We start from the raw sequence: 72,089 nt of genomic DNA, 5'->3' as shown, positions 1-72,089 counted from the left end.
TTAGCTAAATATCAATGTTTTTCAATGCCTTAAATGCCTTGTATATTCTTCATGAAGGTTTATTTGTAGGTCAGTTTTCTCCTGTGCTAGGGTATGCATCAGGTTCCTTCCTGAGGAAATTAAAGAGCACCACGCACGACAGGTAGCGATTCTTGTCTCTGATAGCAAGTAAGGAATTCTATCAGGTATAGAGATGTAGGAAAAAGTGATTATTAAAATTCCATCAGCAGCTTTTGAACGTCTCGTGCCGGTCTGCGTGATTAAAAATCTCTGACGAGGAAGGCCGCTTGTTTGAAGGCTTTCCCGTACAGTACATAGACATGCCATGCTTTGAAATGCAGACAAGCTCAGAATCGTTCCTGGTTGTGGACTCTACTGTATGTATAGTATTTGAAAATAGTATGTAAATGACCTTGGTTATTCTCAATATTGCATTTGTCGTTTCGAAAATCTACCACGCGATCTGAAATACTGTAAGGACAGAAAAAGACGCGTTCCCGAGCAACCTGCCTGCATTTTGTTTTAAGGTGAAACACTGAGCTCGGCTACATCTTTAATCCTTGAGAGAAGATGACCCTACCTTCCTGATTCTTTCACCTTAACAGATCATATGAATGAAAACTATTATACTGTACCTGAATCGAAAAAAGTCTAAAATAGCCGGAGAATATCTAATATTGAATTTACAAAAAGAGCATTCTGACTTTAAGCATAGAAAACAGCGGTCCTTCTCACCCTCCCAACTAAGGGTAAATATTAAAGTCGAGAGTAGCTCAGTCTTAATGCCTTGTACCATTTTCATGTCCATGTTCTCGTATTTGTAAGATCCAAAGAATCTTTTTGCACAGGTGATGCGATTGTGTTCATTATCAAAGCCCTTGAGGTGTTTAAGATGGAGGACAGTGTGACGACCCATTTAGAAACAGCTGGTAAATTGGCAATATTTATATAAAAATCACTTATGTTACCATGGAATACATTTCCTCTCGTAGGTAATGAGTGTTTTGTCATGCTGTAAGAACAGAAAGGAAACCGTTTAAACCTTGAGATATGAGACATGTAATTGTTAACTGTGAGACCACGGTGTATTTCTTAGAGTGTGAGAGCGGTGTTCAGAGAACCTGGCCTTTCTGAAAATAGCGGTCTGGGACTCACTTCAGCCAGACCCTGACATGTTTGTCATTGTGTGTGGAAGCTGTTTGACATTTCACAAAGCTGATCCATATTTAAAAAGGAATTCTTCTGTATCCAATCAAACCTGCAATCTTTCACCCTGACAGGCTTACAGTCCGTCGTGGGTGCAGGGTCAAGTTTCTGGGCCAAGTGTGAAATCACCCTTAGTTATGTCCAATTCACTCTCCATAATTTATCTGTCTTTTATTGCATTTTTTTAACACCTGGCAGGGGGAAAAAAAAAGCTGTACAGAGCAAGTGCTTAAATGATGAGCCACCCTGCTGGGGCTGTGTGCTCAAGGTGAAGAGTTGGGCTTGACTGCAGAGAACAAATGTCTTTCTGTTGGTCAATTAGATTCACTGCGAACGGAAAACCAGTAAATATTTTAAACCAATTTACATTTATTCTGAATGATTTCACCATTCCTTCCATCAGAAAAAAAAATAGTCATCTTACTTTGAGATATAGGGGAGAAATACATTATAATGCTTATGCAAGATGGTGGGAAGGGGGCAGGGTGAGGGAGAGGCGCGTTAAATCTAGCACATGCCAACCTGTGCTGGACTCGAGAAAAGGAGATGACCGAGAAATGTTCGAGGCGACCAAAGGCAGGGCGGTCTGAAGAGCAGAAATTGAAGAAGAGGTTATTTGAACAGGCAAGGGCAAAGAGCCTCATTAAATTGTGAGGCACTTCAATGGTGGAGAGACCTCTAAGAGCTGAAAGGGATGAAAAATGATGCAGAGACTGTTCTTCTTCAGCTTGTCAGGTGGGTAAAATTAGTTTCGCTGTCATATAGAGTACAACCGATACAGGAGGTCGGTATTGCTTTGTTCCATTTGATAATACCACTGGTGAACCTTTACAGGAAACAACAGGAGATCTACATTCAGTGATGCAGAGAGAAGCCTAGGAGGACAGTCAAGGACTTCAGTCACCCGAACCATGGCCTGTTCTCGCTACTCAGCGCCAGAATGAATGGGGAGCGTTTGAGGAGGAGTCATTTTCCACAAGTGATTGGAGCTGTAAAGATCAGCCTTCTGTCTGATTTTATAAAGGCAAAAAAAAAGGTTTTATCGGCATTCATGTACACACACGTGCCTACTGTAGCTTCATCAATAGATGTGTTTACACTGTTTTTACGATATAATTAAAATCACGTCATGTAAGCTCTTTAGTTAGAAAAACTCTGACTCGTTCCAGACTGATCAGATTGAATTTCTAATGGGAATGAGAGAGGTGGTGTAAACCTTTGATAATCCATTCAGTAGGTCGATATTAGCCATGTAACACTTGATCCGATCGTTTCTCTTGTCAGAATAAATAAATTCTTTCTGCGCATGTTTGCCCCACGTGTACACTCTGTGAAAACAACTCTCTTCCATCTGTGTGTAATCTCTTCCATCGGGTTTCTGGCTAAGGAAGCAGCACTGCGCACCTCCCCGTTTCATTTGAAGAAAAGCATCTGACCAATTATAGATGATACTGAATTATTGTAACCAATCTTTATTCAAAAAGCACTTTAAATCAGCATCCATGTAAGAAAGTAAGTTGGAATTTCAAATCAGAATGAGCCAGATTGAAAAAGTAAACCTAGCTAATGGGAATCTGGACTGTTCCATACAGTACAACTTCAGCACATACTGTATATCGCACACATACCGTATAGGACATCCATGTTTTATGGACACATACAGTAGACATTCGTGTACACTGTGCGTATAGCACATATGCGCTGTTGTGCTGTCTGCATTGTTCTACCAGAGGCGTTCAAATCAAGCTGGGACGAAAACTTTCTGCATTGATGGTATCAAAGCACTAGTGAAACACTGGAATAGGAGCAATAGCACAGCAGGGGATTATATAGAGAAATAAGGGGTTGTTTGGTTTGTTTGAACTTTTCTAACAGTGTTTAGTTATTCTGCACAATTGAAAGTCCAGATTTCATTTTCTGCATCTGCTGTGCACTTTATGTCTTAAGTGTTTTGCAACATTTTGGATAGTTTGGGAAATTGCCCTTAAGAATTTTACTGTGAGAATTATACACTTTATTACTGTCTGAACATGAGAAATAAAGAAGAGTCAGAGTCAGTGCAAAGACCACTGTTTTTTTTTTTTTTTTTTTTTGGCAGACAGGCAGAAATTATACATGCGATCAAAAAAAAAAAAAAGAAAGAAAAGTTCAGGCAGGAAAAATGCAGAAACAGCAAACACGGTGAGAGCATAATCCAAAAATAAACCACTACTGATAAACATGACAAGGGTCAAAGCACAGCCAGACTGTCTCTCTGATGTGCGATCAAAATACTAAATAATTAATATATAAAGCTCATATATTATAAAGTTTGAGTTTAGGAGTTATAGTCAACTTATTAAAAAAAAACAACTCATTTTTGCCATAGGAATATATATATTTTTTAAATGCAAGCCTGCTTAATGATACTTCTAAAAAAATATATTTAAGGCATAAATCAAAACATCAAACACATCAAGATGTGGGGCTCTTTATATCCACAAAAATTCATGGATGAAAATCTAACTCCAGCTGACAATGTTTTGATGTACAGTAAGTACTTAAAACCATTGCAGTTCTTTAGTCCCCAACATGTTGATAAATTTTCCACAGCTGGATGGTTATGATGTAGTGCAGTGGTTCTCTGTGTGGGGTCCCCAGGGGTCTGTGAAGCTTAGCAAGGAGTCTGTGATTTTTTATTTTATTGTTATTTTTTTCTTTTAAAATTGTGACACATAAAAAATTACAATCCATGTTGTCAAAGTCATTTTATTTAGGGGTCCAGGTACATAATTAAACTTAGACCTGATGTGTTAATTTTGTTAATTTGTCAATTGTTTTATTTTTGTAAATTAATTTGACTTAAAAAAAAAAAAAAAAAGTCAAATAGAAATGTTAAAAGTCATGGGGTCATTTGGAAATTGATAGGTGAAAGAGGTGAAAAAAGAGGTGAAGAGGCGGGTACAGGCAGGTTGGACTGGGTGGAGAAAGTGTCAGGTCTGTTATGTGACAAAAGAGTATCAGCGAGAATAAAAGGAAAAGTGTTCAAGACAGTGGTGAGACCAGCGATGCTCTACGGCTTAGAGACAGAGATGAAGATGTTGAGGTTCTCTTTGGGAGTAACAAGGATAGATAAATGAACACAAGGATCAAAAATGAGTTTATCAGATTTTGTTTAATTTCATTGGGAAATATATAATACTGTATATAACATCAGCCAAAAAATTGTACACAATTTAGTAAAAGAAACATTAAATCTCTCAATCACTTTGTGGAGCAGAAAGTAGCAAAAATCAGTAAGAGTGAGGTGAGGAGGGTGTTAAAGAGGATGAGAGTGGAAAGGCAGTTGGACCAGTTGGTCCATAGGTACACTTTATTATGACATAAAGTCTTCATAAAGTGTACCTATGGAGGTATGGAACTGCTTAGGAGAGGTGGCAGTAAAGTTGGAGGAACAACTCACGTTAGATGTTTTGGAGATAAAGTCAGAGAGGCCAGATTGAGGTGGTTTGGACATGTTCAGAGGAGAGATTGTGAATATATCGGTAGAAGGATGCTGAGGTTGGAACTGCCAGGCAGGAGGTCTAGAGGAAGACCAAAGAGGAGATTTATGGATGCAGTGAGAGAGGACATGGAGTTAGTTAGGGTGAGAAGAGAAAGCAGGGGATAGGGTTAGGTGGAGGCAGATGATTCGCTGTAGGGACCTCTGAAAAGGAATAGCTGAAATCCAGAGAAAAAGAAGAGGAATATCATGAAAATCCCCAAAATTCTGTTTTTAATCATGCCATGTGTTATCTGGTTCAAAGTTGGCATCTTGAAATAAAGCACAAAATAGTGGAAAATGTCAACTTTGTTATTGTCAACTCTGTTAGTGGTTTAAAATGTCTAATAATAACAGAGGTGACAATGTGTAACAGAGTCAAATATTCCCAAATCACATTTAAACATTTTTGCATCACTTTATCTTGTTTATGAATTCTGGGTAATTTTAATGTAACTTATATCATTAGGTAGGAAGAAAAATAAAAGATAGGTAAATGAAGCTGTCAGCAGCAGAAAGGCAAAGGCAATACAGGGCATGGTGGGATGCCGATCCTGTAAGAAAGGCGGAAATTTTGAAAAAAAAAAAAAAAAAAATCCAGGGCATTTTGTCTTTGGACACTTGTGTATTATGAAATGTGATGTTGAAATTTATTTCGAGGCCATTGTTGAGGTCAATGAGACACAACAAAGATGACATGCATGCAAAAAGTTGGGAAAAATAGCTTTTTTGGTCAAACCATGAGGATACTTTGTGGAATCTCTTTGATGATGTCCTCAGAATCATCCCTAAACCAACCCTAGTGATGGCACATCATGTAAAAATACTGATTTAACAAAGACAAATAACAAAGACATATGGACAGAAATTGCCAATAACTGATTTGCATGACCAGAGTGTGAGGGAGCAGCTATTGCATTTTATGTTCTCAATCAGTAATGCAAAAGATATATGCAGTTAATTTTTAACTTCATGGAAGAGCTGTAATTCACATGTATTTTGTGATTAAACACTCTTATTGTGTAAACCATTTCAGAATTTCATAACTGTTTGAAGCTACAGTACTCTTCAAGAAAATGCGCACCAGCGTGGCAACTTTTCCGTTAAATGTGTTTTTACTTCTAAACAAAAAGTTTATATCTTATTAGTCTCAAAGTTAATTTGGGTGAAGAGACTGATTATCTCTTAAGGAAAAAGATTTGTTTTAAATTGTATCACATTTGTTAACTGTATATATTTGATCCATGTTGTCTACAACAAAGTTGAAAGATTTTTCTGTTAGTATATTGATTTTTAAAATAAATATTTTACATCTTAAAAGTTTAACATCAGCAAATATAGAAAATTGTAAATTTGAAGTGTGTTCTACAGTATCTAGTTCAACCAAAAAAAAGAAATCCAATTCTATATATATATATAAAGCCAGGTCATTGTGTTTTTTTTTTTTTTATTTATTTGAAGCAAATAGCAGGGCTTGTTTCTGCATCGTAAGATAATGTACTGAAAAATTGAATTATACAATTTTCACTTGAACACTGTACATTTGACATTAAAAGTGCAATAACTCATAACCTTCTTATGTTTGCTTTATTTCAATTACTGCAAGTGATGCATTAGTTATAAAGCAAAAATTGTGCCATTACTTACGCCTGAAATAAAAACATTGACAGAAAACATTCCGAAGGTTAATGAGGTTATGCTTTTCATTTTCTTGAGGTTGAGGACAGGTTTCTGACTCACCTCAGTTTCTGCTCCAATGTCCCTTCTAGCTCTTTCCTCCCTGCTCTGTCCTCTCACTACATTCTGATTCTCCTGAATAAATTAAGAAGAGATAATACAGGATGGTGAAACAGAAATAAAGAAGACTTGATTGAGGATCTTGTCTTGTGTACGTGTATTAAAACGAATGTTAGAAAGGCTGCCTACTCTGACTAGCTAATACATAGCTTAGATACATACAGTACATACAGTACATACATAAATCACTGCAGCACGAATAGCATGACGACAGCTGCTAACATTACTCAGGTTCTCCAGATGTTTTTCCACACAGACTCAAAGAATGAATTTCAGAGCAACACATGACAGCCAGCAAATATTGTTATGTTAGAGCTGTTTGTCTCATAAAGCTCACCTTGAATCTCCGGAAAGTTTTATTTCCCCGAATGCGTGCTATGAGTAGTAAACCCTGGACTTTTTCATGGACTAACACTCTCACTCACACTGTTAAGTGTAAAAATGAGGGATAAATCGCTTGAAGTGTTTGCCACACCTCAATACGCTTACCGGCTGACTTCATCACACAGACTGAGAGAGAGACACGCGCACACATACGTACATACAGCACGTGGATGTCGTGTTATTAAAAGCATAGACAGTTTTTAAGTTTTGAGCCAAACGTCTTGTGTCATGTACATTTGTTACATCAAGGAAAAAAGGTTAATTAACATGTTCCAGCTAAGCTCTGGAGAAAACTAAGAAAGGAAGTTGCATAGATATTCAAAGCTTCTTTTATTTAGTTTCTTTTCCCATTCATGTTTAATGTTGATTTTTAATGAAAGTATTTTTTTTTTTTTTTTTTTTTTTTTAGGAAAAGGGGTTTTCCTGTTAACTGAACCTTATTACATGATTACACCCAGTATTTATGCCCTTGGTAATAACATTTTCCTTGATTGCAATAACCACGTCAAATCGGCAAATCGTAAAGGGTGATGCATTACACTGCAACTTCTTTCAGTTGCTTTGGAACGTTTCTCTCTTCGGTTTCCTTTGCAGAAGGTGAAATGCACAGTCAGTTGAGTAAGCAGTTACATTTACGTTTACAGCATTTGGCAGATGCCCATATCCAGAATGACTTACATTTTTATCTCACTCTACCTTCACTGTGCGTGACTGATGAGCTTATACAGTAGATTTTGGGTCATGAAGAGATCTTTTTTTCCTCTACATGTTGGTAGAGGTTAAAATTGCTTCCAAACCTTGTTTGTGGCTCATCCCTGTATTTATTTCAAATTTTAACCAGACCTTCTGCTTCTAACTGTAGATGAGTGGATTGCATCTTGCAGTTGCGTGGGCTGAATCGTTCTGCTCTCAAAGTCTTCTTTGAGTGGTGGATTTTTGATACCTTCACCCCTGCCATGTGGAGGTTTTGGTGATGTCACTGGCTGTTGCTTTGGGTTGTTTTTTTTTTGTTTTTTTTTTAAATCAGTATAACACATGCCATGTTCTGAGCTGTTTAACACTTCTAGATATTAGGAACCAAAAAAAATCGAAGGGGAACATACTGTATATTACTATATAACATACTATATTTTACTGCTGTTCATTTCAGCCAACCAAATAAAAATATGTAAACCATGTAAGGGGTTTTTCAAAAATGCTAAACCCTTTGTACCTTAGTATATTGTGCTGTTAGAAAAACAAGCACCATGCCCACACTGGCATGCAAAATAAAAACTTATAGCGGCTTTTAAGCTAATATGCAGCAACATGGTCAAAGGCTAATCACAGTCAGAGTACATCAATGCCCAAGCGACAACCGCTCTGTAGACTGGTTAATTTATAGAGCTGAATGGAAGAGCTCCCTGCAGGAGCGCCCATGTAGCCATTTTGCTATGACCTTTCAAACAATAGAAGGGTAATGACTTCCCTAGGCCTTTCTATTTAGTCTGATTAAGTGGCGCACATAAGACAAACTTGGCGACGTGCAACATCTAGGACAATCCATTGTCTTGCTCCGTGTGGAGACTTGCCAAGGGAGAGAGAAGTCATAGAGCATCAGAGGCAGGTCCGTGTCCGTCGATGCTTTCTTGGCGAGAAGAATCAATTTATCTTCGGTTAGTCTTTGCCACACACTGTCCGTTGAACAAAAAAAGACAGAACAACAAGATAAAAGTGTCTAACGTTTAGCCATTTAAAATCTCTATTAGTGGAATGCTCAAACCGATAGCACTCATGGAGTAGAGACCAACTAATGTACAATTTCACAAAAATGAACCCCCGCACATAAAGATTTTAAATACTTTACTTATGGACATTTTACAAGGAATATTAAACATATACAGTTCTGTTTATTATATATTAAAGTTTGATTTGCATAAAATCCATCAGCACCAAGAATTCAAAATCCAGACCATGGTGATAATAACCGAGTCGCCATTGGACCATCATGCAGGCACATTTAGCGAGTCCGGCTGCAGCCAAACATTCTTGAATAGTCTGATATTGTGTGTAACCCTGGAATACAAGCAGTGGCAGCATTTTCTGTAAAAATTTTGCAAATGACGCCATTGAATTAATTATTCTTGTCTTGGCATCGTCAGATAATCTGCAGTGGAACTAGTGTTTGGAATCTGTTCCATAGCCTGGAAAATAGAAGAAGGTATTCCTGGCAACTCCAAACTGTCTGACAAAGTCTGCTTGCATTGCACCAAGTTGAAGTAGTCTGATGTTTCTCTCTATTTGCTAGCATTGTCTACATGGAGAATGATAGTTCGATGACACAATGCACAATCAGAATATTTTGATACTAAGTCATGTGAACTAGACATAATCGCATGGCAAATTTCATGCACGTGCACAGCGGCCCTTAAGAAAAGTGCATGAGAGTAATTTTATCTTTCCTGTGTTCTTAATGTAACATGGTTAAGTAAATATAAATTTCAGCTTTTCATAACAGCACCAACTTTTGTACATTTTTCCATGGTGGAATGTTTCTTTTGTCTGTGAGTATATATTTATATCCTCAATGTGTGATCGCCACATTTAGCATTTGTGTATTGGCATTTGTGTATAAATTGCCTGCAGAGAGTAAGTGTAGGTTTCTTTGTGCTTCCTATTCTATCCAGGGTGTATCCTGCCTTGAGTTTCCTGGGATGGGCTCCAAGCCCCCCGCAACACTACAACACAGCATAAGCAGTGCAGAAAATGTGTGCGTGTGTGTGTGTGTGTGTGTGTGTATGTGTGTGTGTGTGCGTGTGTGTGTGTGTGTGTGCCTGTGCACACACGTGTGAAATATGCAAATGTATCCAAGCAGCTATACAGTAGATTTTGTTATGGCTAGATTTGTGTATTGGGACTGGAATGCATAAATAAATAGATAAATAAATAAATAAATCACCCAAGAGAGGATTTTTTTTTCCTTTCATGCAGAGTGCTCTGATATTCATTCATTAATAATAACCGTCTGATCAAGGCTTTAATACCCACACCTCACATTAAAAAAGGGTTACAAATACAGATATGGATATGGAATACAGATATGAAATTTTATACTCACCTTATTCTTCAGCTTAAAGAACAAATAAACAAATACACTCATGGATATCTGAAGAATTCTATACATGAATTCTATAAAATTCTTCAGTTATTTATGTCTCTATTTATGTCAGCATTTATGTCTTTATGTCAGTATTTGTAACCCCATTTAGTTTTGTTACAAATATGTATTATGTATATAATTTATATAGACCAATTTTTGCTATAAGAGCAAACTAACCAAGCTGAACCGAACACTGGCTACATTGCCAGTGTTACAAGTCCAGAAGCCGTTTAAAACTAGTTTGCATCAGTGGACAGCCAATGTGTCGGAATCCCACATATGTTTTTGTGGGGTTTTTTTTTTGTTGCATTTTGTGCAAGATTTATTCACAAGAATGTTAGCATTGATGGTAGCAAGAAGAAAAAGGAGCTATTTTTAGATTTGTTTTTTTAAAGCAGCCGATGCCATAAATTAACCTTAAGTGAGGTTTAATGTCTATTTATTTTATATTTTATTAAATTTTACTTTTCTACATATTTGTATTAGTGTTGGAAATGGGGTAAGGCTTTAATGGCTCAGTAATGTTTGGTGGTTCCTCGCCTGCCATGCAGAAAGCTCGGGTTCGACTCCCAGCCACAGAATGTAGTGCCCGTCTCAAACCCGGGTACAATTGCATCATGAAGGGCATCCGTCTTAAAAACTGTGCCAAGTTGTTGTGCGGATCAGTTGGGCCGCAGTGGCGACCCATATTTTTGGTTGGCTGGAATGGATAATCTGTAGTTACATCATCATTAATTAATTATAATCCATATATTAATATTAATATAATTAATAATTACATTATTAGACCTCTTTCAGAACAAATTAAGTTTGTATGCCGAGTTACCACTGTACACACACACATATGTTAAAGGTGGCACGGTGGCTTAGTGGTTAGCACTGCCGCCTTGCACCTCCAGGTCATGGGTTTGATTCCTGTGTCAGGTCTGTGTGCATGGAGTTTGCATGGTTTCCTCCGGGTTCTCTGGTTTCACAGTCCAAAAACTTGCACATTAAGCTAATTGTTATTCCCAAATTGTGAGAATCCATAGTGAGAGAATGTGATTGTTAACTGGAGGTCCTAGCACAGTCGTATGAAATGGGAATCAATACAACAATCATCATTAGCCTCCACGGTCCCTAGTTGGACTTCCTAGATGTATGTATATACTGTATACTGTAGATACATAAAGAGACAGTGGCATTATGATCCACTCCCAGGATCCAGGTCCCTTCCATCCATATACATCTACATGTCTGTAACAGTATCTCAAAAGTCATAAAGCACTCTAGTGAGCAGTTCCCAATGGGATCAGACATTGACGTCACTCTTCCTGCTCTGAACGAACTCCCAAGCTCTACATCCTGCTGCCACAGTATGCCTCAGGCATCGTCTATACTTGGCAAACACTGTCACTACCTGCAATGTCAGAACGCTTTCATCTCATTCATTACAGACTTTCACTGGGGTGATTTGTCTGAATATGGAAACCTTTTCTCTCTTTTTTTTCAGACATTCCTTTTGGTTACACAGTTAGTCGATGAAGAGCTCCTGAAGTGTATGGAATTCAAAGCAACAGGAGTCACTCTCCAGATCAATAATGACTTATTACCAGACCTCTAAAGTCTCTTGAGTGAACAGTGAAAAAAAAACGCGATTGAATTTTATATAGAGAGTTCAAATATGATATTTCCTACGTTGAAGCCCCAGATACCCGGTGCAATGAATTCACCTCCTTGCTCACCCACCGCATGTATAAATCCCTCTTTTCTGGTCTCGTGAAGCATATAGACACCTCCAGCAGAATGTCCTGGAGGAAGAGCGTCTCGTTTTCCTTGGGTTGGTGCTGCTTGTGTACCTCTAAATGGACTGTACAGCGTTAGCTCAATAAATAAAAATCCCCCTTACAGCATTAATATTCGATTTAATCCTTTTGGTCCGGGTGTTGTTGGGGGATTCTATTTATCAGTGACATACAATTGAATTGCGGTTAAGGCACCTGCGTCCTTGTTAAGAAATGAAAAGCTAAACTCACAGTACATCATGAACAACAAATTGGGAGCGTGAGGCAGGAAGCAGGCAGAGGGAGAGAGAAAACCGCAGGAGTTATTTGTGTGATGTTACGCAACACAGGGTTTATTGCAATCCAGGTTTATTTTTTGCATCTGGGGGGAAAAAAAATGAGAGTGGCGTATCTGAAGAGCCCGGGCGCCTTTTGTTACACACCGGAAAATATTCACAAGTTATGACTCCCTGTGGCTTTGCACGGCAGCGTTTTTTCAGCTCTGACTTTTAAACTACCTTGGTTTCTCATTTACTTTGAAATTAGGTGACATTTGTAAATGAAAATGAAGATGGCTAACTTATCCATCCATTTAATCAAGTTTTTTTTTTCATACATCCGCGCAAACAAACCAGGGCGGATAAATATTAATCGTAAGAATTGAATATAGGAGGAAATATTTTTTAAATTTAAGGAAACAAGAAAGAAAGAAAAAAAAGGAGATGATAAGCGTTTTTTTTTCTTGTGTAAACACACATCAAATAAAGTCATTTTATGCACATTAAAAATGTTCCTCAGCATTTATACATCAGAGATTCTTAAGTTCCTTTTCATTTCCCCCTCCCTGACCGAGTAACCTTTCTAGATGGCCTTTAATAAGAACGGCACCATCAAAAGAACAATAGCGGCGCTGACACTCTGAAAAAAGCATGGCAAGACAATTCCTAAGGAGTCCTTCAATAAGTTAATATTAGAGCCAGAGCCAATGCCTCATTGTCATTCCAGACACACCCTGAGTCTCTACTCCTCTCCAAACCTGTTCTGAAAGGAATCTCCCACCAATAGACAGCAATTTAAGAGAAATACAAAGAGAGGGGATGCATGACGAGTTGACAAGAAACACACAGAGGGGACAGAAAGAGAGAGAGAAAAAAAAGAGAGAGAGAAAAAGAGAGAGTACTCCTTCTGACTGACACAGTTGAAGTGAGAGCCACAGCACTGAACCTTATAGCAATCTAGCACAAAGGCTCTCGCATTCTCGACGCACCTCTTTAGAGTGACTATGACTAGAGTGACTACCAGGCTATAGGTGCAACAAAATGATTGTTTACAGCTCCTGACAAATAGGTGCATGCCAGAAGACAAGGCTAGATTTTTTTGGCATCCTCTAAAAAAAAATAAAGAAAAAGAAAAAGATTGATTATAATAGCTGATAGTGATTAAAATGTTTGTTGGCTTAGTGGTAAGCGCTGTAGACTTGCACCTCCAGGGTCCGGGTTCCATTCCCGGCCAGGTTCAATTCCCGTCTCTGTGTGCATGGAGTTTGCATGTTCTTCCCATACTTGGTGGGTTTCAGTAGGTTACAGTAAGTTTCCTGGGATGGGCTCCAGGCCCCCTGCAACCCTGTATACTGGATAAAGCCGTATAGACGATCAGTGAGTGAGTGATTGCAATTTTTATCCTAATCAACTTGATTTAATTTCCACTAAATATACATTTTATACATTTGTTTGTTTTTAATCAAACACATGCTGTCACATTTAAAATATTAATAGTAATAATAATAATAATAATAATAATATTTTAAAAATCTTATCTTTTCATGCTAAACCTTTGAGTTTTCAATTCAAACAGACTTTTGATTGTGCGGAATAACAGGACAAAGTTATGAGAGTAAAATCTACCCTAATTATCCATATGTCAAGTGAGTAGGTTTGAAACTAGATACATTATGTATAATGCACAGCTGTATTTGGTCTAAGAAAATTGTATGAGGGTTGCACTGTGGTCTTGCACCTTAAATGTGCATGGAGTTTGCATGTTCTTCCCGCAGGCTATTATAAGACATGAAGAATAAGCTAATGGCGTTTCCAAATTGCCCAGTGTGTGTGTGTGTGTGTGTGCCCTGCGATGGACGCCACGCCTCATGCCCTGAGTCACCTGAAAGACCCTCCAGGCTTGCCATGACCCTGTACAGGATAAGTGGTATAGAAAACGAATGAATGAAATTGTACAGTGCGAGTCCATGTGTTAAGGGTGTCCTGTGTTATTACTGGAACAAAATGATAATGCCAACATATTTTATATTAGATAATTCAAGAGAAATGTGCAAATACAAACACATCTAAACATCTGGTCTGCGTCTCTACTGTGGACTCATGGTGTGAGTCTTGTCTTGATTTTGTCCCATTGGTGTACTCAGTCTTGTCTCCATTAGATTTTGGTCTCCACTTGGTGTCTCCTACAGTGAGCTTAAACTCATCCCATTTCTTTTTAAGTTTACACTTTAGGTTGAATTCATATTTGATATTTTCTTTATACTCTTTACACATATGTAAATGAACAGTGTTGAAGATTTAATCAGCTGCATAGTTGCCATTTTGTCCTTTCAATATTTGGATATGTCCAAAATATTAATATTCAATTTTTTTTTTAAAGCAAAAACAAAAACTTGCTATGTATTAGTAACACCATGGGGACTTTTGGTGTGTCAACATACAAAGCAAATCCTATTAAACAACTCTTTTTGCACCACTACTTTTCTCTACTCTCAAAATACAGTTTGCACTCCAGAGACCAGGCTGCTATTTGCAAAGCGTAAAAAATAATAATAAAATCATTCAGATGTCACTATTTGTTGTTGTGTCTCTTCAGCCTGCAAAAACGTTATTTTCCCCCTACAGCACACACTCCATTAGACAGGTTCCCCAGCACAAAGAAGTCTGATTGGACTATTATAAAACTATTTTTTTAGGTCCATCGAGGCCAGTCTATTTCATATTACCGCTTTTGTATGGTTATATGCTTGAACATCGGTCCCTGATTAAAGTCCATGTCTTTGTCATAGTGTTTGCCTCTGATGGAGAGCAGTCAGAACACAACTCTATTGTAATATAAAGCAGGGTCCAACACGATCGTGCATACTGAATATTTATTACGGCTTGTAATTGAGGTTCACTGATCGCTATTTTCCCCTGGTTTAACATCATCCGGATAGTTAAATGATATTCTTGCCTTTTAGAACTTTTTTTTTTTTCCTATCTTGCTTTATTGCTTGCACCATTTCCAAAAGTTAATATCTATGAACAAAGGATAATAATCTGAATTCTTTGAAGCAACGTTCAATGAATAGATTTTTCTATTATTAAAGACAGGCAGTGTACCCAGTGTGCTTTGAATCCATTCTACACCCAGGTAGGTGATTAAAATTTAACCCTTTACTAGAAATTCAAATTTACTCTCAGACTACATCATAAAAATAGGTCGAAATAGGTAGGTATTGTACAGGCTCTACATATGGTATTGTTTCCTTAAATGGACATAATTAGAATTATATAGCACTCAATCCATCATTCTTTTTCTATACCGCTTATTCTATACAGGGTTGGGGGATACCTGGAGTCCATTCCAGGGAAATTAGGGCATGAGGTGGATGGGGCGCCAATCCACTGCAGGGCACACACACACACACACACATTCACACAAAAACTCACTCACTCATATACTGTACTACAGGCAATTTGGAAATAGTATAAGCCTCCCCTGCATGTCTTTGGACTGTGAGAGAAAAACCAAAAGTACCCGGAGGAAACCCATTTGAGCAAGACATATAAACAGACCCAGGGTGGGATTACACATCATGAATCTTAATTAATTTTTGTTTTATTGTAACTTAAGGTTACAAAAATATCCCCAAATCCTGTGAAACATCATTAAATATAATCAAAATGAAATCGCATTTCAGTTCCAGGTTGTAACTTTTTGAAATATATATTTTCAAAAAATTCAAGAGGATATGCGGTGGATACTTATGCAACACCCTGTAAATATTCTTTTTGATAAAAAAGCAGCCCTCATATGAGGAAATCTTAATACAGATTGAGCCAGGACTGTTGATGACTACTGATCAGGTTTAAAAAATTATTATTTTTTTTTTTTACATGTATTACATTAGGCATGGTCAAGCATACAAAATGTCACACTTGTAATTGCATGGACATAGCTGGTTGGTTTAAAGCTTTAAATTGATGGAACGCAAATCAATCTGCAAATGAGCATGTGTGCAAAACAAGAAAACCCTATGCACAAGCCGACAGATGATTGATGTCTCGAGAGACACAGAGCCCAGCGTGGCCTGAATACTCCGATTTTCCAGTCCTGTGTACTGATTAAGTAGAAGCAGAAAAGTGTTTTGATTGCCCCTCTCTCTCCCCTTGCAATATATCATGCTTTATTCCATCGAAACCACGCAGTCCAGAAAGATATGAACTTAATTACCTTTACCTTTTCTAAGAAAGAACATTCACAGTTAATTTAATATTAGTTTCTGTACAGTACAGCCTCTCATGTGATTCGTTCTCTGAATCGTATACTGTATATATATATATGTGTGTGTACAGTATGTGTGTGTGCATTATTTTTGCCAAGTCGTGGTGGTTCGACAATTCTAATCAAGATTTCGTTCAGAATCCAAATTTGGAATCAATTATGCAATTGTCAATTTCTTATTGATTGATTACTGTAACACTCTGTGCTTGCAGAACATGGAAAGTATGTCCTCTATCACTTTGCTATCCGTGCCATTAATATCCCTGCTTTCAAGACGCTGTCTCCATCCAACCATAACTTGTTGTAGCGGTATGACAGGGCAGGGCACATGCTGCATCAGCGTGAAATGTTATCTACTGGAGCAGCCCATTCCAAAGCTCTTCCAGCTGTCAGGCTTGCTAATGTTAGTGGGATCGATGTTGGTAAAGCACAGCACCTGCACACGCTTCCTGAATAAGCAAATGCAAGAGATCCAAGGTGTGGCTCCGGGTCATCTCCTCCCCATCCCGAGAGAACCCGGCGTTTACTTCTAGGCTTTTATGGACAGAGGTGGTGATAATGCATACATCTCCACCGTTCTGATAAACGGGTTTGGTGGTCTCTAACCACCTGCACCTCCCCATCTCCATACCCCCCACCCCCCCACACCCGCTCCGCAAGCATATTCAGGCCATTAGCCACATTCCTCTCGCTGAGATCTATTCAGCACTGCAATTTTCCCCGGCAGACAAGTGACGGCAGAAGGAAGGGAGGCAGGCAGATGTGAATTACTCCTCTATCCCAGTGTGTGATGCAAGAACAAAAGCACAAAAGTAACCTTGGCCAAAATTTTCTTCAGCACGATCCTGGTGTGTTCAACAAGTGCCTACATTTTTCTTCTTCTCTTAGCTTAAGGATTAGCCTCAGTTACTGCTGTGCAAGTATTACACATGTGGGCTGCATAAGTATTCACCCCCCTTTAAGGTTTGTAATCTGGACCTGAAATAGACCAAATTGAGATTATATTTCATGGATGGGACTTTTGATTGTGCAGAATAACTAGTGCTTGGATACCATCAAGGTAGAAAGTAACTTCAGTACACCAGAGCCATGATCTTCACGTCTAAAATGCTGGCCTCCCAGGAACTCCATTAATGGCTCATACATGTGGAAAAGGCTTGGAGCAACATTAAGACTGTACAGGTGTGTGTGGCAATAACTCCTAGCTGAGTTCATGTAATGTGTAATTGGGGTTTAAATGATTGTTTGTACTGGTCCCCCAGACAAATGCATCTCTTATGCAAATTTGAAAATCCAGCATCATGCGTTCCACTTACTAAATGTTCACAGGAACGACTACAGTAGGCTCCGAGCCCCCTCGGCCAGGATCGTACAGCCTTATTTGAAAAAGATTGCACCATTAGCACGTTTCCCCGCAGCTAAGAGTCTCTTATCATCCTGTGCTTGAAGGCTTCTGTAAATATCAATTGGTTTTAAAACTTTATTCATGAGATATTTCATCACAAGTCCCAGTTTGACTTGAACACCCTTGTATATAAGAGAGCTCATAAAAATTCCTGAAGGATTCAGCAGCATCATGAAGAACAAAAACAAAAGTATGAGCCGAAGTTCTGCATCAAAAGCATCAAATCCCCAATGCTGAGGGCTATTCAATAAAATAAACCTACTCCATAAATATCTGCAATAGCAACATCAGCAGCTATCACTGCATAGTCTTTATAGTGAGACATAGCGGACTCCTAGAACCAGGACCGCTAGATCCAGCAGGTAAAGACCCTGGAGTAACAAATTAGCATTTTAAAAGATGGGAAGGTCAACATCAAGACTACATTTGAATAAGGTCTATAAAGGCTACACGTTACATGGAGTGCTTTCTAATTCATTAAATTGGGAGGCTGTACAACAAATGGATTTAAACTGAATAAAACAAATCAGCTTCACTCAGTGCTTACAGTGGCGCTGCAGAGGAGGATGATGATGATACAGAACATTAGAGAAGGGCCTTTCAAAGTTTTTGCAGCTGGGGATTCAATCAAATTAAAACAATATCTCAATTCATATCAATTCAATTCAACCAACACACACACAAAAAAAAAAGCTTTACAGAAATATATATGCAGGATTAAAATGTGACATGAAAAAAACTTAAATTTATATTTTTGTCATTTTATCCTGGAGGAGCAAACTGGTGGTGACTGTGGCAAGAAAAGTCTCCCTGACACGTGACATGAGGAAGAAAACATGAAGAAACCCTTCCTCATAGTGTATGGATGAACCCGGAGATCATGAATAAATCCCTTCTGGAACAGTGTGCTATATGAAGGGTCTAAAGGGCCTATTGTTTATTTAAAACATTCCTTTTACATTGCTTAACATAAAGTACACATTGTTAAATGAATTCCATCAGAGCACATTGAAACTATATAGCTATTAGAGTCATTACAGCATGAATAATAATAACAATAATAACAATAATAATAATAATAATAATTATTATTATTATTATTATAATAAGGCTGTTTATTGGAGTCATTCAGGTATAATTCAAGTGACAATCAGTCAAAGAGGGCAGTAAGTACGCAAATGCAATGAAAAAAAAAATGTAATAGGTTGTGATTTCCAACACTGTAATGAAATTAAATACAGTACAGTATATATAGTTTTAAAAATCATAGACCTCTGGCTATGCTTTATGGACCCCCACTGCTTCAGAGTACTGTAGAGAAAAGGGAATATCATCTAATAACCCTGGATTAGACAGGCTTCTCTTCTCTCGGATAGTAAATCTTACAGCAATTTTGTTAATCACATCTTGTTCTTGCATTTTGGCACTTTTTTGGTCTTTTTTTTTTTTTTTTTTTTGGTGATCATCAGATTGATGTTACATCTGTGCTGTTACTGCTACAGCTGTCAACTTGCTTCCTGAACAAAGCAGTGAAGCTGATGATTAGATTTTTCTGTCAACTGTCCATGATTACGTGAACATTCTACAATATGTGGAACGTAACCCTGTACATCGTGTTTCTAAAATACATTACTGGCTGTTTCCGTTTTCTTCTTCGTCGTCGTCTATTTGCTTTAGCGTTGTCTATTGTTTTTTTTTTTAATTATTGTAAGAAATGTATAGTTTTCACCCTGCCTATGTTCAGCTCACTACTATTTCATTTGAAACTGTGCTGCAGGACACTTCTGCAGGAGTGAAAGTACACAGGTTTAGGAGGTGCTTTGCATCTAAAATTGTAATCAGGAGTGAAGCACCTGAAATGCTCACACTGGGTCCTAGAACCTTGATTTCAAATGTGCCATGCACAAAGTGGAAGGAAATTGCCCTCGACGACATCACAGCTTCTTGCTGTGAGTCACACATTAACATAGCAACTTCCTTCAGTGTGAAAAGCACACATGAATTAGCCGGGTTAATTAGTGGAACTGAAAGCCTATAATTACTGCCTGTTCTGACATCTGATCTGATGATTTAAGGTACTGTCCACTGGAAGTATGCACCGGATGGGTATGTGCACATTTATAGTTGCAGACCAAAAAAAAAAAAAAAACTGCTCGGCTTGTGCTTGTCTTTATGTTCCATCTCATTTCGACTGAAGTCTGAGGGTATTCAAACATACAGGTTGTCCATAAAGTCTCCATACATTGTGCATAGCTACTGTAGATCATTATTTTCTGGTTTCTTGGATTACTGAGATCCACAGATTGTAGGTGTGAAGCACGTGAAGGCCAGGAAACAGTACATTATCCAAATCATTTAAAGGAATGCATTCATGCATAACATCAGATGTGTTAATATGAGTTTATCATGCGTGGGAGAGAAGACTGTGTGTGTGTGTGTTTACTAAGAAATAAAGCTTTGTCAACAAAGATCCATTTCGCTCCAGTATGTATAAAGACTTTCGCGACACCCTGTACAGTACATCAGGAGATACTAACAACCTGCAGTAATTGCACAACTGGCTGCTTCGTCGTTTCTTCGTCAGCATTTTTGTTGATGCATGTTTTTTTTTAACAATAGGAGACTAATAAAACCTACAATGCTGCTTTTATACGTGACATTTGCATCTGTAGTCAGTCGCTGTCATTTCTCAGCATGAGGAGCAATAAAACCTGATGGATGGTAAAGTCATAGGTTTGTGCAATATAACGGTTTTATCGTCTCTACACAATTTTACACTGTCCTGATATCCAGTGACATTTACTCTGATTGTATTATATTACCAGATCTGCCTGCATGCACCCTTACACATTTTCTGTAGGAGCTCCACAATTGAACACTGGTGTATGTTAGTGTAAGTCATCAGTAAAAAAATATATATATTCCAGAAGTGTTGCTTTTTTTGTTTTTCTTCTTTTCCCCAATAAAACAAGAGATGAGCCAATCAGCATATGAATCTGCAATGATTTGTTCTGATATTACCCGACACTGCCTGAAAACCGTCTCCTCTTCCTCTCATAAAAAAAGGGCTACAACTAACTACCAAACCTAACATTTTACAAATAATGGTACTTACTCACTCATTTTTCTATATCGCTTATAAAGTACAGGGTCACAGGAGACCTGGACAATATCCCTGGGGACTCGGGGCAGTAGGGAGGGACACCGTAGATGGGGTGCCAATCCATTGCAAGGAATGAGCACACACTTCGGGCAATTTGAAAATGACCAATTAGCCCAATCTGCATGTCTTTGGACTATGGGAGGAAAACCACCAAGCACTGAGAGAACATAAAAACTCCATGCCCACGGACCTAAGGTGTGCAAGGCCACAGTTCTAAGCACTATGCCACCCTGCTGCTAAATTATACTTCTAATGATAATTAGAAAGTGATCAAATAAACTGTTTTATTCTTTCCTGCACAGAGGCTAAGGAGGTTCTCTCTGAATTTTATGGGGCTATCAGTGAACTGCAGATTTCACACCCTGATGGACGGTTTATTATGGCTGACGATTTAACCCATGTCAGTGCTCATTAAATGCCACGTGAATGTGGCTTTTGATTCAAGAGGAGCTGCCGTGCTGGATCTGGTTTACGATTCCTTCAAAGCAGATGATAAGTCAACTGTCCTAAAACATGAGAGAGGCAAAACCATGAACACGCTAAAAGGACCCCCCCCCCACACACACACACACATACACACTCTAATATTGCAAATGTTCATTTTTGCTTTGATTACATTTCGTTAAGCCTATGCAATGTCACAACATTTATTTCTGTCCAAAGTCACATGAATTCCTTTTCATCTTGTATTGATTGATGAGTCGAACCGTTGTATACAGTAAGTCTTTTCCAGTACATGCCAAAGATTCTCAATGGGCTTAAGGTCTGGACTCTGTTTGGCCAATCCATGTGTGAAAATAATGTCCTTTCTTCCTGAACCACTCTTTCACAATTTGAGCCCAATGAATCCTGGCATCGGACATCTTGTAATAAGGCTTTGCCATCAGGGAAGAAAAGAAATCTATTGATGCCAAAATCCTGGTCATTCTGTATATTCAATTTGTCAGCTGACCTTATTTTTTGAACATATGTTGTTGTTGAACCTAAACCTGAGCAACAGAAGCAACCCAAGATTATAAACCTCTCCCACAGGTTTGTATGGTAGTCAACACACATGATTTCAGCATCTCTTCAGCCGCCTCTCTTTTTACCCTTATGCACCCATCAGTCTGCAACAGGGTAACTCATCAGACCACATGACCTTTGTCCAATGCTCCACAGTCTATTCTTTATGCTCCTATAGCAAGCTGAGGACTTTTTTGTCCCAATTATTCTCCCTGATAAATGGTTTTCTTACGGTTACACAGATGTTTACTCCCAATCCCCTGAGGTTTTTTGTATTGTTTGTGGAAATGTTCTAACTTGCACTATTAAACATGGATGTGAGTTCAACTGTTTTTAGATATATGATTTGATTTCAAAAATGTTTAATTTAATACTTTTTTTTTTCCAACCACATTTCTTCTTGAAGATGATGGTTCACAACTTTTCTTTCAGGTTTTAATAATGCATTGGACTTAAACCAATTTTAATAGTTTAATAGTTTCTGGAATCTCTTTAGTTGTTTCTTTACTTATGCAGGCCAATAATTTGACCCTTCTGCAACATCCTTAGAGTAACATCTTTGCCACGACCACAAGGTATGTCTTCTTACATGGTAGTTTAAGAAATGAGAAGCTACTGTACTCACTGCATCAGTGAGGATTAAATAACTTGTTGCCAGCTGAACCATATTAATCACTGCAGTAATTATCCAATGTAAGGCTCTTACCTAATTGCTTAAATCCAGGTGGTGATTTTTTGTTTTTTGGCTGGGCCGTGTACTTCATTCTCTCATTCTTTAAAACGTTTACCTTGTCCAGGATGCCTATCCCAGGGGACTTGAGGCATGGTACTGTACATCTTGGACATTGCAGGGAGCATAATCACATGCTTGCTATGGACAATTTGGAAATGCCAAATGTCCTAAACTGTGGGAGGAAACCAGAGTACCTAAAGGATACCCACCAAGAACAGGAAGAACATCCTCAAATAAGCCTGGCTCCACAGATAAAAAACTGGACTTGAGACCACAGACCTGAAGTGGGCAACGAACACACCGACTCTGGAGGTGCAAGGCTACGTGCCACCTGAATTCTATTTCACAGTAGGTTATTTTTGCATTCAAACCTGATGGTTATCCACACCAAACTGTGGTTATTTACCTGTCTAACGCTTCGTACCTTGTGCAGTTTGCACGACAATTGCATGTGCACAATCTAAGACCTAAGTAGTTCTGTGCTGTTTTATGTAGCACCATGGTCATGGAGGAACATTGTTTTGTTTCACAGTCTACTGCACCACCTGTATATGGTTGAAATTACCATAAAAAGCTATTCAACTTAAAATGCTTAGGCTTTTTTCTTTTCCAGATCTAGATAATTAAAGCAATCATTTACCATTAAAAAAGCCAGGGAAAAAAAAAAATCAATATCGCACAAGCTTGTAAAGCCAAAGTTATTACAAAGCTTTAAAAAAATGAGTTTTAGTCAATCTAATATATAGCCGAACCAGATCCATAGTCCATATTCATAACTGGTCAGTGCATCGTTAAGAAACAACAGTACTTCTTGTGAACCTATTTAGTAAATTATACCTCGCATGCACCCTTAACCTGCCTGTTAAATCATCAAACGCTACTAACACAAACACTTGCATGGCAGCGCATTGTTATGGGTCACAGTAGATCTCTCTCAGTGATGCTCTAGGATCACTTTGAACAGCCGGTCAACACTGGCCTTATCCTTAAATGCCAAGGTGCCAGCTTTCATCGCGTGTTTACACACCAGCCAGAATTTGAGTTTTTCCGGAATGAACAAGACTAGAATAAACAACTCCAGTAGGAATTGGCTGTGATTTGTCTTGCTGTTGCTCAGCAGGTATGCCTACACTCAGGAAGGGAACGACGAGAGCAGTCACAGTGGGGTTGAATCAGCTGAGCCTAGCAGTCTCCAGCCAGCGTGGGCAGCCTGCGAGTTATGGCACCTCCGGGAATAACATTCATTCAAATGGATGGGAGAACGGTGGCAGTGGAAACCGGAAGGCAATAGAACAAAGACTGGCTCCACAGAGCGACTTGTCGCTGAATCCATCACTAGAAGAACTCGCTTAGTTCCTCTCCACCTTGCGCTTCATCTATCATGAGTTCGACAGAATCTTCAATAGACAGGGCAGACTTATTAAATCTGGATAATGTGAATATGAATGTTTCTTGGCACTGTGCATTTTCTAATCTCATAGGTGCTCCCATATGGGTTTTAGGACCACACTGACACCTTGTGGATAAAAAAAAAGTACCGTGTGACACTGCGTCAAGTCCAAATCACCAATCGACAACATTTAGGGGGAAAAAAAAAACAATAGAAAAAAATACATAAATCACTTGCTGTCAGAATCCTAAGCAGAACAACATGTTAAACATGACACCAACACAGAGGAAACCAGTGAGAATCAACTGGGACTACGTTTATACGTAGTCCCTTAAAAGTGACTGACTTTTTAAAATAAATATTCAATGAGCAGCCTAGTAATGAGTCAGCATTAATAGCTTATTTCAAGAAACCAGGCACTGATAGAATAAAATGCTTTAATTGGATAAAGCGTTTGGTGTGAAGCAGAAAAAGCTTCACGCTCCTGTCTTTCCTAGAAATTTTATTCATTGTAATTTTTTTAGATCACACAACCGGAATGTACTAATTTCATTTATTGAGATGGTGAATTCATATGTTAAGAGCACGAGAACAGAACAAGCAATTATTTTAGCCCTTTAAAAAAAACTTTAAAAGAATAATTTAGCTTTATTCGGTGTATAAATCAGATAGTGATTTATTATCCTTAATTACAAAATATTCATAATTCCACGTGTAAGAAGTAGCACGTATCATGATATCTGATTGGTGAAGTCTGAACCAAAGTGATGAACGGGTATTCAATTTGTGCCTCATTGTCTGCTCCACTGACAAAACGCGAGCGTCATCCAGACGTCAGCAATGAGTCAGATTAAATAATGCCTTCAGCTTCGGTGGGAAGTGCGGACGGATCTAAACCGCATTGCTTCATCTTCACAGCGATGTCAAACAGGTAGTCATAACATTCACACCTGGGGAAGAAAAAACAAAAAGAAAAGATGATTATACAGGTTGAGCAAGACAGTGTGGGGGGAAAAAAATCCCTACACTATTATCTCTGTCAAACTGTCACATAAATCAATAGTATACACTACTGAACAAATAGGCCCACTCACCAAAGTTCTTTATTTTACAAATATTATGGAAAATGAAATTATTGTGTAAAACGGTAATTGCGCCTCTTGCTCAATAACTAATTACATTCATGCTGGCAGCAGTGATTACATCCAAATATGCCCCATTTGGTGGCTGGATGAGCTATGTGCTTCTCATTCTCAGACAGTCTGATGCAGATCTAATGATGGGAATGTTTACTCGCTGGAATTCGATGTTATGAAATGTTATGAAAATGTATTTCAAATGTCAACTCTGGTAATCCTCAAACCATTGTTGAGAGAAAACGACAAGTTAAAAATGAACACAAATTTATTCATAAGGCTCAGTACGATCACAGTAAACGGATTTCTGTGTTTATTAAAACTCGTGGTTATTGTAATGAACTCCATGAGTTCTTTTTTTTGGAGAGGCTTCAATTCGCTAGGGAGCGTAAAGATATTTGATACTTTAGAGCAATCTGAAAAATGTCATGTGGTCTGATGAGCCCAGATTGGCTGTATTCCAGAGTGATGGACGCGGTGAGGTAAGGAGACGAGCACAGGAAGCGATGTACCCATCATGCATAGTGCCCAGTGTACAAGCCCCTTGAGGCGGTGTTACGATCTGCTTCAGTAGGTCAGGTCTAGGCTCAGCGACGTTATGTGGCAATAAAATGAAGTCACCATGAAAAAATTATAAAATGAAGAAACTTTGAATGGGACCCCAGGTCATTGCGAGGCATTACGCACATATGCACTCGCACATCGGGGCAATTGAGTAGCCAGTCAATTCTGAGTAGCAGATCTGAAGCAGGAAACTAAGTCGTGTTTCTTTTTTTTTTTTTTTTTTACCACACATAAGAGTTTTCTAGCTCAACTTTTGAACTCTTTCATTAGTCTCTAAGTTTTGGGAACTACTCTGTAATTATTTATCCAGGAATCTCAGTAGTTTTTCTGGATTTGTGCCTTTAGTAGCTGTGCGCTGCCAGGTTCAGTTACTATTGGCATGAGCTCATCCCAATCAAACTTGATAGATTAGTGGTGTATTCCAACGGTAGCGCCCTAATTATTCCTATAACTTGTCAGAACTGGATAAAGGAGTTATTATTTCACCCACCCCCGCTGCTTGTGTAATTACCTCGAAACCCAAATAAACGACAACAGCACAACACTTTAGCAACGTTTCCCTTCAGGCTCTCGGTGAACAAATTCAGTGTGAAAACTTGCACAAATGAGCAGCAGTGTTATATACGATAATGTAGTCAGTGTATGGTCTGGTATCTCACATGGTCTTGGCTTTCTCCCAGCTCTCTCCCCACACGTAGACTCCGTGCCGTCTGACGAGCACAGCACAGGAGTCTGGGTACTCCTCCATAGCTCTGGCCATGCGCTCCTTCAGATCCTTTTCCTCTGGAGTGTTCTCAATGATCGGCACCACCAGCGTCTCATCGTATCTTAAAGCAGAAACAAGCAAAGACTGAAAGCTACCAGTAGCTGTGGTTGTTCTGAGTCTGAGAGAGTATACAGATGTTTTCAGTGCACTCTGGTGGGAGGTTTTTAAACTTGTTTAGCTATTAGCTACTGTAATTAATTACTCGACAACGCAGATGAGCACAATCGGATATTTCACCAAGGTGAATCCTCTTGAATGAACTACTGGAAAAGCTGCTGATTACATTCTTTATTCTATACGCAGACCTTGAGTGACAAAATCACTGCAACTCTTGGATGGAAAATGGATGGAAGGTTAAAATGGAGTAATTACTTTATTCACAAGTTTAACTGAAAGGGTAACTTTTTTCAGCAGTTTAAAAGCATATGTATAAGCGTACACTGCTCATGGTCAACATTTCAGAAGGTAAAACACTGAAGTTACTGGAATTTGGTTAGGAACTTTCCAACAAATTATTACAACGAGAAATCTGGTCAGAAAAAAGTTGTTAAACGATGACCAGAGCTTACTTTAACGCTTGGTGAAGTGGCATTTTAAACAAAATCGCCATGAGAAACCACAGCTATGTTTAATAGTAAATGCAAGAGTAATGTCAAACAAAGTGAAATGAACCCTCAGGATTAGAACTGCTTGGCACGAAAAAGCATTCACCCCCCTCCCTGAATTGTCAGTTATCGCAAAAGCTTGATTGCCGTTGTTGCCGCCAAATGGTGGCAGAACCAGTTATTAGGTTTAGGGGCAATAACATTTTCCACACAAGGCCAGGCGGGTTTGCACAGCGTTTTTTCTCGTAGATAATGAAATCATCATTTATGATAATTTTATCTGAAAACTGAATCATTTAATTGTAAAAAAATATGCAAAAAAAGACATATAATATATTTTCACAGCACGGTGTGGTCATAAAAAACAAGAAAAACAAACAAAACACTTGTTAGTGAAGCTACTAAAAAATGCCTTAAGTTCTCCAGAGAGCATAAAGATTGGAAATGGAATTAAAATAAAAAAGTCATGCGTCTGATGAGTTTGGATCGACCCTATTCCAGAACGATGGGGGCATTAGGGTAAGAAGAAAAGCACAAGAATTTATACACAAATCATGCATAGTGGCCACTGTCCAACCCTCTTGAGAAAATGTTACGATCTGGGGTTGCTTCAGCTGGTCTGGTTTCGGCTCATCAACATTATGTGGCAATAAAATGAACAAACCATGATTGAAGAGCCAGACTACCTCCTGACATGTTTTAGGAAACTGGACAACCAAAATCATAATCACACAGGCACTGGGAGAAGGTGAGAAGATCCATGCACATGATAGATATCTCAAGTTTGGGGCAACAACACTGGAGCAACATTACATGCATTCTTTACAGACATACAGTTCGTACAAAGAAAACGCATACCAAGAAACTTTATTAAAATTGCAAATCGAGGGCCTGAGTGATTTCCACAGTTTTGAAAGATGAAACAAGAGCGCTGCCTCAGCAATTCTTTTCTTCTTTACCCATGTGGCATTTACCAGTCTTACAGAAGATGATCAAAAAAAAACAACGTGGTGCAAAGAGATCAATCCATGGACGGTAAATTTGCACATTTAAGGCCAGAACTTCAAGATGTGCCACCGACAGACCTTTTGTTAGAAGAGTCTGTGAGAGTCACCACTTACCCGATGGACACGCACTCGTCTGAAGGCAGACTCTAATGGCTTAGAATGCGGATTTACTGGAGTTTTTGTGCCATGTCTTATACTAAGCCATTTAGGAATAGTTTGACACTTGCCAGAGTAATTCGCTACAGTTATTAATGTGTCATTAGTAAACAGATAAGAGGAAGAAGAGACTTCATAATAGTTGCTCTTCATTTTAAAAATGACCGCAATTCAGGAATAAGGTCTCTGGTTGTTAAACCTAATACACATTGTAAAATCTTCCACTGGTAAAACTGATATACAGTATAATGTCTTTATCTGCCTTCTAATCTTACAAGCATTAAAAATATCCCTGAACTGCACTTTTTTTTTTTTACTGTACCACTTTAAAGCTCTGACTCACACTGTGACTCAAACGTATACAGATTCAGATAATAAAAGTGATCAGACACAAAGCTTTAAATGGCCATGGCTCAGATTAAAAAAAGTATTATAAGGCTGAGTGTACAAGTAGATCTCTGAGGCTGGTAACTATAAGTGAACTTCTCCTCTGCAGCAGAGGTAAGTTTTGGTCTTACTTTCCTCGGATGGTCTTCATGACAGCCAGTTTCATCACTCTAAATAGGTTTTGCAAATGCACTTGACAATAACTATCAAGCAAGAACTAGTCCAGAACAGATGATCTTCATGTATTAAAATAACAAATGACTGTTTTTGGTTCTTAATGACCTAAATGCCATGCGTGTCATTTCATAGTTTAAAAAAAATATATTCAGTATTGTTCTAGAATGTAGAACATAATTCCAAACTTGTGTTCAAACTTTATATATACTGTATATAAATAAACAAAAATGGCAAAAAAAAAAAAAAAAGTGGCAATAAGTGTTTCATATTGCTGTGGAAGAATTTTGGCCCACTCTACTTTTTAGAATTGTTTTAATTCAGCCACACTAGTGGGGTTCAACCTGTTTAAGATTATGCCACAGCATCTAAACTGGATTTAAGGTTGAAGTCTAGACTTTGACAAATTATTCTAAATTAAGTTTGTTTGTCCAAGCCATTCATAGGTGGACTTGCTAGTGTGTTCCGGATTATTGTCCTGCTGCATAACCTAAGTACTCTTGAGTTTGTGATTAAATGATAGCCAAACATTCTCCTTCAGGATTTTCCTGTTAAAGCACAGACCCCATTGCTCCATCAATTATGGCAAGTCATCTGGGTTCTGAACCTGCAGAGCAGCCCCAGACCATCACACCACTACCATGTTTGACTGTTGTCATGACGTCCTTTTTTTTACCTTCTGCGTTAGTTTTATGGCAGATATAATAAGAAGTACACTTTCAAAAAGGTAACCTTTCGTCTCATCGGTTAACAGAATATTTGACCAAAAGGGATGGGGTTCATCGATATGTTTTTTGGCGAATGTGAAATAAGCCTCAGTGTTCTCTTTGGTAAGCAGTGGCCTTTGCTTTGGAACTCTCTCATGGATGCCATTTTTGCCCAGTCTCCTTCTTATTGTTAAATCATAAACACTGACCTTAACTGAGGCAAGTGAGAGCTGCAGTCTTTAGATGTTTTTCTGGGTTCTTTTATGAACTCCTGGATGAGTCGGTCTTGTGCTTTTGGAGTAATTTTGTTAGGATGCCACTTCTGGTAAGGTTCACCACTGTTTCAAGTTTTCTCCATTTGTGGATGGATAATGGGTCTCATTATGGTTTGCTGGAGCCCCAAAACCTTAGAAATGGGTTTATAACCCTTTCCAGGCTGATAAATGTCAATTACTTTGTTTCTCATCTCTTCTTGATTTTTTTTAGATTGCAGCATGTTATGTTGTTTTATAACATCTTTCAGTGTGCTTCACTTTGTCAAACAGGTTATATTTAAGTTATTTTTTTGATTCAACAGGTCTGACAGTAATTAGCTCTGGGTGTGGCAAGTGAAATGGAACTTAACTTTCCAAAAATGTGAAAAAATTTGGCTTTTTCCCTTAATAAAAAAAATAATAATAATTTTAAAACTCTATATTGAATTTACTCAGGTTATCTTTATCTGATATTAAAATTAGTTTGATGATCCAAATCATTTATATATAACAAATATGCAAAAAAAGGGACAGGGCAGATTTTTGCTGCTATTTATTCAATTTGCATATACAGTGGATATATAAATATGAATGCCCTCCCTTTTATCGACTAAAGAAATTTTCGACGTTTTCGGCATACAAACAAACAAACTGAACTAAACGGTGTCAAAGTTGCAAATACGCTTGGGAGCCTTTAAAAACTTGTTTGCCTTAGTGTGACCAGTCAGCCAAGCGAAGCGATTTTACGCAAAATAAATTGTTGTGTGTTTTTTGCACTTTGTGTAAGATTTACTGAATGCATAGTTTTCAAGAAACAATGTCCAAGAAAGTTAGCAAAGACGTTAATAAAAAGAAAAAGGAGCCACTTTCAGTGGAAATTAATACAGACATCACTAAAAAAGCTGATACTGCCAAGAGGAATCATAAATTAAGTTGAAGTGAAGTTTAATATCTATTCATTTCATATTATACTTCATTTACATATCTAAATGTTTTGATTGTTTTTAATGTATAAAGCATTGGAAATTGGTAATATCTGAAATTTTTTCAGGGTTGGAAGGGAATATCTGAATTCTTATCTGACAATTCATTATTTTGCCATAAGAACTCGCCTATGAAATGATTTTAATTTATATGCCAAAAATGTACTGTATATGCATCCTATAATATACACACATCTAGACAGCTATTAAATCTAAATGTAACACCTGCTTATCTAGTCATGAGGAAACGAGCCGCACCTGGCCATGCAACTAACGATTTGTTTCATTACTTTTAAGCCCAACCACAATGGGTGTGTGTCTATGTATATGAAATAGCTGTAATTCTTTTTTTTTTTTTTTTTTTTTTTTTTAAAAAAGGCACACATTATTTTTGGCACACTTAAATTAAAGATGAAAGGTCTGATGTTGCTCATATCTTGAGTGTTTCATTTTAAATACAAAGTGTACAGAAAAAAAAACGTATTGTTGTTAACTGGACTGTATATACTGTAGTACACAAACAGTTAAATTGAAGTGTTTCAGTCAGGCCCCTTATCCCCAGTGAAGGACAATTTTAATGCTTTTCAGTATACCAAGACATCTTGGACAATGCTACGCTTCCAAGTGTGTGGCAACAGTTTGTGGAAGACCCTATTCTATTCCAACATGACTGTACCTCAGTGCACAAAGCAGGGACTATAAAGACATGGTGTGATGAGTTCAGTGTAGAAGAACTCGACTGGCCCCACCCAACACAGAGCCCTGACCTCAACCCCATTGAGTACCTTTGGGATGAACTGGAACAGAGATTGAGAGCCAGGCCTTCTCGTCCAACATTAGTGTCTGACCTCATAAATGCTCTACAGAATAAATGGGCACGAATTCTTACATAAACACTCCAAAATCTTGTGGACAGCCTGTATATGTCATTGCAGGTTTGGCCAAATACCTTTGTCCATATAGTGAAAAAAAGGTCGTAGAAATATTTAAAAGGTTAAAAGATACAAATAAGCTTATCATCTTTAATATAATCAGTTCACTTATACCACTTCAGCGCTTTTATTTTAGTGGTAAATATATTACATAATCCCAGTTAAATATTCCGTTCAGCTTTTTTAATCAAAATCTATTGTTATATAAGTCGCTTATTAGGAGCTTATTGGTAGACTATTAAATCCGCACATAACTGTTCATAACATCCCTTTAACTTAATATTTAGATTTCACTTGTGGTGCAGGTTAAACTTCAGGCAGATATCTAAGTACTGCAAAAGTTCCACTCAATTCCGTCCAGCCAGTTTTGTGTGATGCTGTGACATAATCTGTCTAGACAAACAGACAGAAATTTTTCTGTCTGTGAAACTGATATTGGAACAGCAAGTTCTTCAGACTTTCTTATATAATCAAACTGGTACTTCATTAGGCAGCAGTAGTAAAGGATGTTTCACTGTCTAAGGCCCTGTGATGTCCTTTTTATTTAACGGATATCAGTGTGTCAAATTTAGCGACGGAACAGTAATGGCCTTTTGAGTGTCAGGTCTTATAACAAGCTGTTTAGGAATGGTTTGAAACTTTGCTAGTTGTCAGCGTCCTTTACATAACAGCCCGTTTAAATGTGTCTTGTACCCATCTTTCACTGATCTCACATCCCTGCAAGTTTTGCCTTTGTGATCTTTTATTCTTTTACACACTCACTCCTCACTAGGTCTTTGGAACGTTCACAAATTTTAAATGAACATTATTACAAAACAGATAATAAGATAGATAGAGAATCCTAACCTGAAATTTGAGCCTGAGTTTCCTTTGCGAATCCCTTTGATCATTTCTTGGTGTGTGATGCGAAACTCCTTGCCAGGAAACAGCAAAGTGGTCATGACAGCAGCCTTCGAATGCGTATGAATAACCGCTTGGGCTCCTGCGTGGAACAAAGATCCCAAAGAAGCTTTAAAACAGTCCGAACTATTTAAAACCTGCGCGTGGATGTGTATTCTCTTACCCCTGATTGTATATGCGTTCATGAACAGCGGTGTGCACTGGCTTTTCTTTAGTTTCTTGCATGGTGGAGGAGTGCTGATGTCTCGTTCCTCAATGTCACACACAAACATGTCCTCTGACTGCAGACAAACAACAAAGCTGTTGCATGATCCTGATAATATTTTTCTTAGGACAGTATGGCAGTATTTGTTCAGTTTGACTTGTTGCAGATGTTATACAACATTAAACATAACTATAAGTTGACTTGATGCAAGTATGATGCATCACACTTTTAACAGTGAAAGAAAGGTAAGCTTTGGCAAATTGCCTTGTTAAAAAGAAATAAAGTTAGTGCTGTTATTGGATCTTCATAGATAATCAGCCTCTCTTTGAGAACTATTCTATAACGTCTCCTTTCACACAGCGTTGCGCAATAATGAGGCTGAAACCTCGGAGGAGTTCAAACCTCAGGAACGTTAACGTTGCGGATCCTAAGATAAAAATCTTATAGACTATTATCATACAAAAAGAAATGTATCAGTAAGACACCACATAACAGATTAAATGTCAGATTGAGCACCTACAGTTTATTTTTATTATTATAAAAAAGCCTGACTAAGAACATTACAAAATGACTTACCTGTAATCTTTCCTTCTGAACTCCAGATGGTGCGATATAAATATGATCCCTGTTACAAAGACACAATTCCACAACTACGTTTATGTCAAAAGTGCTTAAACACATGATTATATGCCAAAATAGCCCTTCAGAAATGGATGATCAGACCAACCCATGTCTAAGGCTTATTCCACCTCCTGTTCCTGTCACCCATCCAAGCTGATAGAAGAGTCTGCACAGCTCAGGGATGAGGACACGTGGATGTTCCTTATCCTGTACATAAAAACAAATGACATTTCGGTGATCGCAGCAAAAATAGCTCCTTACACTGATCAGCCAAAACATTAAAACCATCCATCTAATATTGTGTTCCCGATTCACCACCCAAACACCTCCGACTCGTCAAGGCATGGACTCCACCAAACCTCCAAAGGTGTGCTGTCTTATTTAACACCAAGACATAGATTCTTTAAGGCCATTGATCAGACTTGTTTGTTCATCACATCAAACAAATGTATAATCACATGTATACTAGGGATGGGAATCACCAAGCACCTCACCATATGATCACGATACCTAGATGTCGATTTGATTTAAATTTGAATTAAATCGATTTTATAAGCATCATGATTTTATAAATACCACGATTCGATATTACATTTTTCCTTAATTTTGTTACAATTTTAAACCTTTAACAAAAGTTTACTGATTAATTACATGTAGCCCATTTCTCATAACACTAGTTTAACATTTAACTGATTAGCAGGTATCTCAATCCTCCACCATAATTATCATATCTAAACATACTTAGCAACTTAGTCACTCTACCGCACAAAATGAATATGTGTGAATAGTTAAGAGTGTACTACCTGTAGGATTATAAAGAAACGTTTTACCATCTCAAACACCTCCAAAGTCTCAAAACTCAACTCGACAGGCTTATAACGCACACGATTTTTGACTAATTTGCACTCGCTGTGTTTTGAGACTTGTGTGTGTGTGTAATGAGTGGATTTTTTACTAATTTGCTTATAGAGTTTAGAGAAAAAGGCAGATCAAAGGATTTAACACGTGATTTTTAATATCGTAACGACATAAAAATGCATTTCTGTTGCACCTCTGCTTTCAGTACAGAATCGTTTATATCCGATGCTGATCACCAATCATGGCCAATTAAATTGATTTTGAAGTCGAGCGAGTCGTGAATCGCCTCACGAAAGAACTGCGATTCATAACTGAATAGATTTTTTCCCGATCTTTAATGTACATCCACATCTTATCTTATTACCGTCCACGTAAATATCTATAGTAGAATCTCCAATAGAAATGAAAAAATACTGTTGATTTAAAAGTGGCTAATGAGCCGCGGGCATACCTCAGTGTTTCTGAGTGGCACTGGGATTGCAGTAACATATCCTAGGAGACTTAAGGCCTGAGGCGGGGTGCACCGCAGGGCAGTACACATACCGCAGTACACACACACACACACACACACACACACACACACTACAGGACAATTTGGGAACACCAATTAGCCTAACCTGCATGTCTTTGGACTGTGTAAGGAAACCAGAGTACCCAAAGGAAACCAACCAAGCACGGGGAAAACATGCAAACATCTTGCACACCCTGGACCCTGGAGGTGCTACTGTAAACTTTTGACCTGTAAAGTCCTGACCACTGCAGATCCTGACCACTCACAATTTGGTCCTTGTCAAAGGCACTCAAATCCTCATGCTTGCCATTTTATTTCTGCTTCCAACACACCAACTTCAGGAATAAAGGTTCACTTGCTGTCTAATACTGTATATCCTACCCACTTTCAGCCACCACTGTAATGAGATATTAAAAATGCAGCTACTGTGAGAAGGGCCAAATTGTGATGGCTAGAGGACTGGATCAGAGCTCTTGTGGGATGTTCCCAGGCTGCAATGGTCAAAAGTGATCCAAGGAAGAAAGGTCGGTGAACTGGCGACAGGTTGATGGGCGACCAAGATTCACTGATGCACATGGGGAGTAATTATTGTTTTGTTGGCAAAGAGAGGGACCTCCTCGATATTAGGTTCTTTGAATCTCGTTTATCTAAATGAATTAATCTATTTTTGAGTCGTTCATTTCGTTCTTTTGATCAGAAATAAAATAAAATGTTACATTTTCAATTAAAAAAGACCCCCAATAGGTCTAATTTGGCTATAGTTCCAGTTATTAAAAAAAATATTACATTGCAGCTAAGGACATATTATAATAAACAGAATGAGTAGATCACCTCTCATATCTTTTAGTCTGAATCGTTCGTTCTTTTGAATCTATTGCACTGCATAGCGTCTATGGGAGTCACGTGACAAAGAAACAAACGACTCGGAGTAGAAGAGTCATTAAGAAAGAATCGCTCAATTCTGTTTCCTGTACATAACCTGTACATTAAAGGTTTTGCGGTCATTTGCGCATGCGCGCCCAGTAGAAAACGAACAAATCACTCTCCGAGACTACTCGTTCTTCTGAGTCACGTTAAAGATTCATTCAAAAAGAACGAATCATTAAAAAACCACCCACCACTATCTGGCTGATCACACACACACACACACACACACACACTCAGTACTGTACTCTGCACTAAACCGGCAGACTCATGTTTAAGATTTAGCTATGATTAGTCAATACAACAGTTTAATACTACCACTACTACTACTAATATTATTATTATTATTATTATACCAGCAGTAAACGCAAGTGAATAATCTCAATATAACGTACACGTAGTACAGCTGATGTTGTCAGGAAAAATCTGAGTGTTTACTCCACTTACCAAAAGTGCAGTAGCGTCGTTACAATCCCCGTTGTTTGTAAGAGACATTGTTTATATTACAAAGCAGCAGTTTACATTCACAGAGGAATAAATAACACAGTCACGTGTTCTGCATGGAAAGAACTTTCAGAAGCGCTGTCCTGCGTCCTCTTTTTCTTCTTCTTCGAAGTCAGACGTTAACGTGATTTACCGCCACCTACCGGACTGGAGGGCGGAAACGCGCGTCAAAATATTGTTTGGCTTTTCACAGAGAGAGCGTTGATACAGACAGCACAGAGGTATTAATGTTAATAAAAACAGAGACATTCAGAAATTTACAACAAACCGGGGAAATACAGACTCAAAAAGAATAAATAAACAAATACAAACAAATGTGGACATACAATATATCTGGAGAACAATTGAAGTACAATGTTGTCCAAAAATATTGGGACAAAAGTGAAGTTTAATGTTTTGATTTTATTCTTATTTATTTATGATAATGAAAATAATGGAATGAAATTGCTATACAGGCAGCATGGTGGCGTAATGGTTAGCATTGTCGCCTTGCAGTTCAATTCCCGCCTCGATGTCTGCTTGTATGGAATTTCCTCCCACAGTCCAAAGACATGCGGCTTATTGGCATTAATTAGGCCAAATTGGCCATAGTGTTTAAGTGAGTGTGTGCCCTGGGAAAGAGTGGCAACCCATCCAGGTGTCCTGGAATAGGTTTAATACTTTTGGTCTTTGCTGTAGGTATTATAATGGTTTTAAATGGTTTTATAAAAAAGAAAACGTAGTGCTTTAAAATAAATGTTCATTTCAGATTTTATCTGTTGTATATTGGGAGTCTTTTTTAACCATTTGCATTGAAAAATAAAATGTGAAGATAAATAAGTAAACATATTAAATAATAAAAATCAATATTGCAATTGAATTTAAAATCCACAAAGAGAATATTTCTTGACATCTATTCAAAACAATTTAACAGATATGCAATCATAAATAAGTAACATTGTTCAACCATTCAACCATTACTACAGAAGCCGCAATAAATCAATAGAGGGGCCAGGGGTAGCTCAGTGGTTAAGGCATTGGACTATGGCTCGGAAGATCCCAGGTTTAAACCCCACAACCACCAAGTTTCCACTGCTGGGCCCTTGAGCAAGGCCCTTTACCCTCAACTGCTCAAATGTGTAATGAGATTTTAAAAAATGTAAGTCGCTCTGGATAAGAGCGTCTGCCTAAATGTAAATATCTTTTCAAAATGTTTTATTAGATTAGAACAAGTCCATTAAATTCTTAAAGTTAGAGTTTGAACTGAATTTGCAACAAGGTCATATACGTTCCTTGACTATATACCTTATATAAATATTGTTATATTTTGTCCATGGTATTAATTCTGTTAATTATAGTATCAAGTTAAAAAATGTTATATTCTTTTGGAAAAATTCGAACACATATAAAGACTTTTCTTTGCTTAAAGGTAACATTGGCACTCAAACCCTAACAATGTTTATTTAAAAATATTTGTAATGCACTTACAGTATATGGTTGTGATGTACCACTATTGGGCCCTTACATCTAAACTCTCAACTGCTTAGATGTACAGTAATGATATAAAATATCGCTCTGGATATGGGTGTCTGCTAAATGCCATAAATATAGTGCTGTATTTTTTTTATTGCTATAAAAAATTTGTCAGTGCAACAATAATGTCATGTGGAGACATTGTTTGTGCAGTTACACCACTCAACATGAGGGAAAAAATGATGGCAAACATAAGAGTTAACAGCCAGATTTTATTGCAAAAACAGAGCACTAATTATTTTTCAACACCATTCAATGTCATATGAACGATAAATCCAGTGTAGCAGTAGTGAGGATAGAATACATTAATATCACTTTAGTTAGTTCACTTAATTTCGTGTGAATATTCTGACATATTGTACTTGAAATGTCAGCTGCGTGTAAATGTATTGTTTATAGACCTGTATAAAAACAATATCCTACGTATAATCATGCTTCTCAGAAATATCAGACGTTTCTTATGCAGGATTGTGTAATGTGATGAAGTCATGGGAGAGGCAAACCTTGGGAGATTAATGTTACAGTGATTACAATAAAAGTTGAAAAAGGTGAAAAAGTTAAACAGACATTAGGGACAAAAACATTCCTGAATCTCTTTAGAAGGGATGGAACATGCTTAAATTCATTCGTCAGCTCAAACACAGCATCAAATTCTGTGGTGTTTCTATGATAGAGAGCCTCAAATGGTCCCTTAACACCAGTTCCACTGTAAAGCTTCCTATGAAGGTTGAGAAAAGGCCAAAGTCTATCTCCCACCTGCCCCACCCTTACAGCATTCTAAAAAGAGACAAGCTGGAGGCATGGCAAGGCAGCTGGTTCACTGCCTAGTTTAAGAATTTCCTTAGATCACATGAGCCTTTAATTCAATTCAATTCAATTTTATTTGTATAGCGCTTTTAACAATTGACAATGTCATAAAGCAGCTTTACAAAATCAAAAGAATTATTTAAGTTTGTAAATCCCCTTTAGAGGATAGTGAATGTGAAAACAACTAAGAAGATTGTCAGGATCTCTCTTCCCTCTATTACAGATATTTACACCACATATTACAGCACTGTGGATGACTCCATACACCCTCACACAAACTTTTCACCCTCCTCACTCTCACTCACTCATTGTGTATACCCATGTATACTTTATCCTGTATACAAGGTCGCAGTGAGGCCTGGAGCCTATCCCAGGAGACTTAGGGAACAAGGTATACTCTGGACGGAGTGCCAATCCATCACAGTGCACATCATTTACACACATTAGTCCAATCTGCATGTAATTGGACTGTGGGAAGGAACCGGATTACCTACCTAAACTGAAAATGTGGAGAACATGCAAACTCCATGCACAAAGACCTCAAGGCAGGAATCGAACCCAGAACCTGGAGGTCCAAGCTGACAGTGTTAACTTCTAAGCCACCATGATGCCCTTCACCCTTCTGGCGTTTGACAAAATGCACTAAAGCATTCATACTCAAGAGAAAGCCATTCCACTTCTTTTGCAATTTTTTCAAATTTCTTTTCTGAATTATAGCTATACCATTATGAACAAAATACCAAATGACCATGTACCTTTGCACTGATAACTAGTATTCTAAGTTCATATTGTATTTTACAATAGAACTGTGTACTGGTCAGTGCTGCACTGTTCTTTGTTGTGCCTGCTGTCCTCTCTCTCTATCTCTCTCTCATCATCTATAACGCTTTATCCAGTATTCAGGGTCACTGGTGCCTGGAACCTATCCCAGGAGACTTAGGGCATGTGGCAGGATACACCCTGGACAGGGTGCCAATCCATGCCTGCTGTCCTGTGTTTAGTAATTATTGTATGGTCCTGCATTGTTTGCACATGTTTACACACCTGCAAATGTAGTAGAAACGTCATCTCCCATCTATACCACAAGGACCTGTGTTTGGACTTGCTTTGCACCTGACTTTTGTAAAAATGTACCTTTATTGGGCAATTTAACATGATTATACAGTATGTTAACAGATTTTTAAAAAATCATTATGATGAGGATAATAAAGATAAAGAGGTCCTTATACGAGCAGCAGCAAAACAGAAATATAACCTTTACAAACATATTGTAGTCAGCAAAGAGAGCAAGTCCTAAACCTGCCTCGAGAATAAAGTACAGTACTTTAATATATTGTATAATGTTAGCATTGTTTGAATAAGAATATCATGACTTCATTGCATTTTAGTGATAAAACTTAATCTTCCTAACTAATCTCATTGTTTCTGGAGAACTAGATGTTCTGACTTGCTGGGTGAATTCACTTTATTCCAGCAAGCATTTTGCAATTCTAAAGAATCCAGATCGAAATCATATGATGCATTTTTTTTAAACTGTGTTTAACTACGCTCAGAGCATGAAAGCTATTCCCATGCTAGAGACAATGCCGTGCAACGCCCCAGGAAGTAAAGGTATATTGGCACAAACGTGGGAAGATAATGTTTCTTTACCTGAGTCATCCAAACATTTTCATCATCATCACACTGATTCAACATGCCTGAAGGATGTCTTCCTGACCGAAAAAAGGAACACCTGCCTCTGAAGTGTGTTGACTTAACTTGACTTTTATTAAATTTGTATTTCCTGCCCAATCGATCAAATGGCAAGACATGTGTCCACAGGTGTATTCATAATGTCACCAGGCGCAAGAAATAAAATACAAGGAGCAACTGTCGTATAAAAGAGCTACAATCGTTGTCTCCGAGAAATTTCATGGTAGCTTTCACAACATATACTTGATTACTGTAATTAAACATGTGTGTAGAAGATTTGATGTAAGTAGTGTAAGATGAGTCGTGACGTCCATAAAGATCCACATAAGCTGGTGTCTGTGTGCAGCACAGTCTCTTAGATGGGATAATGATAGTGATCAACCAGATGGGAAGAGAAGAAAGTGACCCAGTAGACAGGGTGTGTTCGTGCTTGCACCACCCATCTTGCCTCATAATGTGTCACCAAAATGATGACTCAAGTTTATAAAAGAGGTGAGGCACATTTCCGCTTCTCACACACTGAAAAGGATTGCTCTGGATCTGATTGCAGATTGAGTCATACACACCTAGGAGCATTAACAATGCATACACTTCTGCTTGTCCTGGTCACATCTAGACTGGTGTTATTTCAGACAATGGGTGAGTGAATGTTGAATTTATAACGATTTAATTTCGAATGCAATTATTTGGTAGATGATTACGCCCGAAAGACATTTTAAATCCAATCTCAGCACAGATAGGTTAATGGTGTTGACAAAGTGATGAAAAGTGTTAAAACAAAAACTTTTCATGACTTAATAAATCATAAGTCAGGTTAAAGGTCAACAGTGCAACGGGAGATATGTAAAATCTTAATGCCCAATAAAATGTTTATTTTATTCACCTACAAAGAATACAAGACAAAAAAGTAGGTCAAATAACAGAATAATAGAATAATAATGTTAGCCTTAGAACAAAGATACCTGAGTCCTCGTTAGTCACGAAGTTTACACAATAGCTTATATAAATGATTTGTGTACAGCCATTTTACTGAAACATAATATTTTAAAAAATGAACAATCTTTTTTAATATATATAAAATATGACATAAGTCCTGAATTACCTACAGAAGTCATTGTTGTTTCTGAATAAATGGAATTGCTGTTAAAAACTATTTGGCACAAAAGACTATCATTGATAAAACATGAATGTAAGGTGACTTATCTTGGTCTTTTGAGGATGTCGCACCATTGTCAGTAACCGGATAGATTTCTATGCAGGAATATCCAAGAGACTTATCAGTAGATATTAATTCCCAAAGCTCTACTGAAAAAAATAACAGTGAACACGTTGAGGAGTTGAAAATAAAAAATGAGACGGAACAAATTCTGTACTAGTGAGATATGTACTAATAATTAGTAATTTTTTGTTTTTTGTTTGTTTGTTTATTTTACAGTACATACATAAACATATACATAAATATATCCAGTGTGGGCTTGGACTGCATGCACTCTCCCTTACATTATCATGCAACTGGAAAATGTGAAATATTTTGTGGAACAAACTTGGATACAACTGAAGGTTTTCATGGGAACCATACTAACATGGATATGGTTCACATTTCATTTTATTCGTTTTATCACAGCGCCCGTAAATCGAGACTAGCAGGGATGGGTAGAGCGGCCAGAAACCTCACAGGATCAGATTAACATCTGAGAACATGCAGTGTCTCTGCTGCTACTGTAAATATTCTGAGATCAATACACTGTAAATACAAATATACAAATGGTGTCTTAAAAAGTGTCTGTGACGGCACAGACACAGCTATTGGCATGTTACAATGAAAATGCATGGAAGTTGCGGTGGTAAGGTTTTCTGTAAAGAGATTTTAATTGAATTTATGCAAGAAAAGATAGGTCAGCTTTAGCCAAAAATGGAGTGTTGAAGACAGGACAAATGTCAGCTGGTGTTTATTCAAACCCCAACTGTCCAGTTTGAGTGAGTTTGTGCCCACTGCAGCCTCAGATCCCTGTTCTTGGCTGACGGGAGTAGTCAAAGGCCTGATCTATTGTTTTTTGGCTCTTTTCACTCATCCGCCCCAAGATTCAGCGTTTTGTGCATTCTGACATACTCTTCTGCTAAAAACATTAATAGAAAGTGTGCTTATGAAAAATATCTGGCTTTTATCCTTAGATTTCTCTCTCATTATCGAGGCATTTCAATCCACAAAATTGATACTCACTGGATTTTTGTTTTTTGTTTTGTTCTGTGCCATACTTGTGAATTCTAGCCAGTATTTGTGCATGAAAATCCCAGAATATCACCAGATTTGAAAATATTAAAATCTCCCCTTCTGGTACAAAGCACCATGCCACAGTGAAAGTCATTAAAATTGCATTTCCCCCATTCTGGTATACAGTCATTACATATTTAATGAATGAATGAAAGAATGCACAGGTATTGAAGTGGCTGGTATATGTACAGTACTGTATATACACTAAGCAACCCCAACCTCCCAACGAGTTTCTTCTATAAATTCAGCCCGTTCAGTTTTTATTTCCTCCATAATATGATTAGTGTTGAATGATAAAGTTATATAACCCTTACAATGATGTGTAGCTTTGATAAGCACAGGAGAGCCAAATCAATAATAGAATGGCAGGTAGTAAAATGAGCAGAAAATCCATCAAAGAACAAACCAAAATAAAACAAGGAGTAAATCTAATTTGGAATTGCTAATGTACATAAAAATAGTAAAATGTTCCCCCTATTAAAATTAAACAATCAAACTTAATATATTAAGATATATAAGTGCTGTATAAGTGATCTGGATGTACAACCCACTTTTTCACTTTAGACATGATACTAAAATAAGAGTCCTGGGTATTGGATACCCTATATTCGTGTAGAACATTTTCAATGCCAAGCTATGCGTGAAAGCAGGAGAGATTAACAAAGGTTGTATCCAGTTGTATTCCACTGCTAAAGGCGATGTGGCAAAACACAACACCATTCATTACACTTTTCTATGATCCACCCACACATGTAAAATGTTTGAAATACATTGATTACACACCTCTAAAAGAACTACTCAGTTTTTTTTGTTAACACACCCTGAAACTCACAGTTACTGCATGTTTGAACAGGATCTCCTGGTTGGTCTAGAAACTCTCTAGAATAAGAGTAGGATCTATAAATGGTATAATAACAGATATCATCTAACTGATTAAAAAATTGATCCCATGCCAATTTATCTCAGAGATCAATCAGACAGAAGACAGAATAACTTGTCTGTTGCATAAATAAGATGGAAACTGTTCCTTTCTTCTTCATCAGTCAGAATGACATTTGACAATCACAAGTTTCTATTAGCTTAGAAAACAGAATAAATATTGTTACTGTATGGAATGAAAAACAGTTTGAAAAACTTAAGTTGTTAAGCTTGGAAAGAAACACGTATCAGCACCAATACAAGAGATAAACGTAGTAAACGTGAAATTTCTATGACATATGAAATCGCTATAAAGAGAAATTATTCAAACATAATAACTGTCAGTTTTCTTTCCACATGTAATATGAATAAATAATATTTTTTCACATAGGCCTGACTGCACATCTTGAACCAGATGCAGACTTCCTTGAAGATGCACGGGCTGAAGGTTTTATAGTCAGCACTGAAGAGCCTACCAAAACTGAAAAACCACAGGATAATAACAATGGCATTATCACCCATGACTCACTTAACCTAGAAGCAAGCCAGTCCCAGTTTCAGAAAGATAGTCTGCCAACAGGAACTATAGCCAAAACTCCAGAGGCTAGTGCCGAGCTCACCAGAGAAAATACTAAGGAACTTCCTAAGGATGAGAGTGCTGCTGTTTTGAAGAGAGTTGGCTCAAGAAAAAACACTGCATCAACCTCTGAGGAGAATGCTGAAGGTTCTGGTATCCTCATTGAGGAAGTTATTAAGCTGCATGCTTCAGTGATACATCCCACCATGGAAAATGCTGCTGCAGTGGACATTGAAAGTGAAAAGTCAGGCGTGAGTTCAAAGACTCTCAATGAGAAGCAATTTGATCTGGATGGATCTGGGATGGGGTCAAGCAATATTGACGAAAATGATGCTGAATTCGTAATGAGCAAAACCAATGTGGAAGCAAAACAACCCTTTGATTCAAGTAATACAGAGAACACAGGTATTCCATCATCTAATCACTATGATGTATAACAAAATATATAACAGGAAGATTACATGTACACTGTGAGAAAAAAAAAAATTAAGTTCAAAACAGAACATAATATTTAATCAAGTTAAATCTCAGATTTTTTTTTTCTGTGCAGTGCTGGTTTCGAACAAAACAAGTCGGAAACTGGTTCCTGGACATGATGCACAAGCTGAAGGGGTCAAAGAAGGCACACCTGGTGGGTTTATGTAATAACATTGTATGGACATTACCAATTTTTTTCTTTCTTTTTTTTTTTTTTGGTAAACCCTGTTTAACCTTTACATTTTTCTGTGCCTGTTCTGTCTAGGTTGGCTGCTCATCTTAGCATTATGCTTGACACTTGCAGCTGTTATCTGCGTGTTTGTTGGAATCGGCACCAAAGACATGTACTTGTTTTATATTATAAACATATAGTAAAGACCCATAAGGGATATGAAGCATAGTTAGGGTCCATTAATTTGAATTAATATTACTGCTTTTTATACAATAATATATATATATATATATATATATATATATATATATATATATATATATATATATATATATATATATATATATATATATACTGTATATATATATATATTCATTTTATTGTATGAATATAAATAATGAGCCTAATATTTGAGTAGTTCATAAAATAAGAAAACAAATAATAATAATAATAATAATAATAATAATAATAATAATAATAATAATAATAATAATCTTTTTATATTTTTTTCATGTCTAGGTGGTACGGGCCCAGTAGGCAATGCCTCAACGGCAACTCCACAGGGTCAAATAAACATTCAGAATATAATAAAGCAGCGACTCTTTCACTGTCCGAGAAGGAGCGGATGGCACTCATGAGCGCACAAAAGAAAGAGACGCAGGAAACAGACTGTTCCATCAGCCTTGAAGAACCTCCAGAAAAGGAATATTTGATGTAGTACTAGTTGAAATGAAAAGGAAGTGAAGCCCTGAGCTCTGATCATTATGCAAACATGAGCTAAAATCCAAAGAGTTAATTTAGTTTAAATTTTTTTGTTTGTTTGTTTGTTTGTTTGTTTGTTTGTTTGTATGTTTTTGGTTTCAATGTAATACTATATTGTAGTCAGCCTGATTTTTAGTGTTAATGTGCTTTATGGATAAATGCTTATCACGTTACAGTCAAACCACACTTTAATGAAATGCACTTCTGACAGTAAATCCTTTCCGTTTTCACTTGCAGCTTACAAATCGCATTCTTTTTTTTATTCTTTAATCATAAGCATAAATTTGCACCTTATTTCATTATCTTGGTTGAAATGTTAAAAGAAAATTGCTTGTTAACTGATTACAGTGAATAATTAGATAATTTGTAGGTAAAGTGTTATTAAGCTATTAGGAAATGTTGTACCACTAGTTCACTATTATTATTTGTAAATACACGTCTGTAAGTACTGTGTACTAAAATATTATGATTTCGGACATTCAAGCACAAAACGACGAAATGCTACTGTTTTTTTTCTTGTCATGCATCTGTTTGTGTAAGGAATTTGCAATATGCTTAGTAATACGATGTATGATGTACAAGGACCACATACTTTTACAATAAGATGAGAAAATTATTGATCTTATTGATGAGCTTATTATTCCTGGTCCTCATGTTTACATGCACAAGGCTCCTAATAACAATCTGTCCTATTATTTTAATACATTTCCTTCCTAAAATTTGGACTAAAATGTTTGTCCCCATTTCATCTTCATTCCTGTTGTTTTTATGGAGTGGAGAGGACATCGTCTTGATGAAGAGAACTGGACAATTTGTGGAGCGATGTATTTTTTTTGTTTATTTGAGCCCAAATTTAATGACATGAAAAATAAACGTTTGCATTATTTACAACCGAGCATCCAAAAAATACAAAAAATGTATCGCGTGTTAAATCTGAAGTAACACAGAGCACAAAACAAACCAAAAACATCAGACAATAAAGCACTGTACACACATTCATCAGAATATGAAAACAATTCCTGGTTGTTTTGTCAGGCCCTGCCTGAGCATGTACACCTGTACTTTTCCACAGTTGTACTCACTATGTTGCTGATATTAAACGCTACCACTGATTTGTAATTCAGATAAGTTAAACTATCCTGGCACTATAAGTAACAAAAAATGTTTAATGATTCCCAATCATTGGGAAAAAATGAAGAAATATTATGTACAATATATCCTTTAAATGACCAGTACATGTACAGTATCCTCTGTTGTTTTTTTTTTTTTTTTGCAATAATGGTCACTAATATGATAAATAAAAATGTATTTTAAAATAAAAAGAAGTATTACACCTTTACACCTAATAGCCACACCAGAAAAATAACTAATTCTATCAGACTTCTGACTAAATATTTTTTGTTCAGATTTAAATGCTATTTGTCTATGGTAAAGTAAACCAGAAACAAAAGCTCACTACCAGTCTTGTAAAACTGTACATTATTATATTTCAGGGTAATGTACGAAAACACAAAGTGCAAAGAGGCACTTTAATATAAACAGCAAAATATTAAACAGTTAAAAGTCATTACAGGTCATTACTGTAGAAATAAAGGGTGCATTTTCATGGAATCAGGGAGGATTCCATTTTCTCCATTAACATTTTTCTTTTTTTTCCGTCCCCCTATTTAAATACATCATTGACAGTGTGTGTGTGTGTGTGTGTGTGTGTGTGATGTGTAATGAGAGCCTTATATAACACTACTGCGGCAATGCGACAAAATCCATTCGGTTTAACTCTTTTCTTGAAATTTAGACATAGTTTACTTTGTGCGAGACTAGAGCAAGTGGTTTTGTAATTAACATTACTTATCTTCCTGTACAGTTTACAGTTGCTTTATTTACAACTTGGGATTTAATATAAATATGAAATTTTAATTAAATGTGTGCCTAAATGCTTGAGCCGCATACATAGTGCACAAACTTTAGAATTATGTCAGCATGCTGAATTGTTTGATTATGTCTCAATTATGCACACTGTAATTCATGGATCTGAATAAGTTGTCCTAATATAGTGACTCATTTCTTAACGTTTGATACTAGCTTTTGTTTCTGTTTTTGCAATGTAATTGCTTGCATGGAATTTGTTTTGGTCGTCAAAATAGGCCTTGAAGGCAAAATGCAGCCACTGGTTGGTGGTTGTAAATTTGGGGGAAAAGTTGGGGGAAGGTGGATTCCAGGAGGAGATGGTGGGGGGTTGGGATAGCTCTTACGGTAACAGGCTGATCTCGAGTGCTGCCACCAAGCCTTAATCCATCTAAGCCAAGTTATTGAGGGCAAATACAGTAATTGTATATTATGTATACTTTCATATCTTTTCACTAGCAGTGAGCCCTAGCATTTTTAGCTACATATTAATTTCTGATTAACAAAAACAAAAGAAATATTGAGGGTAGTAGATGGGGTCCTGCTTGCTCTTGGGCGGTCTTGGCCCCCGATGATAAGGAAATCATTTTCTAGACACACCATGGATGTTATTTTGAACAAAACATTTAAATTACCCCCTAAACCTGACCTGGAATTGAATCTTCACACACTGCCATAAATATAGAAAATAATGATTTTCCAATCACTGCCATTTGTTCATGGATTCATGTTTCCCCAATCGTTAGATTTCTAGTCAAAATTTAGGGATCATGGGGCCTTACTCAAGTTCCCAGCAATAAGCAGGTTTGGACCTTACTTGCTTCCTAACCGCAGAATGGTGGCCAAACTTTAATCCAAGTCAGCCAGTTAGAGAGGAGCTGATCATATATTGTATGTGTTAGTATAATACATGCAAATCGCTGTTTGATGCTTTTGGTAATTATCATAAATGTAAAGTCTGCATTCATTCAATTGTTTTTTTTCCCCCTGCCCAGAATAACAAGCTTGTAGGACTTGAGATAAGGCAAAGCTGGATCTTTGTGCTGTGTTATTCTTGTTTCCAAGGTTCCTCCTCAATAACAGAAAAGACAGCAGGGGAGCCATTTGGGGTCAAGTTGACCTGAAAGCAATTGTCATGGACAACTAACTGTTGGACCAAGGCACAATCAACAATTATAAAGTGTAGAGTTGACCTAAAAAAAATTGGCATTACATTTTATGATGTATGTGTGTGTTTTCAAGGAATTCATTGAACAAAGTAAGTGGTATAACATTGGCGAGAAAGAAATATTATATTATATCATATCTACAGTATATATCATATATTAACTATTGTAATGGCCCAAATGCAGATGTGGTCAGAAGTTAACATACATGAACATATATTGGGATTGGAATTATTTCTTTGAATTGGCATTTCCAACTTTAAAAGAAGAAAACACCAGAAGGTTTTAAATCATTTTGTGTTTTCTGAAATCATTATCCTCACAGCCAATGTAATATTAAAGCAACTTACAGCAACCTAAGTGGAACCAAACTGATTCACAGCATTAAAATGAATGAAAATAGCAAATAAAATATACAAAACACATAAAATTATTAAATACCAAAAGCCATTCATAATAAATGAGTTTTAAGCTTTAAACAAAGGCAGAACTGTAATATTGAGTATCTCGGGTGGAATGGTGTCCCAGAGTTTAGGACCGGCCACTGCAAAGGAGTCATCACCCCATTGCTTGCACCTCTCCCGAGGGGAAGTGCCAGGCCATTAATTGTTTTAAAAACAAACATCAAAACTGAATCCGGTACTGTACCAGAAGCCGGTGGAGGTAATACAGGTTTGGTGTGATGTCATCAAGTTTACAGAAATTAGTCAGCATGGTCAACAATAGGGTTGAGTTTCAAAAAGCCTAATGTTTGTCTGCTTTATCCATCCTACAACAGCTTAAATGTTGAGGTCATTGTCTTGTCAGATGTTTCCACCATGTAGATGACAATTTGAGGTTATGATGATGAATTGTGAGAGAGTTCTCCTTGTTCATTATTCCATCAACTTTCTATCACCGGCAGCAAAGCATCCCCAAAGCATGATGCGAATTTTGCCAAACTTAGCAGTTGGTAGACTATTCTTCAGGCTGAATTCTTACATTTACTCTTCAAAACATACATTTGGTCGAAACTTTTCTTCAAAGGTTTTCTTTTTACCCATGTGGTCAGCTTCCAGGGGCTTGTTTCCTTGGGTTTGTTTAGACAGCAATCTTTCAGTCCATGGTGATTTAAAACTTGATTTAATATAAACAGTGTAGACATTAGCATTCCAGCACCATTCCAGTTCATGGCAGGCCTGTGTCTTGGATGTTCCAGGGTTTTCCCTGACCATCTGAACCAATCATTTGAGATTGACAGTTTGGGTCTTCTTCCAGACCTTGGCAAAATAACTTATGATGAACATGATGAGTGTGGAATCTGGAGTCATGTAGGAATGCCTCGAAGAGACTTCCTGACTTGTGAAAACTACCTTCATCTATCTCAGATCTGCACTGAGCCCGTTAGATATTTTTTAACTGTATGTTGGTCAATCCAATGAGTTCTTTCAAACAAGCCCACTTTATGTTGGCACAGAGATGCTACCAGCTGCAGTCAATCATCAAAAATAACAGGAAGTTGAGATGGGCTTGGCAAAGACATTTTGGGACTTCACCGCTAATTAATCATCTATGTCTGTTGGTGTATTTTTAACCTTGTATTGATTTCTGAGAACCTCAACTGAATTAAAAACATGTGCTCAAAATTCTTAGGTTTTTCTTTCATTAAAGTAATCTATGTTGTATAACCGTACGACCAGTTCAAAGAAATCATTCAATACCCAATATAGTAACGCCATTAACATTCATGGTGAGTGTCTGTGAACATCAGACACCAACTCCAGCTCTAGGGTGCTGTTTTATAGTTAAAGATTCAGAGATATCTGACTACGAAAGATGATTCAAAAATGTAGGGAAAAAATCTGGTGCTTTGAAACACAACTTAATTAAAAAAAAATTTTGGGGGGATGATTGAAATGGCCAAAAATCAATTACAGCATTACTGCAACCTTTTCGAAATCATGTTTGATTGTGTTTGATTGTTTGTGATGAAATAACAATCTTTGTCATCTGCTATACTATAAAACAGATAGGTTTGAAGAAAAATAAAAAATAAACCAATGCCAGCTTGGTTTTGATTAACGTAATTTGCATCTTTTTCTAATACTACATGCAAGTTACTATATCAGTGAGAGTGTTATGTACCTTGCAGTCATCTATTAGCACTTGTGGGCAGGAGTTGTATGATGCATATACACCGTGGTTTGTGTTATTCTCATAAAAGGGTTGTGATTTGGTCATCTCAAAGTCATCTGTTCTGGTCTGCTGGGCATCAAACATGTTGAGCTCCTCCTTTGTGAGGTGGTATACGATGCCTGCTCCAAAAGAGTCTCCAATAACATTGACTGATGTTCGGAAGCGATCCCTGTTGAATCGGAACGAGACACAGATCCATGTTCCACAACTTAATTTATTGACATCCCATTTATCATTCAGAACTGTGTTATGTTTTTTTTTCTGTTAGCTCTTAACACACACACACACACACACACACACACACACACACACACACAGTCATGCACATGCTCATCTGTTATTATGATGCTCTATAAGCATGAAAATAATTTTTGAGTTTCACAAACATTAGCAAAGATGTAATGCTATGATGTAATGTAGTAGATTACTGAGTAATAAAATAGTAAAAAAAATTAAAATAAATAATAATAATAATAATAAAATGTAAAAAAAAAACTTGTCGCTACTGTAAGTACAATTTTTGTTTTAGGTTTGTAACATATTATTATTATTATTGAAAAAAATAATAATAAAGCATCACTTCATGCACTTCCCACCTTATCCTGGTGCACCATCATTCTGAAAAAGGGTCAATCTGAACTCATTAGACCACATGACCTTTTTGCATTGCTCCAAAGTCCAATCTCTATGCTCCCTAGCAAACTGAAGCCCTTTTCTGATTAGGTCCACTAACAAGTGGTTTTCTTATGATCACATTGCTGTTTAGTCCCAATCATGTGAGTTCATTTCCCATTGTCTATGTGTATGTGTGTGTGTATGGTGATGCTCTTCCAGTCATTTTTATATTTTCTTTGGTTGTTGCAGACCAATTATTTTAGATGACTTTTGGCCAGGCAGTGTATTTTTTTAATTAAATACATTAATACAGAGTAAAGATTTAATGAAAGGGACAAGTTCCTAGCCATAGCCAACATCCTCCCCTGGAAAAGCTTTTAATATACAGTAGCACTATATCATGTTTTGTGACCTCGAGAAAAAGACACAATTATTTTTTCAGGTTCCTCTGCTATGAGCTATGAGTTTTTTCTTAATTTCTCTGACTACGGAAACTACTATGAATTAAAAATGTACAGCTCTTACTTAAAAGTTATTTTGGGGGCCCCTGAGCTAGTAATTTGCTCACCTCTCATCACGCCCTTGTTTAAATGACTCAGGGGATATTGGCAACAGCAAAACTTAACACAGAGTATTAGTATCTTAAAAGTCACCGTGTCCTACAGAACTAACCCCCCAAGATTTATTTCTAATGACATTACTTTTGGTTTCGCATATTAATCACTTTCTAAGTTTTTTTTTTTTCTTGTTCAGAGTTACTCACAGAAGCCAGTCCACAGCAACCAGTAAGCTGATGTCTTGGGTGGGCAGTCCCACAGCTGTGAGGATGAGCAGCATGGTGACAAGGCCAGCGCTGGGTATACTAGCAGCTCCCACACTAGCCAGAGTAGCTGTCAGGCTTTAACACAGACACACACACATACACAAAAAACATCATTTTTCATAATCTTCATAATTAGACATAAGTTTCACCTTAACTTGGTGCAGTGGTTGAACATCTGTTAATGGTATGATTGAGACTGTTATGCAAATCTGTTTATGATGAAACTCAGTAGCAAGAACTACAGGGACAAGTCTTTATTTAGTCGATTCTATATTTACTGTGAGTCATGGCCAACTGCTGTATAATGGACAGTTCATTTATAGTACAGTACACTGCAAAAGTTTAATCCAAAACCAGTCACTATTTGTCAACCACACTTTAGATTAAATGGGAAAGTCACTTCAAATTTCTGTTACAAAGGCACAAATGCTTTCCGTACCTGACAGTAATGATTTGACCAGGATCAAGTTTTATTCCATTCATCTGTGCAATGAAAATGGCTGCAACTGCCTCATAAAGTGCTGTGCCATCCATGTTGATTGTCGCACCAACAGGAAGCACAAATCGAGTAACCCTTTTATCAATGCCCAAGTTTTCCTCCAGGCAACGGAACGTAACAGGCAGCGTACCAGCACTAAGATAGAGACACACATTATTAGGTAAAGCCTCCAACCCATATCTAGACGCTTTCTTTAATGGTGAATTAATAAAAAAGGAAGAACAGGAAAATGGCCTGCCTGGAGGCTGTTCCTAATGCAGTCACCCAAGCTTGAAATACTCCCATAAAAAATGTAAAAGGGTTTTTTCTAACAATGAGAAAATATATCAGTGGGAGGATGATTCCACCATGGATGATGAGACCCACAATGACTGTGAGCATGTACATCCCCAACTGCTTGGCCACCCCCTCCAGGTCATTAATAGATATGATCTTTCCACAGATCAGGCATGCAATTCCCACTGGGGAATACCTACAACAGGATAACAGTCATGTAAGACTGTATGGCAAAAAGTTTATTAAACATTTTAAATTGTTCTAGCTTGTTTTCACTAATCGAGCAAGTGTGATGTACTGACCACATAATCATGCCAACAAGCCGCATGACGATTTCATTGAGAACGTTAAAGAAGTCCATCATCAGCTTGGCTTTCTCCCCCATCTTTCCCATGCAGATTCCAAAAGCCACAAAGAAACCAATGAGCCCTAGCAAAATAAAGTATAGTGTTTATATACTACATTTAATATAAGAATCTAAAAACATAGAACTATGATTATTGACAGACCTAAAAAACTAATTTACCATCACCATAAACTATTAACAACAAATAATCCTTAGGTATATTAAAAGTACAAAGTATTGAGTATAATGCAATTTGAACCTATATGTGCATTTCCTTTAATCTATTTGTAATGTAATGTTCTGTAAATATACTGGATATGTACCTAACACATTCATGCCACTCTTGAATTGAAGAGATTTCTTCATAACATATTTTGTTGCCCACTTGGTGCTATTTCGTCCAAACCGATGTAGATGATGAGGTTTTTCGACCTCTACCTTACTTGTAACCGTCTGGATCTGTAAAGAAAGCATGAAAATTATTATTGTTGTTGTTGTTGTTGTTGTTGATGATGATGATGATGATAATGATGGTGGTTGTGTTGGTAATGTTGGTCATCCAGAGCTTAGACCTTGGATGTGACATTGCAGGGTATCATGCACACATTCACATCAGTGTAAGACATCTGCACAGATATAGGGAGAACATGAGAAGCTCATTATACAGTGTGGACCCACCTGCTGAAAGCAAGCCTGTACTAGGTTCTCTGGAAAGAGATTTCTGACAAGGTCAAAAAAGGCATCCAGTGAGGACACATCCTCATTCTTCTTGCCTTCTCCCAATTGTGTTTTTAGTTTGGGGTGGCCTGGATGGATAGCCAGCACCAGAAGCACCCCTAGCACTGCAGCAATGATGGTGGTGGACATGTAATACACCATGGCCCTGGTGCCGAGACGGCTGCTAGATTTGGCATCCAAACCTGCCAGACCTGCAAAGAATGAAGTCATTGGTTTGAACAATCTTTTAACAAGGATGTAAACAATCTTTTTACAAGAGGCAAAATACAGTTCTAAAAAAATGAACCCAATGCAGAATGTCAAGTACATGTCTGTATGTCTGTCCAGGCAGATTTTGTTAGCCAAAACTGGATAGACAGAATTATATGAAATTTTGCCAGTAGTAAGGTATTTGCACATTACCTGTGATTAAACTGGAGATGATCAGAGGCAAAATCACCATCTTCAACATTCTCATGAGAATATCACCGGGAAATGCAATGATCATGATAACATCTGGGTGAAGTGGAGACGAAAAACGCAAAAGGACACCAGCCACTGAGCCTACAATCACACCTGGACAAAACAGAACATCAGATACAGACAGGCATGTAAAGACAGGAATGTTGTATTTAAGAAAAATGTCCTCTATTTGCAAATGCTAAATTAATCTTTTCTTAACATGTGTGCCATGTCATCAGCAGCTTTAGTACGTTAAATCAAATAAATGTACAGTATGTATAAATATATGAATTGTATAATTTGCAAATAATATATTTACCTTCTTTTTATTGGTCCTTATTTAGTCACTTAGTTTATTGATTTTTGACAGTTCTTTAATGTTTACTGTGGTTTTATGGCTGGAGGCATTTTTATTGATCTCATAAAAAGAAACATGGCATGTTTGATGTGCACCTCTTGTAGAGCTATCAATACACTTTAAAACCTGGTGGGTTAAGTTTTCCCAAATCAGGTTTAAGGTGTTTAGGCTTAAATGAATATTCACTTTTAGTACATTTAACCAATAAACATTGGAAGTGACTAAACTATTGCAGTTACTTACATTCACTAAGTTTAATTTGAAGAATTAAGACTAATTCACTGCCAGATAAACAGTAACTGTTTTTCATGGTTGTTTTGTTTATTCCAGGCCCCCAGGACACCAGTCCATCACAGAGTACAATGCAAACACCCACACGAACATTCATGGGCCAATTTATCTTAGCCAATCTGCATAGATGTGTAATGTTTTTCAGAGGAAACTGCAGGACCTGGATATGACAGACAGACGTGTGGGGGCAATATGCAAAACTTCCCAGTCAAAACACACCGGCACCCAACTCTCAAACCCATGATCCTGGAAATCGGTGATAATAACTCAACCTGCTGAGCTGGTGGGCTGCCAAAATAAAACAACACTAAAATATATTTGATGCTACTTATTTTATTCAATAAGCAGCAATGGAGTAATAGTCATGCATTAAAGATAACTGTTTTTACCATGATAATCTCTTATTTAGATCAACAATGATATATATATATATATATATATATACAGTGGGACGAAAAAAGTATTTAGTCAATCACCAATTGTGCAAGTTCTCCCACTTAAAAAGTTAAGAGGCCTGTAATTTTCATCATAGGTATACCTCAACTATGAGAGATAAAAAAAATTAATAAATCCAGAAATTACATTGTAGAAGTTTTAAAGAATTTATTTGCAAATTATGGTGGAAAATAAGTATTTGGTCACCTACAAACAACCAAGATTTCTGGCTCTCCAGAGGCTCCTCAGTCCTCCACTCGCTACCTGTATTAATGGCATCTGTTATCAGTATAAAAGACACAACCTGTCCACAACCTCAAACTGTTTCACTCCAAACTCCACTATGGCCAAGACTAAAGAGCTGTCAAATGACACCAGAAACAAAATTGTAGACCTGCACCAGGCTGGGAAGACTGAATCTGCAATAGGTAAGGGGCTTGGTGTGAAGAAATCAACTGTGGGAGCAATTATTAGAAAATGGAAGGCATACAAGACCACTAATAATCTCCCTCGATCTGGGGCTCCCTGCAAGATCTCACCCTGTGGGGTCAAAATGATCACAAGAACTGTAAGCAAAAATCCCAGAACCACACGGGGGTACCTAAAAAAAACCTGCAGAGATCTGGGACCAAAGTAACAAAGGCTACCAGCAGTAACACACTGAATTTCATGTTTGGAGAAGAAAAAATGCTGAGTTGCATCCAAAGAACACCATACCTACTGCGAAGCATGGGGGTGGAAACATCATGCTTTGGGGCTGTTTTTCTGCAGAGGGACCAGGACGACTAAAGGAAAGAATTAATAGGGCCATTTATTATAAGATTTTGAGTAAAAAACCTCCTTCCATCAACAAGGGCATTGAAAATGTAACATGGCTGGGTCTTTCAGCATGACAATGAACACACTTCTTGGGCAACGAAGGAGTGGCTTCGTAAGAAGCATTTCAAGGTCCTGGAGTGGCCTAGCCAGTCTCCAGATCTCAACCCAATAAAAAAAACTTTGGAGGGAGTTGAAAGTCTGTGTTGCCCAGCGACAGCCCCAAAACATCACTGCTCTAGAGGAGATCTGCATGGAGGAATGGGCCAAAATACCAGCAACAGTGTGTGAAAACCTTGTGAAGACTTACAGAAAACGTTTGACCTCTGTCATTGCCAACAAAGGGTATATAACAAAGTACTGAGATGAAATTTTGTTATTGACCAAATACTCATTTTCCACCATAATTTGCAAATAAATTCCTATGTATACCTATGATGAAAATTATAGGCCTCTGTTATCTTTTTAAGTGGGAGAACTTGCACAATCGGTGGCTGATTTTATATATATATATATATATATATAATAAATGTGTGTGTGTATTGCTCTAAACTTTATTCACAGTTGCTAAAAAAACGATTTGAAGTTACCTGAAAGAGCAAAATTTTTGTTTTGTATGAGATATTTAAGAGATATGTTAAATGAAGAGATTTGGTCTACTGTATGTTTAAACTAATATTATTCCAGTAATTAAAGAATTCTGCGTTACTTTAAACAATATTTACTTTAGTTACCGGATTCTCAAAACTGTGTAAACATCCCTTCCGGATGAGTAAATATAACATTGAAACACACTTTATTAATGATTACTCATTACATTCGTTTCCAGTGTTAGGTTAACTGCATAGTACTGTAGGGTGTAAATTTGAATTGAAAGTGGAAATAGGCTGCCTGGCCTAAAAAGAAAAAGTTGCCTTTAGATTTGAGCACATGTACAATCTGGAGGTTAATTCATGTGTGAATGATTTCTTATGCTCCCAGAACCGCTATTCCACAATTTGAGTCCTGGAACATGGCCCTGCCTGAAAGAAAAAATCTTCATTGATGGTATAATTCAGTCATTCACTCCATTCAGGACATCAGCTGATTTAATTTTATTGCCGCATAACGTTGCTGAGCCTTGACCTGACCACTGCCTCCAGAGGTTTCTACAGTGGGCACTATGGATGATGGGTTCTTCAATGTTCGGCCTCACTGTAATATAATCTTTGCAACTAATAGACCCCAATATTGCTTAAAGTATTACATTTAGGATGTATTTGTCTTATACTTTCATGTTAAATATTTACGCAATGATTGAGACATTTTATGTAGTTAAAAAAAAAGGAATAAAAAATAATAATATTTAATTCGGTTAAAACAAAATAAGTGCACAAAAAAAACCCTGAAGTCTTGATAATTTCAAAAACATTCCTGAAAGGTGTTCTGATCAAACTGCAGTAGTTTGTTTAACAGTTGACCCTAAGTCTGGGTGACACCCTACAGAACAATCCATTCCACAGAAGTTGGGAGTTCCCTGAACAGTCAAATATTATAAATAGATTCCGCAAATGCATGATGATTACAGGTTGTTGCTTACACTTCTCTAGTACTTAGTGAGTATTAGTGAGTAATTCCCATATTATGTATAGTTATCAATCCATTTGCAACAATTATATGTTTAATATTTTTTACAGTAGACTACTCCTATACACAAAGATTATTTTTGAACAACAATATACATTGACGCGGCACGGTGGTGTAGTGGTTAGCACTGTCGCCTTGCACCTCCAGGGTCCAGGCTCGATTCCGTCTCTGTGTGCATGGAGTTTGCATGTTCACCCCGTGCTTGGTGGGTTTCCTTCGGGTACTCCGGTTTCCTCCCACAGTCCAAAGATATGCCAGCTAGGCTAATTGGCTTTACCAAATTGCCCATGGTGTGTGAGTGTGTGTATGTGTGTATGCCCTGTGATGGATTGGCACCCTGTCCAGGGTCTACCCTGCCTTGAGCCGTAAGCCTCCTGGGATAGGCTCCAGGTCCCCATAAAATAAATACAGGTTAAAGCGGTATAGAAGATGAGATGAGATGAATATACATTGATACCTTGATAAATATGTTTACTAGTGCATTTTTAGAGATCTCAAGTTAATCATGTTAATGTGGTGGTTTTATGATCCATAATGACAACAGCGGTTCTCCGGATTCTTACTCATAGCCATCTTACTCTGAGCCGCTACTGCACTAATTATTGTAGCGTTTATCAGTGTCTTTAACATTTCTCTGTCTGTGTCACAGTGTCTTACCAAGAATTGTGAGTGCCAGAAGCAAGTTCTTCATGAATTTATTACAGAGACCTCCACATACTGGGCCTGGAGGAGGAGCTGGGTCTTCAAAGGGACACTCATCCATTCGAACCTCAACTTGCTTCTCCATGCTCCTAGCAGTGACAGAAGAGATGGAAATACTGATGAATCACTGGTGAAATGTCTTTGATTTTTTTTTTTACTTACATGGACATCTACAATCAGGGCCATAAATTCTGGAACAAAAATGAGTTTTTTGGCCTTTGGCTCTTTACACCACCGCATTGAATTGTAAATTTAACACTCAACAAGGGAACAAAGTGAAGACTTTCGGCTTTAATTCAAGGCATTTGACGAAAGTGTGGCATGAACCATTTAGGAATTACAGCCATTTTCACACACACACACACACACACACACACACACACACACACACACACACACACACACACACACACACACACACACACACATTTTGGGGATGGCTCATACATAACATAACATTAATTGCTAACAAAATTACATAAGGTTTAAAATGTAATAAAAATAAATTAAAACGACATAAGGATTGCTTGGAATTGATCTGAAATCCATAGACATGTACAAATGCTGAATTTCCTCCCTTAAGATGTTATGCCAGGGCTTTACTGCAGCTGGCTTTAGCTTCTGTTTGATTGTGGATGAAGAGTACACACTATTGGGTTTATAGCATGGGGCTGAGTTGGCCAATAAAAAAAAAAATCCTATTTCTCTGTCTTGGGTAGCTTTCACTGTATGTTTTGGCTCATTATTACTCTGCAGTATGAAGCGGTACAGAATTTGGCCCAATTTGAGTAGTACAACCATATATACTTCAGAATCCATCCTGCTATTTTTATCAACAGTTTTTCAATAAACACCAGTGACCCTTTGACAGCCAGAAATGCTGATGCCATAACACTACTTCCAACATGCAGACATATGATGTAGTATGCTTCGGATCATGAGCTGTTCCATTCCCACTCCATACTTTTCTCTTCCCATCATTCTGCAACAAGTCAGTTTTGGTTTAATCACTTCAGAGAATCTGGAAGCTTAAGCTGGTCTTTCTGTTGTTTAGTGTTACCAGTGGTTTGCACCCTATTGTAAGGCGTATGTATTTATTTAATAGAGCCATCTTTTGACTGTAGACTTTTACAACAACAGAATTCTATTTCATCCACTTGAGTTGTCTTTAATGGACTTCCAGGCATTTTGATGTTGCTGATCTTGCCAGTTAATTCCTTCTTTTTAAGAATGTAACAAACTGTTGTATTAGCCACTCCTTATGTTTGTTCTCTCTCTCTTTGTTGAGCTATGTTAAGCTTTTTAGTTTCATTATTATTATAATTTCTTTTAATTTCCAATTCAATGTTGTTGTGGCCAAATGCCAAAAAAAGCATATTGGTTACAGAAGTTATTAATCTGACTGTATGATTTCAGGCTCCATATATTTTAGGATACCAGATTAAGCAACATTTAATTTATGAAAATTGTAATTGGTTATTTGTCATATTTTTATTGTGTTTTTAAAAGTGTTTTTATGGCTCATAGTGCCCAACAACTTATTAAGACACTTCTTAATGTTCTTTCTGGCTTTTATCGGTCTAGTTCCTCCATATTAATTGCAGAACTGGTGCCAATTTGTCACTGTCCTTGTGTTTATTACTTTATTAAACAAAAAGCACAGATCCTGACTTGAACCTTCGCCTTACAAATGAACATGACAAGGAACTCCAGAACACACAAGACACTGCAAGGGAAAAATGACTGTTGACATGTGACTGTTATCTGGTATCTTTCACCAGCCCTGGCATGTTGCACCAGTCCTACAGCTTTTCTACTGTTTACTAGATTTATAGATTGTATGCACTGACAAGAAAACTGGAGATGCATTCAGCCTTTTCTTTCTTTCTTTTTTTTTTCCTTTCCTTCTTTTAGAGCCTCATTTGGACTTAATAAAATTTTCTCTCTGGTAAACCTCCAAGGACGCTACTCTATAATACTTTAATATGTATCAGGAATTCCATGAAGAGTTGTCCTTCAAGATTTTCTTCTGCCAGCATCTTTATACGATGGTGTTGTAAGGCTACTTCTAAATCAGTTCAGGGGCATTCTCTCCTCAGTTTACCAGTCCACCGAAGGAATCTAAAGCCAAAGGTTGTTTTTTCTTCATGGAACAATTCAGCTATATGGCTTTAGCTTCCTGGGGGGACAGCTTACTGCTCAGGAACATGTTTCATGCTTCTTTGCTTCCATCTGCAGCCTATTCGTCACACTTTAACTAGATTGAGACATTGACACCATGCTGACAGCCTGTTACAAGGACATCCTGCTGGCAGCCTGGGGTCGACCTTCAAGGTACCCATATTCTTGTTATAGACCTGGTTCCCTTTTTTTCATTTTATCATGTGCCAGATGATTCGCTGTGGCGACCCCTTAAAAGGGATTAGCCGAAAGACAAAGAAGATGTGCAAGTGTGCAAGTATTCTGACCTGCTAGTGTTCAGGTTTCCTGAATCACTGTCGTATCAGTTTCCTGTACCAGCATCTCCTCCATCAAGACTCCCTTGTGGTTATGATCTCTCCACATAAAAAAAAAAAAGCTTTCGCCTTTACAATCTCTTCATTAGCAGATGTTGCCCCCTTACAAGACCTCCCATGTATGGCAATGCTGCTTTTCTTGTGCTGATCCCTTAATGCGTTTTTTTTTTTTGTTTTTGTTTGATAGGGGTTCATGCTTCCAGTACAGCACTGGTTTCTGCATGCCATTCTGCCCTGAGACACGGGGCCAGTAGATGTTCAGTCACAACTTGCCCTACTTTTGTTTTGGTTCTTTTGCCCTTGTCCTATAATTGGTTTGTTTACTTATTTCAGTCGAGTTCCTCTTAATTCAAGCAGTGCATTAGTACCTTCTTCTTTTCCTTCATTTCAAAATCTTATATGTAAAATCAAATCTCTCAAATGTTCATTCATTATCGCTGCTAAACTATTTTACTATATGTTTTCCACTCGTGGCCCTTTTAAATATTAGTAGTTCTCTCTCTCTCTCTTATTTTCCATGTTTGTGAATATACCTCTGCATTTGTATTACAATCCCTCCTGCATGTGGAAGCAACAGCAATATTTCTGCATCCTCTATAGTACATATTCATTAGCATCAAAAGTACAGTTATACCCCTCTTGCTTGCGAAGCTGTCAGCGCTAACCTTGCTAACCTCTTAGTGAGCAGAGATCCTTGATAATGCAGCGGCTTTCGGTGTCCTTTACTTTCAGGTCACGTCCCTTCAATCTGTCCACTAAGGGTAATCACATCACATGATGAAACAGTACAGTGCCACTTGGCTTTGATGTTGTCTGGGTTTAAGATTCTTAAAGTCACTTCTCCTCCATAACCTTGCCTGGTTATATAACTTCAGAGTGCTTATTAATTAGGTGCACGTGCATAAGAGCACTGCGGAGTAATCCAGATACCTTTGGCTCTCTTTTTCTCTAAAATGAATAGGGTGGTTTCATGAATCATTTATAATGTGAATCTCGATAGCAAACTCAATCTGCAAGACAGAAATATGGAATAAGTATATATCTTTATCAGCGTTACAAATCCAAAGCCATTTATTAGGTGCACACATACAGTATCATACAGACTATAGCCCATCTACTACAATACACAATGCACAAGGAAAAATGCTACCTGGATCTGTACACATATATGGTGAAATAATAAAATAGGTGTATCTTAATTAAGGTTCACGGTGGTTTAGTGGTTAGCACTGTCGCCTTGCACCTCCTGTGCATGGAGTTTGCATGTTCTCTCTGTGTTTGGTGGGTTTTCTCCGGGTTCTCCAGTTTCTTCCTACAGTTCGAAGACGTGCAGGTTAGGCTAATTCAGCGTTACCAAATTGCTCTTGGTGTGTGACTGCGTACCACGATCATAAACTACGGGAATAAATACAATGGTCACCATTGGTCTCCACCATCTCTAGTTGGACTCAGAGATTCCTAGATGGATGGATTTCTAATGAGTGTAGCTGCATGAAAGGTATAGGTAATAAACTCTTACCCATCCATAGCAATCATTTAAAGCCTCATCGAACTTTGTGTGAATGTGTTGTAAAGCAGAAGTAGTTAGCACCCAGGCAAAACAGGATTTAGGAAAGCCAAGGCAGTCTGATACAGACTGCTCCAGGCTTAATAAGATGTAAGTCTGTTAAGAGGTTTATTTTTGCCATCAATAATTGTGTTGCACAACAGTACGGACTGCCCAAGAGAGTCAAGGTGCACAGGCAGTGTAAGGGATTAGGCACTGAAAGGCAGTTTTTTATTTGCACACAGACATAAAGCTTTAAGTCACTTCGAGCAGTCTATATTTATCCTGGAATAACCTTTGTCTTGCTATCAAAAAGTTGAACAGAACAGTTCTGGACAGTGACAATCAGAAATCAATATGTTTAAACAAACCGAATGTCCCACACAAAGTGACTCATTGTAAACAGCTAACAATAGGATCCGATTTGGTTGTGCAGTTTGCAAACACGAACGGTATATATTTCTCCAAAATGCAGAAGAGCAAGCCAATCTAGTCGACCAGCAACCCAGACGAAAAATAAACATTTTAGAGGCAGTAATGGCAACGCGTTTGTACTGTGGAATAAAAGTGACCCAAGAGCAAACACTGCGAAAGCATGATCTTATCAAGGTTTGAAGGACCGCATTCTTACAGAACCATCTGGATGACTTAGTCGCTGACATTTCACAGTGGTGCATGGGCCAGATAAAGGGATATACATTTTTTCAGCATTGACATCTAACTCAGTTTCTATATAGATCTTTGCATCAGCTTAAAATTTTATTATTTACAACACAATCTTTTGAAACATGCAAAAATTTTACAAATGCAAAAATTTCCACTTTACCTGTTAGGATGTTGCAATCAAACGAAGTGTCTGTGCAGTAGACAATTATGCAACCATAGGCTGCAACAAAGACTATAAAAAAAAAACAATGACAAGATCACAGGTTGCCCATCAGGAGATCCATTTCTGTTCCCTAGAAATCTGACAATGATATCCTGCACCTGTTGTGAATCGTATTTCAGCCTGCAGCTGGCAATTCAGAACTTTTTTAAATTCAGATTTTAATCACCATTCATGACCACCCAAACAATCTGAATCACCCATCGATGAAGGTAAAATGACCAAGCAGCTTCTGAATAGGATGGAGGGGGAGGAGCCATGAACACAGATTAGGAGTAAGTAACAAGTGAAATCCTTCAGACTGTATCCTGGTCGCACATGCCTATAGTGAACAACATTAAAGAGCAACACATTTTCCATCTTCAAGTTTTTTTTTTTGTGCAAAAAGACTGTATGGAAAAGCTTCCAAATAGTTTAAACCTGCACAGAAAATATAATGTCATGTGCTTTATTAACGAGGAACTCAAACAGGGATGAACCTCTTAGCTGCAGTAAAACATTTGAAATGTGCAAACATTTTAAATAAGGCTGTAAATTATGATCCTGACTAAGGTGTCCTGGAAGACTTATACTGCCCACTGCACCACTTACACATTACTGGAACTCAGGTAGGAGTTATTGCTACACACACTATACAGTCCTGATTTTGCTTCAAGCCATTTTCACATGTATAGGTTATTAAAGGAGTTCCTGGGAGGCCATCGTTTTAAATGTGAAGCAGGCAGTCTGATCATGGCTCCAGGGTGCTGAGAAAACTTCCTACCTTGATGGTATTCAAGCCCTAGTAAAGCGCTGGATTAAGTGCATTAGTGTAGCAGGGGATTATAAAAAGTAACTAGACAGGTACATTTTCTAAAGAAAATGTGAGTGGTGCTTGCCATGGCAAAACCCGAGCCTCTGGGCCTTTTATAATGACCGTCTATGGGATCAGTTGCTAAGGTGCTTTAAAGTGGTTGCTAGGGTGTGGCTTGACAGCTTCACAATGATCCTAAGAGACTGATTGGTTGACTGAGTAGAATGAGCACACCCCTAAACCTCTATGACAATAAGATCCACAGTTACTTTGAAACTTAGTTTCAAAGTTCCTATGGAAGCTACCGTAGCAGGGAATGCAGCTTTGAGCACTTCCTGTCTCAATGGTGAGTACCTTCCCCATAATATGTCAATGGAGCAAATTTGGGGCCCTGTTACACCCCAGGGGTACAACTTATACCCTCTTGCGCGGTATGTTCTGACACAGCTCACACGCCTCTTTAAATGTGGTAAAATTTATATTTCTACAAAATACTTGTAGAATCCGTCAAATTGGTCTCAATGTTAAGTCTAAGGGTTTTTTTTGGGGCGGTAAATTGACCTCTATGGGATACACTCTTGCATGGGTCTATGACAAATTTCATGGGTAGGGGACTAGTTATGTGCCAAAGTTTGTACGAAAAAAGAATTTAAACAAAGAAAAAAAGAAAGAAAGATAATATATTCATTAAAAATTATTTATTGTTTGTTTCTTTATATACAGTTAGCATCCAAGTATCTCTCCTAGTTATTGATCATTCAAATGGGTATTGCTAGTATGGCTGAAGTTGTTATGTGGTTGTTTATGAGTGGTAAATTGACCTCTACGGGACACACTCTTTCATGGGCCTACAACAAATTTCATGTGTACGGGATTAGATATGCGCCAAAGTTGCGCCAAAGCTGGATAATGTGACAGCTTTACACTCTCATGGTATTCTCTCATTCGCCTTTATGGTTGAATTGTGGTAAAGAAACCATTACTTCAAAAGAACAACAAGCAGAAGAGACTTGCTTGGGCCAACACGAAGAATGGACAATACAGTAGATTAGTCTAATTAGCCCAAATTTAAGATTTTTGGTTCTAACCGCTATGTATTTGTTAGACATAGAGAGGGTTGACAGACGCTTCCTGAATATGTTGTTTCCACTGTAAATAATGAAGGAGGAGGTGTAATATTGCTTTGCTAGTGACACTGTTGGTGACTTAGTCAAAATTGAGGTCACAGTTAACCAGCATGGCTATCACAGCATTTGTCAGTGACATGCAATCCCATCCGGATTGGACCTTGTACATACATCATTTGTTCCCCAACAGGACAGTAACCCCAAACACAACTCTGGGTTATATAAGAGCTATTTCTCCATTAAGAGGAGTGCTGTATCAGATGACCGGACCTCCACAATCACCCGATCAAAATCTAGTTGAGATGATTTTGGATAACTTGGACCGGAGAGTGAAAGAAAAGCAGCCTACAAGCACTCAGTACGTCTGGGAACTCCTTCAAGATTATAGAAAAACCATTCCAGTTGACTAGCTCATGAGGTGGACTGAGAGGATGCCAAGTGTGTGCAAAGCTGTCATTAAAGCAAAAGGTGGCTACTTTACAGGATGAAAAATATCATCCCTACATTATTCTATTATTATACCGTATAATTCAATATTTGTTCTGTCATAATTTCAATGTATTAAATTTTAAAATAAAGAAAAGAACATTCATTTAAAAAGTGTGTCCAAATTATTGGCGTACTGTACAGTATATTAGATAAATTCTATTTATAATAGCTAGTGCACATAAGGCATCTATATATTTATTCATTGTTTTGTATAAATATGCCAGGTATGCCCTTTTGGCGTTTATGCAAAACTAACTGGATTGGCTTTGTACTTGTACTTTGCACAATAAAACTAAATCTAATTAAATCTAAAATCTAATAAAATTAATGATTATTTTGGCCTTTTAATGAACATCAATACAGGACAATTGCTCTGCAAAACATGCAGTCTGACACCAAATGCCACTGCTTTAATGATGTCCACAAAATGTATGAAATAAGCTGCACTTTAATTATGTTATGTTAATTATCTACAGCAAGTCATTTGGAACTGGAAAATATTTCTAGGATATTTATAGAGAGGGGATCAAACCCCAAATCTGTCCCCAACGACGCCAGAACTGTAGAAACAGCTGACACAAATTCAGGATCCTTTCCCAGGTCTGATGATAAACAAATGATTCATGTTCTGACAAATTATGCTAATTATTTATCCAGGATTAAAGACTATGCCTGTCAGGTCTAACAGGTGCTACACATATGCAAGGGATTAAACATGATGGGATGTGCTATTGCAGGGAAATAATCAATGACATGGTGGTGTGAAGCTATCATTCAGATATTTATTCATTTCCTATAGCATAAATTCCAGCAAATGAGCCGTTACCATAGAAACCAGAACATATTATCATATTACATGACATTATTTTGATTTGCCTTGCAGCTGGAATGACTTTCCAATCCATTCATTTGTAGAACATTAATAAACACTAATCAGACTCAAGTGTTTAACAGTGCAAAACAAATGTCCAGGCGCAGTTTTAATGAATTTCATATCTGAAATTTATAATCAGACATTTATAACAACTAACATTTTCTTACTGTACTGAATGCTTCACTCTCATACAGCAACCAGAGCAGTGTGAGTCAGGGGGAGGGTGTTCAGAGACTTTGTATTGGATGTGCTGCCCACTTTCCTTATCCAATTCTTACCCAAACTCTTTGCACACATCCACCTGACTTCAGCCATGATTAGCAGGCGTGTGTCTATAATTAACTAATCTGGCCTAAAGATTTGCTAATCCAGCACACTCACGCTGAGTTGAGAGTACACTTGTGGGAAAACACTGCATGCAGGCAGATAGAAAAAAAAAATTAAATTACATTGTCAGTCTGCCATGGAATGCAAGAGCACTTCCTTTTAATTAACTCAGCATAGGTCAAGTGTAATTCCCAGTGAACTTAGTTTATTTCTGTTCTTTAAGTTTTCAGCAGTACTCGAAGCAATTATGTATGCAAATATTTAATTAGGACGCAAAAGCTTCTGAGTACTCTTTAAAAAAAAAAATAGTTTTAGCTTTATTCTTCAGACCCGGAGGAAGTAAAAGAACATATTCTTAAATACAAATGTTGTGCAGTGCAGGCTTACTTGATGTGCACAGCACTTGCAATCAGTGACCATGCTTATGATGCAACAACACAGACTTTTAAGAAATACAGTGATGCCTTAAAATGGCGAGATGTTTCCTTTCCTTTCCCATACATGCTTTTTTGAACATCCCATTCCAGATTTAGTCCACCACTTTGATGTTACAATTACTGCTGTAGGGATTTGCGCATTCAACCACAAGAGCATTAGTGAAGTCAGGAACTGATTTTGGATAAGTGGGCCTGGGGTGAAGTCAGCCTTCCTATTCATACTGTATGTTTTCAATAGGGTTGGGGTCAGGGCTCTTTGCAGGTTCTTCCCCAAACTATGTTTCTTTAAACTTTGCTTTGTGCACAGTGGCGTTGTCATGTTGGAACAGATTTGGTCTAGGCTGGTTAATGCTATGGTATATCAGTTGTCATTTTATACAATCTTTGTTAAAAACTTTACCTTTGTGAAAACATGCCCTTATGTTGGTGTGATAGTCATGTGTGCACATAATTTTAATTTTAGGTATATATAGCGTAGGTTTTATACAGCACTGATGCTGATGAATGCATATATTAGTTTCTTTTCCTTTTGATAGAGATCAGCAGCTTCAGAATAAGCCAGTTAAGGCTCAACCGTAGACCCTTACAGCAAAATATCAATACTCTCTTATTACAAGAATTTAATAAGATACATCTCTAAATATAACTTTACAGAATACAGATTTATCTTATGATCACCCTATATTCACCAAATGACATTGTGTAATAGTGTATAATTATATTTAGGAGTGAATTCATTTTATAAACTTTTATTCATTTGGTAATAAAGATTTATCCCCAAATAAGTAATATGAACAATGTTTACTGTATATTACCACCCTGAAGTGACAGAAATTAGATTTTTTTTAGCCTATTGTTAAACAGATCTGATTTTTTTAGGGCTGTTTAAATCTACAAATCTGATGTTTTTCAGATAGGATCTGAATTACTTTTTTATGTGATCTTAGATTGAATTCATAATTTCAGGTCAGAATTCATGTGACTTTTTGTCTCTGGCTCATCAGTCAGCACCACCAGAGCAGGATTTCCTAGCAACACTAGAAGTATCTGCTAAAACGGGTAAAGCAAGGTGTTTGGCTTTCTTTCTTCTAATGGACCTTACAATTATAAATTCAGCCGACTAACTGCTTGCCGTCCTCCAGAGCAAAATCCCTAGCATATTTTTGCTGAAATCACATCCAATGTTTGTAATGAATGAGTTGTCACACAAAAAATTATGACATGTTTTATCCCAGCTGGAGTGAGCAAAGACATATCGATGTGTGAATGCGTCAGATAAAAGTCACTTATGAAAAGTAAAATGTCACAACATGCAAATCTGATCTTGTTAAAAAAAATTAACAATTTGGCTTGTAATGTGAATGTAGCATAAGAACCAATAAAATTATTATTATTTTTTTTTTTTTTACGTAATCAGTCAAATTGACTAATGTCTATAGCTATTCAATAATATAAAAAAAATAATAATAATACTTTCCACTACTGTAAATAAATGTAATCCATCATGTAGTTTTACAAATCAGTTGGGTTCTCTGGACTCCAAATTGACAGCAATGCACCCAAACCAATAATTGTTTTTGAATATTTTACTCTACAGAAACTTACACTCATTTGTGGTGGTTAAACAAAACAGTCACTAGACAACAGAAATGTCATTTTTTTCCCACATTCACATTTAAACATGACGCTGCATGCATGCCTCATCTCCAGTGAAATAAAAGAGAACATTTGCATGCCGAAACATATATATATATTCCATGACTCAGCAGTACCTGCCTTTCACGTGTGCTAACTTTCTCCAACAGTTTTTCTTGCTTTGCAGCTTTTATATTCAAATATACATAGACATGCTAGTGATCATTTGCATACACACCTAATCTTTTATGGTGCCTATTTACAGAAAAACAGAATTATAAGAAATAACAGCATCATCAGCCGTTCATCTTCACAGACTTAAAGTCATTATACAGAATAATTATTTCGAGAGCAAATTTGGTGTATGCAACACCTGACTAAATTATTTTATTCAATAGAAATACAAGTAGAGGGAGGGTGTAAAAAAGTTCAATTATGTTTTGGTTTAAACTTGTGCTCTTTTGACCAATTTATTCATGCAGATTTCAAAGCTTTAATCATTGGGTCTGACATTAATTGTTAATGATCTGAGCTAAAAAAAAAAAAAAAAAAAAAAAATTATTGTGTTTTTACTCAAAAAACATCAAATTTAAAAAGGGGTTACTACGTTTTAAACAAGACTGCATTTACTTCATCAGTATTCTTGTTGAGTTCAGTCAAATTGTCCAAATCAGAAGTGTAGTCTGAATTATTTGTTGGCCCAAATGATCTGCTGCTGAGGAGGAAAGAAAATCCGCTTGTACTTGCTTTAGATTGATCATAGGCCTTGCCAAGCTTTCTCTCTCTCTCTCTCTCTCTCTCTCTATATATATATATATATATATATATATATATATATATATATATATATATATATATATATATACAGTGAGGTCAATAAGTATTTGATCACCCTGTGATTTTGCAAATTCTCTTACTTAGAAATCATGGAGGGGTCTACAATTTTCAGCATTGGTGCATTTCCACTGTGAGAGACAGATTTTTTTTTTTACAATTTCTTTGTGAATTACTGTGTCAAATAAGTATTTGATTACTTGCTTATCAGCCAGATTTCTGACCCTCAAAAACCAGTTACTTTGCTTTTAAATAGTCCATATGCTTCTCACAGAAACACTCCTTGGTTTTCATGGCTGTGTGCTTTGGGTCATTGTCATGTTGGAAGACCCAGCCATGACCCATCTTTAATGCTCTGACTGAGGAAGGAGGTTTTTGCCTAATATTTTACAATACATAGCCCCGTTCATCCTCTTCTTAATACAGTGCATCATTCTCCTTCCTCCAAACACGGCAAAGGGAGTTAAGACCAAAAAGTTCTACAGTACTTTGGTCTCATCTAACCACAGGACTTTCTCCCATAACTCCTCTGGATCATCCAGTTCGTTCCTGGCAAACTTTAGATGGGCCTGAACATCGGCTGACTTACGCAGGAGAAACTTCTGTGCGATGCAAGATTTTAAACCATGACGTCTTATTGTATTGTATAGTACTGATAGTAGCCTTGGAAACGATGGTCCCAGCTCTCTTCACAGCATTGACCAGCTCCTTCCGTGTAGTTCTGGGCTGATTCTTCACCATTCTTAGCATCATCGATACCCCATGTATCTACTTAGACTTTGGCTGATTGTGGGGTGCACAGGTGTCTTTATGACAGCTAACGACCTCAAACAGGTGCTACTAATTTAGAATCATGAGCAGAGTTAAGCCTGCCTATTTAAAAGCAAAATAATCAGAAATCTGGCTGATAAGCAAGTGATCAAATACTTATTTGACACAGTAATTCACAAATAAATTGTTGAAAACAATCATATCATACAATGTGATTTCCGGATTTTTTTTTTTAGATTCTGTCTCTCACACACATTTATTTTTTACAGATTTTTATGATTTAAAATGTACACCAGTCTAATGGTCTGAAATGGAATACAGGAAACATTGAAATAAAACATGGGATAACATACAGTAAAAGCACTGGAGCATCCACCAGAAGACATACTGTACAGTACAATAAGCTAATGGACCTCTGCCAAACACAAGATTGGTTTTCTAATTCAGTACAGTACATCAGGAACCTGTGATGTGACCTAAGGAACAGGATTAGAAGGAAATACTACTGAATACTGAAACTGTAGGTGTTGAAAGCAGTGAAATATGAGTGCTATAAAATATATAATAATTAATGGGCTTAATCACAACTAGTTTGACAAGACAGAGAATCCTATGAAGATAACTGGCTTGCATTGGTACCCTTAAGATTTACGACTGTTCAAAGGAACTTATGTGTCATATCATTTGACAATGAAATATATATATATGTTTTTTTAATTCGAATGAACTGAACAGCTGGCAGGTCGCTCAGCAAGTTTAATACAAGTTAGACAAACAAGTTTATTTTAACTCTCATGTTGTGTTCTGGTCAAATTTGATAAATTAACAAGTTTCCTCTCTAACATTAACCTTTTCCATTTTTCCTAAAGTTCAATGACTTTGGTCACACAAGGCATTTAAACACGCAAAATAAATGAGAAATATTTTTAAAATATCTTTTACTTTTTTTTTTTTTTTGGAACTAATATACACTCTTGGTGTTCCCGGTCAAAAATGACCGGCAATGGAAAATGAATAGGTAAGACTACAATTAGAGTATAATTATAATTAATTATAAATTATAATTATAATTAATTACTCAAAGTACTTGTAAAAATTGTAATGAGTTCAAACACATATCTACCCACCTTTCCCACACCTAAACATGCCTCTAAACAGGCGTCTTTGAGCAGACACACACACACACACACACACACACACACACAC

At 37.3% G+C, this 72,089-nt stretch overlaps 3 protein-coding genes and 1 long non-coding RNA gene across 4 annotated transcripts; 2 read left to right on the top strand and 2 right to left on the bottom strand.

The window, feature by feature from the left end:
• Positions 1 to 24,711: 24,711 nt before the first annotated feature.
• Positions 24,712 to 36,344, bottom strand: apip (APAF1 interacting protein). The gene is made up of 7 exons (XM_053493423.1): positions 36,191 to 36,344; positions 33,557 to 33,657; positions 33,406 to 33,454; positions 32,788 to 32,905; positions 32,571 to 32,706; positions 26,413 to 26,580; positions 24,712 to 25,003 (listed from the first exon to the last, which is right to left on the bottom strand). The coding sequence occupies exons 1-7, from the start codon at positions 36,236 to 36,238 to the stop codon at positions 24,904 to 24,906; spliced, it is 720 nt and encodes a 239-aa protein (XP_053349398.1). The 5' UTR covers positions 36,239 to 36,344; the 3' UTR covers positions 24,712 to 24,903.
• Positions 36,345 to 40,785: 4,441 nt separating this feature from the next.
• On the top strand, positions 40,786 to 44,462 carry LOC128519635 (uncharacterized). Its single transcript, XM_053493429.1, has 2 exons — positions 40,786 to 40,897; positions 43,840 to 44,462. The coding sequence occupies exons 1-2, from the start codon at positions 40,840 to 40,842 to the stop codon at positions 44,460 to 44,462; spliced, it is 681 nt and encodes a 226-aa protein (XP_053349404.1). The 5' UTR covers positions 40,786 to 40,839.
• Positions 44,463 to 44,587: 125 nt separating this feature from the next.
• On the top strand, positions 44,588 to 45,666 carry LOC128519432 (uncharacterized). The gene is made up of 3 exons (XR_008357850.1): positions 44,588 to 44,656; positions 44,768 to 44,846; positions 45,194 to 45,666. It is a non-coding gene; the product is annotated as an uncharacterized LOC128519432 (long non-coding RNA).
• A 1,994-nt stretch (positions 45,667 to 47,660) lies between these two features.
• slc1a2a (solute carrier family 1 member 2a) lies at positions 47,661 to 61,907 on the bottom strand. Its single transcript, XM_053493159.1, has 11 exons — positions 61,830 to 61,907; positions 58,604 to 58,737; positions 54,382 to 54,534; positions 53,920 to 54,170; positions 53,565 to 53,700; positions 53,198 to 53,324; positions 52,858 to 53,091; positions 52,560 to 52,754; positions 52,061 to 52,195; positions 50,632 to 50,851; positions 47,661 to 48,461 (listed from the first exon to the last, which is right to left on the bottom strand). The coding sequence occupies exons 2-11, from the start codon at positions 58,731 to 58,733 to the stop codon at positions 48,390 to 48,392; spliced, it is 1,653 nt and encodes a 550-aa protein (XP_053349134.1). The 5' UTR covers positions 58,734 to 58,737; positions 61,830 to 61,907; the 3' UTR covers positions 47,661 to 48,389.
• Positions 61,908 to 72,089: the final 10,182 nt, after the last annotated feature.

This window comes from Clarias gariepinus, chromosome 3 (assembly GCF_024256425.1).
Source record: "Clarias gariepinus isolate MV-2021 ecotype Netherlands chromosome 3, CGAR_prim_01v2, whole genome shotgun sequence".
Lineage (NCBI taxonomy): Eukaryota > Metazoa > Chordata > Actinopteri > Siluriformes > Clariidae > Clarias > Clarias gariepinus.
The sequence above is the reverse complement of the archived record's forward strand: the minus strand, read 5'-3'. Positions and strand labels throughout refer to the sequence as shown.

What these genes read in the sequence shown, in the direction of transcription:
- apip (XM_053493423.1), bottom strand. Translation starts at nt 36,238, where the DNA reads ATGTCTCTTACAAACAACGGGGATTGTAACGACGCTACTGCACTTTTG. An exon ending in ACGACGCTACTGCACTTTTG is followed by an intron (nt 33,658 to 36,190) that starts GTAAGTGGAGTA and finishes TTTTATGTACAG; the next exon opens with GATAAGGAACATCCACGTGT. An exon ending in GAACGCATATACAATCAGGG is followed by an intron (nt 32,707 to 32,787) that starts GTAAGAGAATAC and finishes TGTTCCACGCAG; the next exon opens with GAGCCCAAGCGGTTATTCAT.
- LOC128519635 (XM_053493429.1), top strand. Translation starts at nt 40,840, where the DNA reads ATGCATACACTTCTGCTTGTCCTGGTCACATCTAGACTGGTGTTATTT. An exon ending in GGTGTTATTTCAGACAATGG is followed by an intron (nt 40,898 to 43,839) that starts GTGAGTGAATGT and finishes TTTTTCACATAG; the next exon opens with GCCTGACTGCACATCTTGAA.
- slc1a2a (XM_053493159.1), bottom strand. Translation starts at nt 58,733, where the DNA reads ATGGAGAAGCAAGTTGAGGTTCGAATGGATGAGTGTCCCTTTGAAGAC. An exon ending in GAGTGGCATGAATGTGTTAG is followed by an intron (nt 53,325 to 53,564) that starts GTACATATCCAG and finishes TTATTTTGCTAG; the next exon opens with GGCTCATTGGTTTCTTTGTG. An exon ending in TGCTAATAGATGACTGCAAG is followed by an intron (nt 48,462 to 50,631) that starts GTACATAACACT and finishes AATTGCTTTCAG; the next exon opens with GTCAACTTGACCCCAAATGG.